Source organism: Abramis brama, assembly GCF_963993115.1.
Source record: "Abramis brama genome assembly, chromosome: 20".
Taxonomy (NCBI): domain Eukaryota; kingdom Metazoa; phylum Chordata; class Actinopteri; order Cypriniformes; family Leuciscidae; genus Abramis; species Abramis brama.
In genome coordinates, this window is record NC_139982.1 from 10,685,988 (window position 1) to 10,748,668 (window position 62,681).

At 38.2% G+C, this 62,681-nt stretch overlaps 3 protein-coding genes across 9 annotated transcripts; all 3 read left to right on the top strand.

The window, feature by feature from the left end:
* Positions 1-1,901: 1,901 nt before the first annotated feature.
* Positions 1,902-11,836, top strand: dus2 (dihydrouridine synthase 2). 6 transcript variants are annotated; one of them, XM_084095683.1, is made up of 16 exons: positions 1,902-2,025; positions 2,265-2,413; positions 2,528-2,573; positions 2,724-2,815; positions 3,590-3,633; positions 4,087-4,147; positions 5,139-5,186; positions 5,270-5,335; positions 5,483-5,553; positions 5,646-5,732; positions 5,880-6,048; positions 6,420-6,541; positions 7,815-7,958; positions 8,731-8,818; positions 9,448-9,521; positions 11,227-11,836. In XM_084095683.1, exons 2-16 carry the CDS (start codon positions 2,276-2,278, stop codon positions 11,492-11,494), a joined length of 1,518 nt encoding a protein of 505 aa, XP_083951809.1. In that variant the 5' UTR covers positions 1,902-2,025; positions 2,265-2,275; the 3' UTR covers positions 11,495-11,836. The 6 variants fall into 6 exon arrangements, with proteins under 6 accessions (XP_083951809.1, XP_083951806.1, XP_083951807.1 ...); XM_084095684.1 differs by having other exon boundaries at positions 1,915-2,012; XM_084095682.1 differs by having other exon boundaries at positions 1,919-2,044.
* Positions 11,837-13,753: 1,917 nt separating this feature from the next.
* Positions 13,754-34,491, top strand: nfatc3b (nuclear factor of activated T cells 3b). The gene is made up of 10 exons (XM_084094646.1): positions 13,754-14,303; positions 17,049-18,204; positions 18,396-18,558; positions 19,461-19,660; positions 25,039-25,211; positions 25,588-25,728; positions 26,772-26,827; positions 26,975-27,101; positions 29,382-30,146; positions 33,658-34,491. Exons 1-10 carry the CDS (start codon positions 14,219-14,221, stop codon positions 33,723-33,725), a joined length of 2,934 nt encoding a protein of 977 aa, XP_083950772.1. The 5' UTR covers positions 13,754-14,218; the 3' UTR covers positions 33,726-34,491.
* A 230-nt stretch (positions 34,492-34,721) lies between these two features.
* On the top strand, positions 34,722-51,007 carry amfra (autocrine motility factor receptor a). Of its 2 annotated transcripts, none has more exons than XM_084094649.1 (14): positions 34,722-34,786; positions 35,273-35,617; positions 35,697-35,789; positions 36,874-37,038; positions 37,760-37,912; positions 39,135-39,175; positions 39,266-39,398; positions 40,386-40,519; positions 43,474-43,584; positions 43,670-43,860; positions 45,677-45,780; positions 45,867-46,001; positions 48,414-48,604; positions 49,481-51,007. In XM_084094649.1, exons 2-14 carry the CDS (start codon positions 35,366-35,368, stop codon positions 49,650-49,652), a joined length of 1,875 nt encoding a protein of 624 aa, XP_083950775.1. In that variant the 5' UTR covers positions 34,722-34,786; positions 35,273-35,365; the 3' UTR covers positions 49,653-51,007. The 2 variants fall into 2 exon arrangements, with proteins under 2 accessions (XP_083950775.1, XP_083950774.1); XM_084094648.1 differs by having other exon boundaries at positions 34,750-34,786; positions 35,241-35,617.
* Positions 51,008-62,681: the final 11,674 nt, after the last annotated feature.

Genomic DNA, 62,681 nt, shown 5'->3' on the forward strand with positions numbered 1-62,681 from the left:
TTTTAGAAACCTTAAAGAAAAGAAAAAAGTTTTGCAAACTTTCTGCCAGGGAATTAGTTTAATTGCTTAGCACTTAACTTGATGAGTAGTGTCATAATGTACAAGACAAATCAGTTATAGCCGGTGTAAAAAATGATGACTTGGTAAAAGGCCCCGCTGGGATTCGAACCCAGGATCTCCTGTTTACTAGACAGGCGCTTTAACCAACTAAGCCACGGCGCCTCTGTGCGACTATCGGAAAATACGCTTCTTGAAGATTGTGTATTAGTTTGTAGGTTTTCTTTGCTGTTTTTAAATATGAATGTTGACATTTTAATTAATTAGCTTTTGATTTGGTTGAATGCTCGTTTAGTCATCTGGCACACCAAACGTTCTCGGTGCGTGCAAGTCTGTTTGACAATATTTTATATTCTTACATAACACAAACAGAATTGGACAAATAACATGGGTGGCATTATTTGAAAATGTTTGTTCAAACTTTAAAATCAGCCGTGATTTATATTTTTAATTGAAATTATTGCCGCTAATAATAATTAATACCGCTTCGGAGCGGTATTCGAGGCTAAGCGAATCCCATCATGCATTATGTTCTCGACCTCATGTGCCCCGAAATCGCATTGCATTTTTTGCAACACTATAAGTGTCACATCGGGTAATCAAAAGATCTTTGCAGTCTTCACACCTACTTTAACACTTGGGGCAAATAGAGGAAGTCATGCCAGTAGACAAGTGGTCACGTGCAAAGATCGCAAGTGTGTTTTTTTTTTTTTCATTATTATTATTTAGTTAAATTACAAACATTTCAAATACAATGCAACAAAAAAACAAAATGAATACAAGGCATTGTAAAGACAATTCAAAATGTATAAACCAAAGAATAACAACAACAACTAAAGTATAATAATAAATAATAATAAATAAAAAAAATAAATACAGAAATGAAAGTTTATAATATCGCAACAACTTTTTTATTAGAAATGCTCTTTCTTCAACTCCAAGAACCCTTACTAAAGCACGATCTAAATGGAGTATCTGTTATCCAAACTCTGATTTGAATAACTTATGGGCATTTTCTCACAAACTTTTTATCCCTAATAAAATTAAAGAACTCCATTTTAAAATTGTTCATAGATATTACCCTTGTAATTTATTTTTGAGCAGGTTTTCTGAGAATGTATCTTCTTTATGTTCCTTTTGCAATATTGAAGAAGAATCTATCCTACATTTATATTATCAGTGCCCATTTTCTAAGTCTTTCTGGTCAGATGTTACCTTGTTAGTTTTTTGCTGTTGTAACAAATTGGTACAAATATCAGAATCTATCAATTTTTTTGTCCGATTTTCATTCTAACGATGTTAATCTTAATTATACGGTATTATTACTTTGTCTTCTGGGCAAGTTTCATCTTCACAAAGCCAGAACCATTCATTGTAATCCTGATTTTAGAATATTCTCCTCTGATATAAAGTCCCTTTTTTCTTCCTTTAAGATAATGTCAAAACCTTTCAACTCAAAGGTTTCTAAAACAAATAATATCCTTGAGTCTGTTGTAAAGAACCTTTAATTTGTTATAGTGGCAAATTGTAATTGTATTGATTTGTGTAACCTAATCCAATCTCTTTTGATGTCCGTATACCCCCCTTGTTTTTATTATTATTATTATTTTCTTCTCACTGTTAATGTAGCCTATGTATCTTTTAATTTGCAATAAAAAAAAATAAAAAAAAGTTTATAATATCAGGGCAGTTATATGTAGGCCTATTTGAAAAGCTTTAAAATTTGTATTGTTTTTATAAGCTTTTTGTTTTGTGATCTCATGTTTGAAAGAGTTTCTAGGACAAGTGTGTGTTTTTGGACAGGGCATTTATTCGCTTTGGTTTCCTCAGAACTGACCGTCGCGCGGCGATGGCGTCATCAGCACCGGAAGCGAGCGCCGTGCACGCGTGTTCACCGCAGCTGTAATGTTGACTCAAGTTGAGTTTGATACTTGGAAGTTCAGCGCTGGGATCATGTAAATATCTACAGTATGGAGATAATATAACTGTAATTATAATGGCACAGTCGCTATTTTATATATAATCAGAATTTATTATTTATATTTGGCTATATTAATAATATATTACTGAAACTAATAATGTGATCATTTAAAAACGTTGATCTGATAGTTACATAATGATGATGTTAATAATAATACATAATGATACACGTACTTTATCTCACTGTTTACATCCGCACTGATGAGCAAGCTAACTGTGTTGTGTAGCTGTTGGACGGATGAGGAAGATGATGATGAAGATGGGGGACAGGTTGTGTTTTGATGGGAAGGCTGTTCTGGCCCCTATGGTTCGGGTGGGCACTCTTCCCATGAGGCTGCTGGCACTGGACTGTGGAGCAGATATAGTGTACTGTGAGGTGAGGAGGAGCATTCACACCTCTGCTTGTCACATCTCAGTCCACGACTCCTGAATCTAAAGTAATTGCACTGCAATATTGTTAAAATGGAGTTATGGCCCTTTGATATTTCAGGAGCTGATTGACATCAAGATGGCCCAGTGTGAGAGAGTAGTAAACGGTACGTCTGTTTCTGTTGGTCATATCAGATATCCGGGGATATTATATAACATGCAGTATGTAAAATGGGTTCACATTTGGCAAAATGTGATTGTTAAAGTTCTAGTCTGTTTTAGGGATCCATTTTGCATATTAATAAATGTGTGTACAGATGTTCTGGAGACGGTTGATTTCGTTGCTCCGGATGAGCGTGTGATGTTTCGCACCTGCAGTAAAGAGAAGAGCCGCGTGGTCTTTCAGATGGTCAGTGTGGCAGTTAGTTCACTTCAGAATTAATCTTTCCTGAGAATTTACTCTCCCCACGTCATCCAAGATGCTCATGTCTTTCTTTCTTCAGTGGAAAATAAATGAAGGTTTTTGAGGAAAACATTCCAGGATATTTCTCCATATAGTGTCTTCAATGGGGTCGAAGGTCTGAATGTGAGTTTCAGTGCAGCTTCAAAGTCTCGACACGATCCAGCCGAGGAATAAGAGACTTATCTAGCCAAACCAGCCGACATTTTATATATATATATATAAAAAAAAAAAAAAAACATTTATATACTTTTTAACCACAAATGCTCGTCTTGCACTAGCTCTGCGATGCGACACACATTACGTAATCACGTTGAAAGGTCTCCAGTTCAGAAATGTAGGGTAGAGCGTAAAGAGTACCTGAAAACTATACTTGAGTAAAAGTACAGATACTTGCAGCGAAAATGACTCCATTACAAGTTGATAAGACTCTTATTCCTCGGCTGGGATCGCGTCGAGACTTTGAAGCTGCACTGAAACTCACATTCGGACATTCTGTTGGACCCCATTGAAGACACTATATGGAGAAATATCCTGGAATATTTTCCACAAAAACCGTAATTTATTTTCGACCGAAGAAAGAAAGACATGAACTTCTTGGATGATGTGGGGAGAGTAAATTATCAGGAAACTTTAATTCTGAAGTGAACTAATCTTTTAATATTTCCTGAATGCATTATTAATAATTTTAAAGCATATCTGAATTCGACGCTTGTGTTTCAGGGAACGGCGGATCCAGAGAGAGCCCTGGCTGTGGCTAAGCTTGTGTGAGTTGGATTCATTTTATTATTACTTTTTATTTCTCTTGTTATCATATTTCCCTTGTGTTGTGTTCTGGTCATTTTGACCTGAGGAGATTTTCTTTCTCCCAAAAACGTTATCGCATTGGACTAAAACTTACCGACTTCACTCACACAGGGTATAAGTTCTTCCCACATTTTGGGATATTTTGTTTTGTCTCCACCTTGTTACTCTTGTGGTGTTCCACCGGCCTACAGAACATACCTTATAAATCGCTCATGTTAAATTATCACCACATATTGGATTCGATACATTTATCAACTTGCTTTCTCTCAATTAGGTCAGGTTTTGTATTTGTGTTACAGGGTTTTCAACACAGCATAAGCGATATTCAAAGTACACGAAGTATTACACAGTGTTCCTCTAGCTTTATCACATTTGAACCTATGTCTAATGTGGCTGTTTTTCTTCCTGAACAGGGAGAACGATGTGGCGGCCGTCGATGTGAATATGGGCTGTCCCAAGGAATACTCCACAAAGGTACGGGTGGCTTCTGTGTCAAACATACGGTCGGGGTTTATCTGAGGACACACTGAATATCTGGAATTCACAAATCATATTTAAAACTAAAAAAAAATAGGATTTTGAAAAACAAAGGAACATTGTCACTTAAAATAAAGAAGAAATATAGTCTTGGTAAACTTCCTTGTACAAAACAATGTTTTTACTTTCATTTTTGGGACATTTAAATGAAATCATGCTGGATGAATCTGGGGAACCTCAGTGCAGCTTCAGACTGATACAGAGCTCTGCAGGGATGAGTGTGTTTGTAGGCCGAGCCGCGAGTTCACATTACACTGATTCCTTCGACAAAAACCCAGTAGTATTTTTCCACTGGCTTTTGGCTTTTGGCTTGTGATTCTTACACGTTCTGTTCATCTTGATAATCTTTTCAATTGAACACTAGAAACTAAAAACAAACACGGTTACATGACTTCGACGTCACCATCACTAAGCTTCTGACAGCTCTTTCAGTCTTTGTTTAAAACATTTTCCCTGAAAGTCTGAGGTATAATAGTTTGATTATAAACACAACGAGGCTGTGAAAGCATCTAGTGAGTTTGAGTTTAATCTCCCCGACAACCTTTACCGTCCCGTTTAGACACTTGTTAGTAAAAGTGTGTTTTACTGATGTATTTTATGTTGTAGAATAAAAGGTGAGAATATATTGAGCTTGTGTTCACAACAGACCATTTTTCAACCATTTAACCAAAAACCCATTGACGCTAAAATGCAACTTGTTTCTGGGTTTTTACCAACAGAAATACATCATCCCTACAGCTCTTTAATGTTATGATGATAACTTAATTTGTAATAACACAAAATAATTAAATTAGAAAACACAGTGATGGAAGCATCTGCATTTGTGCTCTCAGACTGTTGCTTGTGTTGTATTGTAATGTACACATTTCATATGATGTTTATGTATTATTATTTATTTCTGCTGCTGTTAAACATTGACCTCACATAGGGAGGAATGGGTTCGGCACTTCTCTCTGACCCTGAGAAAATCGAAGCTGTAAGTTTTCTTCGTTTTTTTTCTTACTATATCAGTTTTATAAGTTTTATTAACTTTTCTTTCTTAAACTTCTTGTCTTTTAGATTCTGAGGACTCTTGTGAATGGAATCTCAAAACCCGTTACATGTAAAATCAGAATCCTTCCTACGGCAAGTGACGTTTTTCTCCGTTTTTTGCTGTGTAATGTGTGTAAAATTAATAAGTAAAAAAATACTGAGCTAAGAAACCCTGATATAACACAGCATATTGATTGTTCCTGGTAATTAATGGATGTGTGATGTAATGTGCTCTTTCAGCTTGAGGACACAGTGAGTTTAGTGAGGAGGATTGAACAAACCGGAGTGGCGGCCATAGCAGTGCATGGCAGGTTCGAAGCGTTCGCTAAACGTGTTTTCAGAAGGATTCTTCTCATGTCTGGTCAGAGCATCTTTATATTTGAACTTTTGTTGTTGTTGTCAGGATGAAAGAGGAGCGACCGCGGCACCCGGTCCACTGTGATTATATACAGGCCGTCGCTGAGAGCGTGTCCATACCGGTCATTGCCAAGTCAGGCTTTACCCTACATTACACTTATGCCACAACTACTCGAAGTATTCGTGAAATGGAAACTGTCTTTTTGAATCTGATTTACATATGCAGTTCAGTTGGCATCACTGGTTTCTGTTGTGATCTTTGTGTTTTGATGATTTGTAGCGGCGGCTCTTCAGATATAGTGAAGAGCTTTGAGGACATCGAGACGTTTCGAGCGGCTACAGGAGCGTCATCGGTCATGATCGCGCGAGCGGCCATGTGGAATCCTTCAGTGTTCCGCCAGCAGGGGGCGCTGTCTGTGGAGCGGGTCATGGAGGACTACATCAAATACGTAAGCGGGACAACATGCCTTCATCAATTATATAAACGACAAATATATGTGTAACAAATAAAACTCTGTCAATAAATATTTGTAAGTTAAAAAAAAAAATTGTTTACAGGGATAATAAAGTTGTGCAACATGTCACTTAACATAAAATAAAAAATAATAAAATAAAATGCATTCAATAATATAGTATGATAATTAAAATGCATAATAAAACCCCATTAAAAGTAGATGTATCAGATGACTGAAATGTTAAACTAGTCTTCCATGAACATACTCTAACCCAGATGTATCTTCCTAATACTAATGTGAATAAATAATAGTAAAACTGTTGTTTATGAGTCTTAATGATATTTTTGTCTTATGTTTTCTAACAGGCTGTCCGCTATGACAATAACCCGTTTAACACCAAATACTGCTTATGTCAGATGCTCAGAGACAGAGTTGAGTCTCCAGTTGGAAAACGGTTGCATGCAGCTCAGACCACTGAAGAAATATGGTAACTCTGTTTTCTACACATGGAATTTCCGTTTATATATATATATATATATATATATATATATATATATATATATTAGGGGTTTAACAGTTCACAAAACTCGCAGTTCGGTTCGATACAGTTGTGACACGGTTCGGTACGTTTTCAATACAGCAAGAAGAAAGAAATGCCAGAGAAATTTCCTTGATTTTTAATTGTTTTTTATTTATTAAAACTAACATCATAAAGTTTGATATTTTTTTTACTTTGAACAGTGATGGAGCTATACTTGACCCTGGGGTGTCATATAAAACAAAAACAGCTCCTTATAAAAAAAAAAAAAAAAGTAATATTGTAGTAGTTATAAACAGGTTTATTTTATTTTTATTTAAAGTTTGCAAGGCTCCAGATTAACATTTGAGGGCGGCAATTTTATTCATAAAGTCGAAATAATTCAAAAGCAAAACGATTAAAAAATATAAAATATGAATAAAATATTTGAAATATATAAATAATATATTACAATGTTAATTTTATGTATTTTTTATTTTTAAATAAGTGTGAGTTTTCCTACATCTTGAAACTTTTAGTTTTATAAATGGGGGTAATCTTTGGAGGATGAACAAATAATGTTTTGATCATCACATTAAACATAACATTTAAATATATTTGAGTTTTGAAGTGCTGGAAAGAGATGTGTGACGTACTTGAAAGCGTTTCACTATTCCTGCCAAACGTCCATGGTTACAGTTAGTGTTACTACAGTAAAGCCATGGTGAATGTTGCTGATCTGTGGAGACTGGATAGTTCATTCATGGCACAATGTTTCTCCTGGTTTCCACATCAGCGCTGTTTGATCCATTAATAACGGAGAAATGTGAATCTCGCAGATCTAGTGAGAAAAAGCTTTCTTTACTGGATCTCTTAGCGCTGTGCAGTAACAGTGTCGCTTGATCAAGATCGGCTCGCGCTGACATTGGTCCAAACTCATAAACGGTCCTTTAAGCACAAATGAGTAGCGCAGTTTCATTCCGCTTTCATTACGTTTGCCAGTTGATGTTGGGCAACGTTGTGATGGTCGCGCCAGCGCGGCTGCTAACTAAATGTTGGTCGGCAAGATGGTCCAATGTATCGTTTGGTTTGTAATGCGTACCGAACCGAAAGCCTCGTACCGAACGGTTCAATACGAATACGTGTATCTTTATAAATCCCCTAATATATGTGTATATATATACATACATCTACACACACATAATGTTGTTTTTTTGTTGTTGTGTGTGTGTCTGTTTTGCAGTGAGGTGTTTGGATTGACTGACTTCTACATGAAGACCAGCGCTGAACTGAAAGCTAGAAAAGCTGCCCTACAGACCAACGGGGATCAGTCAGAGATCCCTAAACTAGAAGATGATGTCATCACAATGCCTGTCCGCTTTGAAAGGTGAACTGTGACCCACTCATGACCCGTATGGGCCCTAAGAAAGCACTTTGGCTTGTGCACGTGGTACGACCTCTAGGGGTCAGCAGCAACAGGAGAAGGAAGAACGAGTCTCACTACCAGAGGGTTGCAAACAAAACATTACGTTTTATTTTTAAAAGGGTTTTGCGTCGGGGCAGACAAGGCCAAAATGACAAACAAAACAATCTTCTTTTTTACCTCTACAATTCCTAACACACAAATAAAGAGAACAAAATACAATTTAAGCTTGCCTACCTCCCTGAACTAAAAACAATTGAAAAGATAGATGTACAAAATAAAATGGCGTCAAACCCCCTACAAGAATATTTACAGAAGATGTATACAAGTTCGTAGCAAACTTGTTCGTAATCAATCAGGCATGGGTCAACATGAATAATCACAGGTCCACAATCTCAAATAATCACTCACAATCTGTGATTCGACACTCAAGACTAGACAAAACAACACGAAGTAATAGCAAAAACAGTCTACAGTCAATCACACGAGGGCGAGGGTGAGTGTTTCGGCGGTCTCATATCTGGATGAGGTGTGGAGGAGAACCAGTCACAGCCTCCAGGAAATTACCACAAGAGTCCGCCCACCTAACACACACATGCACATGCACACGGACAATACACACAGGACAGAGTGGAACAAATGACTCGGCTCATACCACCCCAACCCACACAATAAAACTGTTATTGTTGATTAACACGGGTACCAGTGTATTTCTGATTGTGTTTGTGTTTCCCAGACGAGATTATCCACCTCAGATCACTCCAAAGATGTTCCTACTGGAATGGAGCCGGAAGGAAAAGCTTGATCAGCCTGTATATGAGACGGTCAGTTCCCCATCAGACTGTGTGTGATGGTAGCAGTGGTTCTCAACTAGGGCCTCAAGAAGACTTATGATTAAGCTTTTAACCAGTATTAAAATAAGACAAAACATCAAAAAATAAAACGTATTTCAATTCACCTACACAAGAACCATGATTCCCCTAGTCTTGAAAAACCTGAATATATGAAGTAGCCTAATTTTAAAAGTGTGACTAAGTATGTAAAAGAGTGTAAAGCCTTATGTATGTTTGTGTGCGTTATATATATATATATATATATATATATATATATATATATATATATATATATATATATATATATATATATATATATATATATATATATATATAAATAATGTGTATATATTTGTGTGTATATATCAGAAATGTGATTTTTACAGATTTACATATTTTCCTACTTTAAAAGTGTGTCCCACATCAATAGCGTACATTCGATAAAAATATTCTATATATACGTGTAATTTTTAATGATCTATTTATTCATATAAAAATAATTCCATTTTAATGTTGTTGTGGACAATGTGTGTTTGAGAACCACTGGTGTGTTGGATTACACTAACCTATTAACCTATTAACCTATGACCGATTGTTTAAACAGTTTGTTTACTTCTCAGGAACAGCGAACTCAAGATCGAGCTTTTCAGTCCACGGTTACTGTAGCCGATAAGAAGTACCGCTCTACCCTGTGGTGAGTTTGCTGTCTGATACGTCTCACACACTCCTGGGCAAAATAGTGGGCCAAGCCCAAAATGGCCAAAAACTAAGCTTTCATTTGTCTTAATTTTTGCTAATTTCCTGACAAATGATTTGCGCAAATACATATAACACTTTAACGACTTTCTTCAGCATATTTCCTTCATAAATGAAGGCTTTTCTTAGCCTGGCAAGCCAGACCTACATCAAGATGTTAGGTCTGGCAACTCACCATAGACACGGCTCAATCCGAGGGGCGGGATAAACGGCTGTCTTTCAGATTCCCTCTGCACGCAATAGGACAGCGCTTCAACCAACCAGAGCATTTTCCCAACAGCGGAGCTAGTTGATAGATTCAACTTTTGCCATATCTGGCCGGCAAAACTAGAATGACTTAAGTGCCGTTCTTTGCTGTTTTCTCAAAGAAGTCGCTCCAAGTCCTCCAGAGTCGCGGCCAAAGCCGATTCGAAAGACTGTTCTCCAGCAGCCGCCATTCTTTGTTTTCAAGTAGCAGGGAACCGTCACAACTCTGTCGTCATTATGTTAAGCCCGCCCCTCCTACTCTATACACGACGTGATTGGCCTGACCCAATTTAGGTTTTTGCAGCTCGAAAGTCAATGGAGAGTTGCTAGACTACCCTGGCTGAAAAATACATTTTGCTCCCGCTAGGGTGCGTCTAGATTTCTAGACTAGGCTTTTCTATGATAGCATCAAAATCACTATTTTTAAAACACTAATGCGGCTCGACACAACATGAAACTGTGCTGGAAGTATCTCCAGGGGCTCTACACATGAACTCCAGCATTGAGAACAGTGTTTGTGGACACAGAGTTTACTAAAAAGAAAGATTTTGAACAACTCACTGTATCTGTGTCTGTAACAACTCACTCACTGTATCTATCATAGTAGTGCCCCATGCACTCCCAATTTGACCGAAAACGAAAATACGGTCAAACTTAAAAGTGGCGTTTCCATCCTAATTATGCTTTTAAACAAAAGTTTGCCTCTGGTAGATTAACAAAAAGACCCTAGATTGCATTTTGGCGAGAGTTATGCCAACTTAGAGAAACATCAAAGACAGAATGAAGTTTTTGGCAGAATAAGGAAGTTGTGTGTGGAGTGATGAATCACATGGTGAAGCTCCAGAGCGGCGTCTTCAAAAAACTGCTGAGAAATATAATAATAAATGAGGAAGAGGAGCCTTTCAGCTGCTGCTTCACTGCGAAACTCATCTCATGCTTTGGAGTTCAGGAGAATACAGCAGAAATGAAAAGCTATTATCTAAAGATGATCAGATGTTATTTTTGCTCCTGCTCAAACTGCAAACACAACCAAGAAGTGTCTTGAGAACGAGTCCATCAGGCTCATGTTTAGCCCAGATTTGAATGTTTGGTCTCACATTAAACTCAAACGAACTGGGAGACATTTTTCAACGTTTGAAGACATTAACAGTGCAGAACAACACTGACTCTTCTTCCTGTGGAAAGCCGTGCTGAGTTTCTTTATCTACAGTATTTGTGCAGCTCTTGCTCATTTCCTGGCCAGTGATTCGTGATTTAAAATGGTGAAGACTATTAAAAGACCACTAACTATTTTGCCATTTTTGGCTTGGCCCTTTGTGTTTGTCCAGGAGTGTGTACACTAGTAATTCAGAGAATGACACTGGTTATTGGGTTACTGCTATTTTCACTCTCTGCAGGGAGAAGTCGAAGAAGTTTGCAGAGCAGGCCGCAGCTATAGTGTGTTTGCGCACTCTCGGGCTTCCAGAGGGCCGGATCGGAGAGGAGAACAGTGGACTGGTAAATAAACGCAAGAGGGATGACAACAAATGTGCACCGCTAAATGACAATGAGTCAGCAACACGAAAGAGACATATAAGTGAAGTGCCACAGGAAGAGGAAGAGGAAATAATTTGCAGGACGAAAGTTGTGACTGGTGACTGTGGTCAGACCACAAGTGAACATTGACACTCAGCGTCTGATCTCACTGTAAAACATTCATTCCTCTTCATTTCAATGCAAAGTGCCATTTTACCTTGACAAACTACCGTGTGCTTTGTATTTGCTTTTAAGTTTGTTCAATTCAGTTATCAAGTGCCATCTCTAGTAGTGTTTTCTATTAGAAACACTGGTTTTGGAATTTGTTGTATGCCAATGTTTCGCATGAGGGAATGTTTTTTTTTATTTTTTATTTTATGGATTTCCACCCTTCACCAGAAGGGCGCAGTGTAGCGCCAATTACTTACAACTGCTCCTGTACTGTGTCATGAAACCAAGATCATCATTGTGAAATAAACCATTTTAACTATGCGTTTGACTTTTGCTCCTCCATGTATTAAACAAGGAAAGCTTCAGTGACTCACATGTGAGAGTTTGTTTCTCAAAAACCTAGTAAGTTGCGAAACTAGACAGCATTTCAGGCATTGTAATCCACATATGATGTCCAAAAAAAAGCTGTATGGGTAGGCAGCCCTTTAAAAAAGGACCATAGTAACCAGATTCAGCCAGGAAAACATAAAAGCAGCAATAAAATTAGATTTCCTTTTTATTAGACACCTTAAACTGGCTGATACTCTTATCTAAGCAAGTGTGTTTTGACACCAGTACCACTGTAGTGTTTCTGGAGAAATATACCTATAAATAGCTTGATTACTTTAGTTACAGACAGTGCATGCGTTCTTTGCATATAAGATGAAAAAAATAAAAAATAAATCACACTTAACCTTTAACCCTTGTATGGTGTTCGGGTCTGTTGGACCCGTTTTCATTTTTTATCAAAAGAAAAATGATGCAATTAATTATTTTTTCAAACTGAGACTCATTGGCCTTGGCTCATTTTCTGTGAGGAATATATATCAGAACACATTTTTAATGAAAACACACTGTACACCCCCCCTACACATTTATATTACACACAGGATGTTCGGGTCCACTGGACCCGGGGCTAATAAAAGTGTGGAAATTGTAGGTCCTGTGTACCTTTACTCTGTCCTCCTCCTGTCAGGGCCTGCTGTTAGTGTGTGTATGTTCTTGTATATGGTTTATGAGGACACAAATGTGTATAATGACATGGGTATTACATTGTAAACATGGTTTATGACGACATCTGTGTCCTCATACTAAAACATACTAAATGGTTTTTTGAAATTCAAAAAATGGCAAAAGTTTTCTGTGATTGGTAGGTTTAGGGGTAGGGTTAGTGTAGGGGGATAGATTATACAGTTTGTACATTAGAAAAACCATTATGCCTATGGAGAGTGACCGTACACCACATATCCAAGTGAGTGTGTGTGTGTGTGTGTATGTGTTTGTGTGTGTGTGTGTATGTGTTTGTGTGGGTGTGTGTATGTGTGTGCATGAGTGTGTGTGTGGGTGCGTGTGTGAGAGAGATTGTGTGTAAGTGTGAAAGAGTGCAAGAGTGAGTTTTGTGTTTCTACTCCTGCCATTCCCACACGAGGTTGCAATTCTTAAATGTGATCTAACAAAGGTAAAGAGAAAATATTAACCATATATGCTGTTTATATTGCTTGTAATTGGGATGAAGTAAACATCTGTTGAGTATTTTAACATAACATTTTTGATTGTGTTGAATTAAAAAACCAAAAATGCAGCGGGTCCACCAGACCCACGAACACTGGCTGAGTAACACAAATATGAACACCACACAAGGGTTAAATGAAACTAACAGCCTCTGCTATCAAGACAATAAGTAACACTTTGTTTTAGTGTCATTGTAATGTTGCATGTACTTAATGTAGTAAATTATGAATAATTACATGCAACTTGTAACATTTTACATGTACTTACTGTAGCACTACTGAATAATTACATGCAACTAAGCCAACAGTAAGTACATGTTAGTATTACTCAGTACTTAAATGTATTATTACATTGTATAAATGACAGTGTAACCCAAAAAATATGATAGATTAAAAAATCAATGAGGTTGTATATTAAGTCTCTGCTATTAAAAAAAGACCGATTCTATAAAGTTCTTAAAATATTTTGAATAATATATTTTTTTGTTGGTCATTTTTCAGAGCTAACAACAACTTTAAGCGGAAACTGTGGTTACCATGGCATTTTGTGTGTGTAAGGGAGCTTACTATGTTTTGAGACGCAACCATATTCTGACTTTGCAAACTAAGTGTGCATGAATTGATCATGTGTGCATTTCCGTCGACTGTATCAAACGACTAATAAAAGCACACCGCTCTCTGCTCTACTGACAGACTCTCGCACACTTGTTACAGTGTTGCTGTTTGCAAATGTGGCCGCGTGCGCGTGCGTGCGCGTGCGTTTCCTTTTCGAGTGTTTGTAGTCTGTCAAATGTCGTGACGTCACGTCTGAAGTCGCAGCGTAAAATGTAACTTTGCCACAACCATCTACATGTCCGCAAGACTTCAGATCAACTCAAAACCCAGCATGGGATCATTCAACACGGCAGGAAATCAACAAAGTCCAGGAAGAAACAACATCAGAGGCTCGATCTAACCAACTTCTGAGTGGGGGGGGAAAGGACATTTTGGACCGTGTGTTCCGGGTTTTCGAGCTGACACCATCTCTGTTTTGTCAACCAAAGTGACGCTTGTAGAAAGTTGGAGAGTTGTAGTGGCGTTTGCGCGCGCATGGGCTTGTTTGTTTATGTAATTCAACAGAAGAAAGTAGAGCTGAGCTGAAGTCTCTGATGCAATGACTACTAACTACAGCGAGGAACTGGACTTCAGACTGATATTTGGGGAAAGCAGTTATTCTCATCAGTCGCTGAGCCACGCAGGTTTGTACGTTACTTTCAGCGGACGCGACGCGACGATTCCAACGCTCCGATTATAATCAATGAAGTGCGTGCAAGCGCGCGCGGTTATAATGGGAGCGACGTAGAGTCGCGGCTAGAATGTTTTACAGAAGTGGCCATGTTTGGATCTGTGTATGTGTCCAGAATATATGAAACTGTGTTAAAATACTGAAAGTCACTTCCTTATCTTGCAACATCAAGTGTAGTTGAAGCGCTTAAAGAGGAAGGTCAAAACCTAATCATGCGAAACATCTTTCAAAAACATGAAGCGTGTATTTACTGTAATACATTATGTTTTGTGCCAGTCTAATTGTCGTGGATTGTAGACAAAGAATAAGAATAGTACGAATAATAACCATTATTATTATTAGTAATAATAATTAACACAATTATTATTATTAATAATAATATTGGCACTGTGCTTCCCTAAATGGCTACTGTTGAAGTTGTTAAAGCAAATTATACTGTCCACTGTAATTGATCTTTCTCCATCCTTAGGTAAACCTCGCTGATAGCATGGTTAAATTCACAGTAAATAACCTTTCAGTTTTTATTGCTGAGCATTTGACTGTCGAAGCTTGAGTGCGTGTGTAACTTCATTATGGTCGACAGATAGTGTTATCAGTGTGACAGCATCCCTAGCTCGTGGATCAGAGTGTGTGTGTGATATTTATGTTTAGCTACTGCTGCACTTCTGTCAGTTTGCTCGTGTCTGAATGAGCCAGAAGAGCATCTCTCGAGGTTTGCTCTACAGTATGCCAGTGTGTGGCCTGTTGGAGTATGCTTAAGATTTCTTCACTCTTGAAAACAACATTTTCTTTTGGTGTTTTTTTCCTGAAGGATCGTTTACTAAATTAGTACATTTTGCTGAAGGACATTGCTGACTTAAAACCTAATATAGTTACTGGATTGTATTTATCCTTCCAAAAGAAATTAATAAACAACACTGACCTTAAACATTGTACACAATAACAATTCATCAGTGCACATTATAATTGAAAGTTTGTTTCATGATATTTAATCAAAATATAAGAACTGAAACATCTCCATCTTGTGTTTCACATAGTCCGAGTGGGCTACTGGATAATGTTAAACAATAGTTCCTAAAGTTAATGCAGTGATGGACCTTAATAAAGGAAGACAACGTTGACTTGATTGGCCAATCATTTGGTGCAAAGGAAAACGGCTCTGATCAGGAGTCTGGAGTTTATGGAAGCTTGTTTCCGCCACGGAATAAAAAAAGAAAAAAATAATAAAAGAAAATTGCGACTTTTTGTCTCACAATTCTGACTTTTGTTCTCAACAGTTGCGAGTTTACATCTTGCAATTCTGACTTTATGACATGCAATTGCGACTTTATATCAAGCAATTCTGACTTTATCTGCTGGTTTCACAGACAAGGCTTAAGCTAGTCTCAGACTGAAATACATGTTTGCATTGTTTTAAGAACTGAAAGCAACTTGCACTGACATATCTTAAAATATGCCAGTGCCAGTGTTTTGTCTCAAGATGCACAGCAGTAATGGTTTTTTTTTTTTGGCCTAATCCTGGCTTAATTTAAGCCCTGTCTTTGAAACCAGGCCTATAAATTGCAATTGCAAGTTTATATCACGCAATTATGAAAAAAAAGTTTTATATATATATATATATATATATATATATATATATATATATATATATATATATATATATATATATTTTTTTTTATTTTTTTTATTCAGTTGTGGAAACAAGCTTGTCCCAATGGACAAAATCATGCCCCACCGTACTTTTTCTTGTTTTGTTTTTTTTAACCCGTTTCTCTCAAAAATAAAAATCACTTTATGTTAAACCTGGCATACACTGGACTTTTAAAATCTGAACAGTGCCTTCAGGCAAGTAGGCATCATACACTGACTAAACTGCTGAGGATCACACACACCAGACTTTCAAGTTGCTAGATGCGTGACACTAGCCGCATATCCATTACAGATTTGTGCAAAACTTTTGCTATATATTATAAATGTTATAAAAAAAAAAACTTTTGCGAAATGACGGCGTTTCCATTAACCGATGTTATGCGACTAAAACGTAATTTTTATCCTCTTGCAATAAGTCCTTCCAAAAAATCATGGCAAGGGATGTTGGTAGGTTTAAGTATATCCCAGCCACCACACTAGCTATTATTTTTAATTGAAGGAGAGACATAAGCGTGTTATCCAAGCATCAATGGCAAGGAAAGCCCCTTATACTGGGAGCGGCACATATGAGGTGTTTCTGGGTGTTTCTCCCTCAGATCTGCTTCAAGCTCTGGATAAATTGGGGCATTTCTTTGTTGTTTAGAATCCAGTATTCCCGTAATACTTTTTTCTTTTATGAGTTTAATGAAGAACTCTGTTTCGTCTTCTGTCCAAACATACCACGCCATCTTTAAAGGATGATCGATTGTTATGTACGTCAGGTGACCTATAAATGCGAGTATTGGGAGTAAATTGGGAGTATTTTCAATTCACAATTTAAATTTGCGCAATTTGAAGGGTAATGGAAACGCAGCTGTGTGTTCTAAAATCGGCTCAAAATATCAAACATGTCTGCTGAAAAATTGGAGCCTGTGGCTATCATACATTGACTTTCGGCATCTAAGCATTGGCAGATCGTTGAGTAGTGTATTTCAGGCTTAAGTGTAAACCAAGAAATGTCATATTAAGGGGTCTTGTGTTAAAATTAACCTTTTTCCTGTTACTCTAGAATCCAGATCGGATGATGATGCCAACTCCTACCCTCTCTTTCCTTCTGACCCCAACCATCCCACAGAACAGCAGGACAGCTATACAAACCAGCCTTATGGCACCCCTCACCCTGGTTCCCTGCAACCCATGGATTCTCCCAGCAGGTTGTTTGACTGTCCCAGCATCCAGATCACCTCTATCCCAGCCAACTGCGTGCAGGATCTGGGAATCCACCAGTTGGGCCAGTCAGCAGGGGCTTGTGGGGAAGCGTGTGCTGGGTCTCTATCGAGGGACCAGCTCTTCCTGCCATTGGATGGATCCTATAGGGACACGTCCTCACTGTGTCCCAGCCCCTGCAGCAGTTTGTCGTCCCGCAGCTGGTTGTCTGATGCCTCGTCCTGTGAATCCTTCTCGCACATCTACGATGATGTGGAGGCAGAGCTGAACGAGGCGGCCGCTAGAGTTCGGCTGGCGTCTCCTCTAGTGTCACCATTGACGTCTCCTCTGCCGTCCCCCCTCACCTCTCCCCAGGCGTCTCCTCAAGTGTCTCCGCTCGTCTCCCCCTTCGGTTCACCTGGATGCATGGCTGCATATGGAGACGACTCTTGGTATCGTTACCAACAACATCATGCGCATGCTCTGCAATATCAGTCGCTGTCACCGTATCAGTCGCCCCGCACCAGCATCACTGAGGACACGTGGCTCAGTCCCCATCCGCACTCCTCGTCCTCACGGCCCTCCTCTCGGCCCTCCTCTCGGCCCTCCTCTCGGCCAACATCGCCATGTGGGAAAAGGCGACATTCCAGTGCAGAGGTCATTCCTGGTTTGGCGTCCCCTCACCTTTCCCCCAACGTAACACCATCTCACTCTCCTCGGGGGAGTGTCACTGAGGAGACGTGGATGAGCGGTGCCACTTTTACCCCCTACCAGACCTTTCCCCAGGAGGTAGACATCCCATCCAAAACAAGAAGAACGTATCAGACCAACCACCACCAGGATCAAGCATCTCTGTTGCCTGGACATGAGGACTCAGGTCTTCAAGACCAAGGTCTTGCAAATCCAGTCCTTGCAATGCCCAGTTTAAGGAAAGAGGATATCGTGGAACATTTCTTAGCCGTTCCAACACACTTCCCTTGGGCTAAACCCAAACAAGTCAATACTACTCCTTTATACAGGTAAATTGCATGTATGCATAGGACTTGATTTTGCAACCTTTGGTTTAAGTGCCGGTTATATAATAAATTGTTAGCCTTGTTGCTCCATCGTTATCAGGGTTATAACAATGGGTGCTCTGTTTCATTGACCAATTCCCAAAAACAACAGCTACGTATGTTAAAGCCACTGCTGTTCTTTATTTCTTGCTCAGGTCCACATCTTTACCTCCACTGGAATGTCCTCTGCCCAGTCAGTGTGGCCAATGTGAGTTAAAGATCGAGATCCAACCTAAACCTCACCACAGAGCCCATTATGAGACGGAGGGCAGTCGAGGGGCCATTAAATCCGACTGTGGAAGACACCCTGTTGTAAAGGTCAGGTTTTGCACCAGCTCTCACATTAGCCTTTGATAAATTCCCCTATAGTTGAAGGTTTCTGGCAGTGGTTTGTCTGAAAAATGCCAGATGGGAGAAAAAAACCTGTTTGGAAACAGTCATTTTTGCAATTCCATTTGGTGCCACTAGTGAATTATAAATGGAAATATGTACATGTGATTCATTGATTATGATGAATTATTGATGGAGTAGTTCATCCATCATTGCCTACTTGTTCTGTGTTGGTTTTGTTCATCACAGAAAATGTATTGTTTTCATTACTCTGGTAAATTGAGGATGGGTTCCATACCTCAAGGTTTGTTGCTCATCTGACACCTGCTCCAGTAAAAATAAAAGACCAAAGTACCAGATTATTGTTTGAATGTATTTAATTATTTATATTAATATTATTATGCATTATAATTTTTTTTTTGTTAAACTAGTATTAGTTTAGACATTAAAATATTGGATAAATGATCTAATTTGCCTATAATAGAAGTTAAGATTAATGTGATTCATGTGATGACTATCAGACAGACTTATGGAGAGAGCTTTTGATCCAGTCAGCGTGTGGTATTTTTAACAGGGTACAAGCTAATGTTACATGTGTTGGCCTGTTTGTTTACCATAGCTACCAATAACACAAATGGACAACCTTTCCTGCCATTAGAGGAAAAGAAGTACTTAGCTTTGAAAACTAGAAAAGGAAAGTTATTCAACACAAACTTTGAATGTTGGCTGGAAAGGCCAGCCTGATGTGGGCTACTTTGAATACTTTAAGGGCTATATTGCATTAAAGAGTTGATGGATGATGGATAGGCACACACCATTTATTTGGAATAATCAGTTGCATGTTTACTTGCATGTTAATAATCAGTTATTGTTTGTTCTCGCATCTGTAGCTAATAGGGTGTAATGATAAACCCATCAGCCTGCAGATGTTCATTGGGACAGCGGATGATCGTTACACCAGGCCACACCCGTTCTATCAAGTGCACAGGATTACTGGCAAAACTGTAGCGACTCCGAGTCAAGAGACAGTGATATCCAGCACCAAAGTTCTTGAAATTCCTCTCCTTCCTGAAAACAACATGTGTGCCAGGTACCTGTCAAACAAACCTCTGATTTACATTCACCATGACCTGCACGCATTGGAGAGAGAGATTTTTTGCATAAATGATATATTGACATGGCCGACAGGTTAGTCTTTAGAACAAGAAGATGGCAGCTCTTAATGGAAAATATGTGAAATTCAGAACAGAACAGAACTCTTAATTTTTTGTTCAATTTTGCCCCTCTGGGAATAAATAGTACTTTTAATAAAATATGTTTCAAATGATTTGCACTCAAACGAGGTGAAGACTCAAGTTATATCAGGACCCTAATTAAAGCTGGAGTGGATTGCTTCATGGGAGCCGACATGAGAGTATAGAATCAATCTTTTTTCCATGGTACCCATCTTATTATCTGACAGTTTTTCTAACAGAAACAAATTAATCACGGCTGACTATGAGTCGATACTTTCTACAGTGGAACCCACTACCAAATTGTCCAGGCTTTTAATAGAAACTTGTCAATATTGTGATGGTATTGAGTATATGCAGGTCTCATGAATGAATACGACAAAGTGAAATTACTTAAATTCCCCCTGTAGTCAATGATTTTATTCTTTGAATCTCATCTTTGATCACCACAATTACATATTTAAAAGTTTTTTTCCTGTGAAAAAAAATTCTTCATGCCTTAAAATAGCTTGAATGCAACTCTATGCCCTTGCCTAATTTAGTATACCATGAATATGCAAATTAGCCCCACCTCCACTCACTCACAGCAGCTCAGAGATGCACTCTGTCAACTTACTGAGGTAAACGCTGCACATGTATCGCTCTTTACAACGTCGGACACATAACGCTAATTAATATGATTAGCCTTTTGCTTGACTATGTTAAAAAACAGCTAATAATGTGTTGCTAATGTTACATGAACCATGTTCCCATTCATCATCTCAGTCTGTCTTTGACTGCCTTGAACGCTTTGAACAACTCATAACGTCAGTGGAGAAAGGCATATAGTTCATCATAACATTGTAATAGTCAAGTCAAGTCACATTTATTTATATAGCGCTTTTTACAATACAGATTGTTTCAAAGCAGCTTTACAGAGTTAACAGGAAAATAATGCAAAAAAGTTTGTTTCCAGAAGAAAATAGCGTCACATTCCAGCTTAAGTAAGTTCAGTGATGTTTCATTTTAGTTTTTTTTTTTTAAGTTATTAATTTAGTTCATATATATATATATATATATATATATATATATATAGCCACTCTGGAGTAAACCGTGATGTCATCTTCCAGCTCAGTTCAGTTCTCATATAATGGTGTCAATGCAGGCAGATCAATATTATTGTTGATAATTAAATTAAATTTTAAATTTAATGTCCCCAACTAAGCAAGCCAAGCCAATGGCAACAAAGGTGAAAAAAGGCGACAGTGGCAAGGAACCAAAACTCCATCAGGTGGCAGAATGGAGAAAAAAAACCTTGGGAGAACCCAGGCTCAGTCGGGGGCCAGTTCTCCTCTGGCCAATGAACAAACGGTGTATTATTATGATTCAGGCAGCATTACAGGTCAGAAGTCAGATTGGTTTGGGAACAATCAGAATATTATCCAGTTCCATCTGGTTTAAGATCAGTCATCACACCGGGATAGAGACTGGTTTGTTGAGGATCAGTGCTGATGGCTGTCGTGTCGAGAGATTGAGAGTCTAGTTGACACAATCTCTGCTGACACATCAGGGAAGCGTTGTGGTCGTGTCTAGGCGCAGGTCCTCCATCTGGTCTGGATACGACCCGGATCCGGCTGATTACAGTAAACCTCAGAATAAGCAGAAAGACTAGCGCAGATGCCATTCTTCTTATGATGTAACGAGTAGGTCGGGTGTTATAGGAAGTGTTCCCGGTTCCGGCTGACCTAATTTATGCAGCCTAATAATCATTTAACTGATTTGAATTATAGGAATGTATAATTTTCTATGTGTATGCCAGGTCAAAGAGATGTGTTTTTAGTCTAAATTTAAACTGACAGAGTGTATCTGCTTCCCGGACATTGTTAGGAAGACTGTTCCAGAGTTTAGGTGCTAAATAGGAGAAGGATCTCCCGCCAGCAGTCGATTTTGATATTCTAGGTTATTAACTGGCCAGAGTTTTGAGATCGCAATAGACGTGAAGGACTATAATGCGTTAAGAGCTCGCTCAAGTACTGCGGAGCTAAACCATTTAGTGCTTTGTAAGTAATCAGCAGTATTTTAAAATGTATACAATGTTTAATAGGGAGCCAATGCAGTGTTGACAGAACCGGGCTAATATGGTCATACTTCCTGGTTCTGGTAAGAACTCGAGCTGCTGCGTTTTGGACCAGCTGTAGTTTGTTTATTAACAGGGCAACCACCCAGTAGAGCATTACAATAATCTAGCCTTGGGGTCATTAACACATGAACTAACTGTTTCACATTTTTCATTGAAAGCATATGTCGTAATTTATATATATTTTTAAGATGGAAAAATGCGGTTTTACAGATGCTAGACACGTGACTTTCAAATGAAAGATTGGTATCAAAGAGCACACCCAGGTTCCTAACCGACGACGAAGACTTAACAGAGCAGCCATCAAGTGTTAGACAGTATTCTAGGTTATTACGTGAGGAAGTTTTTGGTCCAATCATTAGAAACTCTGTTTTTCTTTGTTTTTTTTGTTTTTTAGAATTAAGTAGTAGGAAATTGCTAGTCATCCACATTTTTATATCAGCTATGCATTCCATTAATTTTGTGAATTGGTAAGTTTCGTTGGGGCGCGAAGAGATATAGAGCTGAGTATCATCAGCAGAACAATGAAAACTAATGCCATGCTTCCTAATGATATCACCCAAGGGTAGCATGTATAGAGTTAACAGCAGCGGTCCTAGTACTGAGCCTTGTGGTACGCCATACTGAACTTGTGATTGATAAGACATTTCTTCATTTACTGCTACAAACTGATAACGGTCAGATAAGTATGATTTAAACCATGCTAATGCAATTCCACTAATGCCAACATAATTTTCGAGTCTATTTAAAAGGATGTTGTGGTCAATAGTGTCAAATGCAGCACTAAAATCGAGTAACACTAATGAGAGATACAACCACGATCAGATGATAAGAGCAAATAATTTGTGACTCTAATGAGAGCTGTCTCGGTACTATGGTACGGTCTAAATCCTGACTGAAAATCCTCGCAGATATCATTTCTTTCTAAAAAGGAACACAGTTGTGAGGATACTGCCTTTTCTAGTATCTTTGACAGAAAGGGTAGATTCGAGATCGGCCTGTAATTGACTAATTCTGTAGGATCAAGTTGTGTTTTTTTAACAAGCAGTTTAATCATAGACAGCTTAAAAGTTTTCAGTACATATCCTAGTGACAAAGATGAATTAATGATATTAAGAAGAGGATCTATGACCTCTGGAAGCATCTCTTTCAGTAGCTTAGACGGTATAGGGTCTAACATACATGTTGTTGATTTAGATGATTTAACTTGTTTAGACAAGTCTTCCTCTCCTATAGTAACGAATGAATGGAATTTTTCCTCAGGGAGACTACAATGTACTCCCTGATGCAATACTGTAGTAGATGATTGCATAGTTATAATTTTCTCTCTAATTTTATCAATCCTGTAAGTAAAGAAGTTCATAAAGTCGTTACTGCTATGCTCTTTGGAAACTTCAAAAGTAGAAGCTTTATTTCTTGTTAATTTAGCCACTGTGTCAAATAAATACCTAGGGTTGTGTTTTTTTTTTCGTTGTGTTTTTTGAGTCGAAAATTAAGCAGATATAGCAGTTTTTTCTGTACGTAATCGAGCTCTCTCTCCATGTAATGTGAAATACCTCTAGTTTCGTTTTCTTCTAGTTGCGCTCCAATTTTCTGGCTGCTCTCTTAAGGGCCTGAGTGTGCTCGTTGTACCACGGCGTTGGACTATTTTAATTTAATCTTCTTTTAGCGCAACGGAGCAACTGTGTCTAAAGTGCTGGAAAAGAGAGTCAAAAGTTTCTGTTGCAATATCAAGTTCTTCTAAGCTATCTGGGATGCTGAGATGATGAAACTGATCAGGAAGATTATTAATAAAGCAATCTTTAGTGGCAGAAGTGATAGGTCGAACATGTTTGTAACACGGAGTCAGCTTTGAAGCCTTGGCTAAATGAAGCTTACACGAGACCAGATAATGATCTGAGATGTCATTGCTCTGCTGCAGAATTTCAACAGCATCAACATTGATTCCATGTGATAATATTAGATCTAGAGTATGATTACAAGTCCTGACACATGTTGTTTAACTCCAATAGAGTTAAGAATGTCTCTAAATGCCAATCTCAATGCGTCTTTTTCGTTATCTATATGTATATTAAATTCACCAACAATTAGGACTTTATCTGCAGCCAGTACTAACTCTGATAGAAAGTCAGCAAATTCTTTGATAAAGTCTGTATGGTGCCCTGGTGGCCTGTATACAGTAGCCAGCACAAATCTCAAATGTGATTTATCATTTACACTAGATAGTGTTACATTAAGCACCAACACTTCAAAAGAATTATATTTGAAACTAGACTTCTAAGTAATTCTGAAGATATTACTATAGGTTACAGCAATCATCTATATGATGATATCTAGGTGAAAAAGTCTCTATGTGATGGGATTTATCTGACCTCAGTGACGTGAGACAGCAGACGGTCGGTTTAGCCAGTCTCTCTGCTTCCTGACCTGATCCCCAAGTCATGTTTGAGCTCTAAGACTATGTGCAATATTACTAGAGAGAAGAGCAGCACCATCCATTTTCAACAGGTCAGGTCTGCCCCAAAAACTTTTCCAATTGTCTATGAACCCTATATTATTCTGCGGACACCACTAATAAACATCATACACCCGCTATATTGCTAAATCTACCCGATTTTTCATATCAACAGAAAAATATACGGGGATAACCTGGCTTCTATTGAGACTCCACTGCTTCATAGTTAATGATATGCTAGTTCGCTGTTAACGATATGCTAAAGCTCGCCGGCACGTTGATCTGATTGGTTACAAGTTTGTGACGTCAGAAACACCAGCGATTTCAAACCGTGTTTTTGAGACTGTCTTTGGTTCACTGCAGTTTTAAGGAGAAAATACTCAGCAATGCTGTCGACTTATGAATTTACACATGGTTTGTCTTAAAGCATTTTAAAAACACCACATAGACATATAAACAACATTATTGATTTTCACCACAGGGGGACTTTAAATGTGAGTTATAGTTAATAGTTTATATTGAGTTGCTCTGAGCCACTGTCAGCAAATAGCACCATTTATGTCACTCTTTGGTTTAATTTCACTTGCTAACTTGCAATTTTATTAAATAAACAGAATTTAACTGACTATCTTTAATGGCTGCCTTCTGTCATCTTTCTTTGAAAGCATCGACTGTGCTGGGATCCTGAAGCTACGAAACTCAGACATTGAGTTGCGTAAGGGAGAGACTGATATCGGGCGTAAGAACACGCGTGTGCGCACCGTGTTTCGTGTTCATATCCCGCAACACAACGGCAAAGTGCTGTCACTGCAGGTGGCGTCCGTACCAATAGAATGCTGTAAGTTTTTTTATGTGGATTTCCTATGTGAAATTATGTGAAAACGTGCATTGAATACGTTAAATATTATATGCTAGTTATTGCATGTCTAAGTCAACTGATATTGGTGGAGGAATATCCTCATTCTAGAGAGCATTTCCTGGATCAAAATTGTATATGTCCATCAAAATATTTGGTCCATTTCCTTATAAGAGAAATATTGTACATAAATAAATAGTTTTTAAAAGTTTTAAATACATTAGCCTATACAGATGGCCACAAAGTTAACAGACATTGACTAAAAGCCACAAAAATCACATTTTGTATTTGAAAATGTCACCGTATTGATAAACATTTCCTCTGCAATTTACAGCCATTGTTTTTCTCTGTTGACTAGCACAACGCTTAGCTCAGGAACTTCCTCAAGTGGAGAGCTTTAGTCCCGCCCGTGGTTCTGTGACTGGAGGAGAAGAGATGCTTATAAGAGGCCAAAACATCAGTCCAGAATCAATAGTGGTCTTTCTAGAAAAGAGCTCTGGTAAGTGAAATCATCTATTCCAATAACTATTCTCACAGTGTAACTTGCGGGTTGCAGAGACGAGGAGAAAGAGGATCTAATTGCAGCAGTTTAAATTTATTAACAAGAACAAAAAGGAAACAATACAACTCAGGAACAAACTCTCAGGCAGGAACAGAACAACCAAGCTTAGCGCAACAATAACAGAACTGAACTGAACCAAACACAGGGCTTTACACACTGAGTAGCCCTGGAGACTCAGGGGCTGTTCACACAACACCGTTTTCAACTAAAAACGTACAACTTTTTGTGTGTTTTGGCCATTAATTTACACGACAACAGCGTTTTGGGTGGCTGAAAAAGCAAACTTTTGAAAACGGTCTCCGTGTAAACAATAAAAACGTGAATCTGTTTAAACGATGACATCATGCATATTCATATTACTTGTTCAGTCTATAGTGTTTCATCGCCATCTAATGGCCTGGCAGCAGAAAACAGGGTTTTGACGGATCCGTGTGAATGGGGATCATTTTGACAAGTGTCGTCTGTACGTGGAAAACTCGAAGGAAAAACTTCTATGTTTTAAGCATATCATTATTGTGTAAACGTACCCTTAAACAGATCAAACATAACCCTGACACACAGCTAGGCTGCATCCGAAATTACATACCGGTACTTACCTAATATAGTAGGCAAAAACATGTGACAAAAGAAGTATGTCTGAATTCGCAGTACTCATAGAACAACAGGCTAAAAGTACCCGGATGACCTACTGCTTCCGGCGAGATTCTGAAGTGTGTGTATGATGGACACTTTCCTATCCCATGAGGCCACGGGAGAGGATTTATGAATGGCAGTGAAGCAACGTAACTTACGCCGGTAGATCACATGATAATGACAACATGGCGAATGCAGTACCTCCGGATTACACCTCCAGACGCAGCCCATGGCTCTGCTCTAATTTGGAGCTGTTTTTAGATCAGTAGTCTAGCAATACATTTTGGATGACAGTTTGTTATGTAATAACAAAAGAGCCTTTGTAATGTCTTTTTTTTCCATTACAGATGGTAAAACACAATGGGAGGTCGATGTGAGGCCTTTACAAGAGAAGAGTCAAAATGTGAGCATAATAAGTTATTGATTTTGTTGTAAAACACTGATATTCCTCAATTTATTTAATCAAAATGGCATATGTGCATTGTTAAATGCACATCCCATTGAGATCTATAATTACAGGTGTCTCTTATGTGTTCTCATTCCTGTTTAGACAAGCATAGTGGTAAAGATTCCTCCGTACTACAAGAAAACCACGGCTTCCTCCATCCAGGTGCAGTTCTATGTCAGCAATGGCAAAAGGAAGAGAAGTGTCTCACAGTTCTTCACCTATCTTTCAGGTAATGGTCCTTGTGAGTAGAACTATCAGCAACTCTGGTCCACTTTGGTGGCAAGAACTGCCAGTTCGACGGCAAGAGGCAGTCCGACTAATATATCAAAGACCAACCTCAGGTCAATCTAAAATAGACCGGTAGTAGCTCATTCATGTAATGAACAGTCTCTAGAAACGTGTAAAACATTTCACTGAAACTGAAACCACATACAGAGGTAGTCAAAAACACTTGTGACCACAACAAGCTTTTGTAGTAGTAGAAACGCTCCGTCCTTAGTGCGTCTCGGACCGCAGTGAAGCACTTACTACTCGTCGCCCTTTCACCTAACGTGTTGTGAGAGAGCACACTAAGACAAGTCATTCAAACTTCACTGTGTTGTACAAAGACACACTATTTTCAATGGGAAACGCAGCTGATCTCCTTATCATTTTCATTTACTTGCATTTCCTTCAATTCCTTTCCTGTTTACTTCCACAAAATCCAAATACTAGTAGTCACAGTTAATATTTTAATACCAGGTGGAATCATGAATGTCTCAGCTGATGACTTGTGATCGGATCATCAAAACACATCTTAATACCAGGCAGAAACAAGGCCTAGGTGTCTCAAACAAAACTCTGAACAAATTTAATAGATGTTCTGAAGCGTTCGTTGTAGGAGCCTGGTAAAAAAAAAAAAAAAAGAAGACCATTTCTGTGTACCAATTTGTGTAGGACATAGATAGCCAACCCTGCTCCTGGAAGGCTACCACCCTGCAGAGTTTATTTCCATGCCTAATCAAACATACTACTCAAGGTATTCAGGATTACTCATGAATGTTGGAGCAGGGTTAGAACTGAAAGTCTGCTGGGTTGGCAACACCTGGGGTAGAGGCTAACCAATCAAATTTGAGCAAGTTTTGGAGATTGAAAACTTTGAAATCCGTATAATGTATATAATATGCCATGCTGTCTGAGACTGAGGCCCTGTTTACACCTGGTATTAAGATGTGTTTTGGTCGATAGGATCACAAGTGGACAATGCCAAATACAGGTGTAAATGGGGTCTAAAACGTTTTGAGCTTGTCCACTTTCCACCACTTTTAGAGGTAGTCGAAAACACATTTGACCGGATTGCTTTCGTAGTGTAAACGTTCATGTGGTCGAATGTGTTTGAACAGCCACAAAAGACCATCTACTCTCCATCTACTGACCTCATGTGTAAACATTCTCCTCTCAAAGAAATCAGGACAGAAGTGGTTGAAAGTGGACAAAAGAGATTAAAACACCAGGTGTAAACGGGAATGTGTCTCCCTCGTCTATTTGTGATCCGATTGACCAAAACGCATCTTAAATGAGTAGTTTACTTTCAAATAAAAATTTCCTGATAATTTACTCACCCCCATGTCCTCCAAGATGTCCATGTCTTTCTTTCTTCAGTAGAAAAGAAATTAAGGTTTTTGAGGAAAACATTCCAGGATTTTTCTCCATATAATGGACTTCAATGGCAACCAACGGGTTGAAGGTTCAAATGTCAGTTTCAGTGAAGCTTCAAAGTCTCGACACGATCCCAGCCGAGAAATAAAGGTCTTATCTAGCGAAACGATCGGTCATTTTCTAAAAAATAATATATATATATATACTTTTTAACCACAAATGCCCATCTTGTACTATCACTGAGATGTGCCACGCATTACGTCATCACGTTGGAAAGGTCACGCATGACTTAGTCAGAAGTGCCGACCCAGTGTTTACAAGTTTGGAGTGGGAGGACCGTTCAAAGTTATTTATATGCATTTGTGTCAGTTTATTGTTTAAAATGGTCCTTACGTGTGCATATCCTGGATGTCTAACAATGTCACGCGTTGTTGGTACAGAGATGGTACAAGATGGGCATTTGTGGTTAAAAAGTATATATAATGACCGATCGTTTCGCTAGATAAGACTCTTATTTCTCAACTGGGATCGTGTCGAGCCTTTGAAGCTTCACTGAAACTGACATTTGGACCTTCAAACCGTTGGTTGCCATTGAAGTTGCCTGGAATGTATTCCTCAAAAACCTTCATTTCTTTTCGACTGAAGAAAGAAAGACATGGACATCTTGGATGACATGGGGTTGAGTAAATTATCAGGAAAAGTTTATTTGAAAGTGAACTAATCCTTTAACACCAGGTGTAAAAAGGGCCTTAGATTACTATAGAACTGGACTCAATTGGACAATATAATATATCAATTTTCAAATGTTTTGAGAAATGAATAAATGTCCACAAAGCTAATCTGTAATGTGTTGAACACCCTCCTTTCAAAGCGGTGCATGTGAAGCAGGAGTTTGGCATGAGGCCGGACCTTAACACCAACGGCCAGCATCCAGCCATGTCCCCAACAGGTCTCAGCACCACTGGGGACTCAGTCTCTTCAGATGAGGTCCAGCCTCTTGAGCAGTGGCTGCTGACCGAAGGGTCTCCGTCTTCAGCCCATCTCTGCTACTCGCCTCAGGATCTGCATCTGAGCCGCTCTCATCCGGCAGACCTCCACCCTATGTTCTCACTGGTGGATTTCAACAACTCTTTGTACCAAAAACCTCAACAGGATCTGTCTTACAAAGGACAACCTAGTCTTCCAATGGTTGGGGGTTCACTGCAAGGCTGCAAGTCATCCCAAATCCCTGCAGAGCAACCCAGGTCTCACCGAGGTGAAGGATACCAAGGCATCCCTTCAGAACACACTCCTAATCTCTACAACCGTGGCTCTATCTCAGTGTCCAGTTCCTCTGTTCTAACCAGCGCAAATGTGGAAACATCTGTTCTGGATCCGGTGCAGTTCCCACAGTCCTCCTCTTCCCAGGTGCTTCCTCTTTCCCAGCAGCCTACTCTTGCCAAAGTGCCTTCCAACTCACCGTCTATCAGAGAGAGCTTGATGGACCCTCAACCTTCAGGCGCTTCTCTTGAGGAGTCCAGCGAACGTTACAGTTTGCCACAAGGTGGAGAAAGCCTTGATATTAAACAGGAACCAGATGAAGAGAAAGAGCTTGGCTTCCAGTCCATAGGCCTACAGGATATCACTCTCGATGATGGTAAGACTGCAAGGAGAACCGTTTTAAATTAATGAAGTTAAGGGAACAATGCTGATTACCACTGAAATTCATTTAGACCTGTTTCTCAGTTTGTATAAACAATCTTAATTACTCTCTGAGGCAAGGGATTCCCCACAACTGTTTCAGAGGCATAGACATACACTTAAAGTCCCCCTGTGGTGAAAATCCAGCTTTTAATGTTGTGTATGTGTCTATGTGGTGTTTTTAAAATGCTTTAAGACAAACCATGTGTAAGTCGACAGCATTGCTGAGTATTTTCTGCTTAAAACTGCAGTGAACCAAAGACAGTCTCAAAAACACGCTTTGAAATCGCTGGTGTTTCTGACGTCACAAACTACCTTGTAACCAATCAGATCAACGTGTGAACGTCAACCAGTGGATCTCTGAGCTGAGTGAGTGAGTGGAGGCGGGGCTCATTTGCATATTCATAGAACCGCGTATACTAAATGAGGCAAGGGTGTCGAGTTACATTCAAGCTATTTAAGACATGAATAATTTTTTTTCAAGAAAAAAACTTTTATATATTTAAATTTTGGTGATCAAATATGAGTTTTAAGGGATAAAATGATTGACTACAGGGGGACTTTAACAGTAAGTCTTAGCTGCCTAGAACAGTATTCCCACCGCTAAAAAACAAATTTACTCCCCAAGCAACAAACATACAAGTTTCACATTTATCCTTTTAAACTCTCCTTTTCCTATAGATTGCGATTGTAAGTGCATTACTGTAAATGAGATTTGCTTGTTTGTACAAACTAAGGATTGGCTCAAAAGTATTTTTAGTGGTAATATTATTACAAACACCTAGTATTACTGTGTGACTGTACCTGTTTATTCCAGACCATATTATCTGTTTACATGCAATACACGCTTTTGACCTTGTCTCATGCTGGGACAGTAACTCACGCCAAGCTACATTAACAGAATATGCACTAACTTTGTGGCATATGCTAGCCGGGATTTTTGTTTACTCTCTAGAAAACTAGCAGCTGCCACCCCTAGTGTCTGGAAGCCGGTTTGGTTTGGGCCTAATTATAGTCTCTAGTCCCGCAGTGCAGTGGGAAAGAGGATACTGGCATTGCATGGAGTCACTGAACGAGCTAAATATAACGTGAAGGCTAATCCGCCGCTAGTTTTGCGCAGCTGTATTGTGACAGTCTTGCATACTTCACATTAGATGTTGCTACTGTTAAATGAAAGTAGAAGTTTGATTGAACTTGAACTTTGTTAATGACTGTGTTTACACCTGCTTTTTTCTGTGGATAGTATAGATTTTAGAGTAGAATATATATTTATTTATTTATTTATTACAGGAACAGTTCACCCTCAAGTTGTTCCAAACCTGTATGAATTTCTTTCTTCTGCTGAACACGAAAGAAGATATTTTGAAGAATGTCGCCGGTAACCAGACAGTTGATGATCCCCATTGACTTCCATAGTATTTTGGATGACAGAAAGTATATTTTTGGGTGAACTATCCTTTTAAGCTTCTTGCTTTTACATCCAGTTATTTCAGCAGAGTGAGATATAAATTTAGATTTTATTGATGCAATTTCATGTACAGTTTTTTTTTTTTTACAATTGCTAGGACACATTTCTCAATACTAAGGTGACTTCTTCAAAACTCCTCACACAGTTCTCTTTACCAACTTTCAGCTCGGCACAGCAGTTTATTTCACATTCAAAACCAAAACCCTTCATACGTCTCAAATCAAGTCATTCTTCCAGAACACTAGCAAAGGTTTCACCCAACAAACACACTTTCCCCCTAACAACAGGTGGCATTATACAATGTTTTTTTGTCAAATTTATTTTTAAAAGTTTCCCCTTTTGAATAGATGGTAATGAAATTGAAAGACTTAAACTTGTGTAAGTGTTCAGCTACATCTAATTGTTTTGATAATATTTGATTGTTTAGATTTGGAATATATTTGAATGGTATTACTGTAGAAATGTAGAACATTTCTAATTCATTTTTGTATTATGTTAGGCTTTGAACTTAAGTTTAACAGTGTTGACAAGAGTGACAGCATGTGCAAATTGGCCTGTAGGTACATATAGTTTTGGTGTTTGTGTCTGAGTGAGAAAATAATTGATGTTATTTGAAATTATGTAGTCATTAAATGCATTTCTTGCCAAAGCCAGCGATCCACATTTTAGCCCACATAGACTGATGTTGTGCTCACTGTGTGAAGAGACCTAAGTGACCTAACTATTGAGCGATTGTAAAAAAATAAAAATAAAAAAATAAATAAATAAACTTATTAAAAAAACAACAACACTAAAATACAACACATGAAACTATATAACATGACCGAAATAATAACAAAAATGAATTAATACATAAAATAATTTTCATTTTTAAATGAAATAAATAGGAAAACAGGGTTCAGATTAAATAATAAATTACATATCATAAATATTATAATGGGATATTTTAAATATTCATTATAATTAAACAAACCCTGCCAGGACAGAACTTGTGCAGTATTTGCGTTACCTGGCGCACCAGTGGCGTGTGGAGAGCACAGGTGCAGAGGACTGAACACCCCTGATGAGTGAGTGCTGTTGTCCGGCTTCATGATCCCTTCAGTGCCAGTGTGTGTGTGTGTGTATGAGCGAGAGAGTGTGTGTGTACAGGTTACATTATGTGTAGCCAAATGTATGAAGGTAAAAGAGTAGCAAAACTCGAGAGCGCGTAGATGTGAATTTGAGAACTTGTACAATACATGTTCGTACTTGTACGTGAACATTTACACTCACAGCTCCAATGTGAAAACCTGTCAAATAAAAACCTGAAGTTGAATGTTGACATTTGCACTCACAGATGAGTCACAAACCTGTATTCTGAATTTGAAGCTGCAGACAAGTAGTCACAAATGTGTAAAATGTCATTCACAGAAATACAATGACAGACACAAACTTGTAATATAGATTTGCATGTATTCTTATTCATGGTGTGTGTGTGTGTGTGAGAGAGAGAGAGAGAGCGAGAGCGAGCGAGCATGTGTGTGTGTGCGCGTGTGTTGTTGTCTTTCATCTTTGCTCAAACAGATTCTTGTCCTAATGCACACATCTACCTTTTCTGGCTTAAATATATTTATAGCTCTCACTGTATGCTCTGTTTCTTTACATATGCGTAATGAAAGTCATATTGTAAATAACTTGTTTGTTTAAAGTGTATTAATAGATGTGTTTGGTTATTGGAAAGGCTGTTTGTCAACGAAACCAGCTGTATTTCAGGAACTAGTTGAGACTAGACTTGAGCTTTCAGGTTGGAAGCTCAACAGTAAAACACTGTAATAATTATGATGAAGTTTCAGTCTCTGGGTTAACACCGCTGTAGAGGAAATGCTCATGTTATACACACACAACACTGCCCTCAGGTGGAGTTAATAGAGATGGACAGTGATAACGAATGTTGATGTTGATATATATACAGTATATGTGAGATTCACCCCTAAACAAAGATCTTTCTTCTTCTTTGCAGTAAGTGAAATCATAGTAAGAGACTTGTTCGAGACTCCAGATTCAGGGAACGCCAGCAGCGCTCCGTAACTCAAAGATCCCAAAGATCCTCAAGGGAAACTGATGATCCGAGACCTGGACATCTCATTGAAACCGCTTGGACTGATTCGGTCTCAGTATCCTGCATTTACTGCACATGTAGAAACGATTTTCTATGAGAAATATCATGTACATAAAAGTTTTCTGCTTAAAAGTGGATGCTTATGGATCTTAACCGAGCATATCAAATGTGAATGTGAAATAATGACCAGTCATAGCTTTTGATTCAATATGTGCCTTATCCTGACGGGCCTTTTAATGATCTTATTGAAATGTTTCATTTGTCTTCAGTTTTCTCCTTTTGATTATAAATGTAAAATATATTCTTGGAAATTATGATAATCATAAAAAAAGTTTAAATTATAAAGACAAATATGCAGCGTTTAGCTTATAAAGCACAATCTCATGTTTTAATCTGCCGAGTGTTGACTTTAAAGAACTGTTACCTGTTTGGCATATCACTAGATATTTTACCATAACTTTCCCATTGCTTGATAAGCTTTTGAAATGTCTTTGTATTTATGAATTTTTACTGAACATAAAAGAGATTTTGTGACAATCTTCATGAGCTCCAAAAAATATGCTTGAATTGAAACTGAATAATATTAATTGGTAGCCTATACATTCACCTTGTTTGTTTGTTTGTTTGTTTGAAAGGTTTAGAACTATTTAAAGTTAAAGTAGGCCTATCCAATTTTTTATATAAAATTAATAAATTCCACATTTTAATTATAATAATAAAATATTAAGATGTTTACATGTTGTATGCATTTATTCAGCCCTGTATAGTCCATTAATAACGAGTTTCCATAGTTTGTGCGAGGTGTAAACAAGTAACGTTAGCCTATTTTAACCAATAACTGTGATAACAATAATATACTATTTTTGACTGAATCTGTGGTTATCATAGTAATGTTTTGTTAGGGTAATATGGCTTTTAGTCATAGCTGGGTACTATTTAAATATTTAATTGTTGTTTACCCGGGAAGCCCCGCCTGTCGTCACATAAGCACCGGAAGTTCACAGGGTGACGTCTAAGGCAGCGGAAACAGGTATGAGGGACAGAAAGTGCCAGAAACAGCCAGAGAAACTGATCTAAACATGACATTTCACAGTTTTATTTAAAGCTAACAGATGTCAGACAGATCGTCGAGCATCACGGGTCAGATTTAAAGCCCGTCTGACGAGTTTATCAAACTGTTAGTCCTGTGCTAATCAATACGTAGCTGAAGCAGATTAGCTTCCATGCTAATGTTGTGAAATAATCAACTGTTCTGGAAATATGCACAATTTTTTTGAACGAATTATAAACATTAAGCATTTAATTCGCCGGAATGGGGTTTAAATATAACATATAACAATATATATTGTATTTAATTCTAGCTTTAGAGTCGGTTGCGTGTTGTGTCTACGTGTCCTAAGATCTGTCAGATTGCATTCACATAAACACAGTTTGGACTCTCAGATGAAAACAGGCCTGAATCCTGATAATTATTTGTTTTTAAGAGGACTTTAAACTCGATTGTGATCTGTAAAAGGACACTGGTTTCCCCTGGACTCCCAGTAAGCAGAGACTGCGAAGAGGAAAGCTGTGTAAGCCGAGAGGAGCATCAGTCAGTCTGTCAGTCAGGATGCCTCTGCTGTTCCTGGAGCGCTTCCCCTGGCCCAGCTTACACACATACACTGCCCTGAGCACTGTTCTGCTGGCTGGGACCATCCTGAGTGCCTACAGCTCGGTCAGAGACGCGGAGGACTCCTCTCCTCTGTCTGGAGACTCACACGGCGGGTCTGATGAGGAGATCAAGCTGGATCCGCTGGAGAGCTTGGGGAACATGGCCACCAGTGTGCTTGTGTATCTCATCACGGACAGCCTGTTTGTCTGGGTATGTGGGACTAGCTTCAAAACACACCAGTGTTGAGTGATGATGTTTTTATTTGAAAGAAGCTGTCGTTTTCCCACAGGTGATGGTGAACACGGCGTGCTGCATCCTCATGCTGATCGCTAAAGTGATCCAGTGCATTGTGTTCGGCCCGCTGAGAGTCAGTGAGAAACAGGTAGCTATCATTCACGTCCACATCAGCTGGATCAGGCAACACACACACACACACACACACACACACACACAGCCAGTCTTTACTGCAACACACACACAGCCAGTCTTTACTGCAACGCTTATATGAGGAAGACCTTGATAACAAACATCCCTGACAACTTGAGTTCTTTTGTCAGTTCCATATAGATACATAATATAGAATAAAAATATTGGTCATATCATGGTTTTACTTACTTTAAGGTCATTTTCTGTGATGAAATGTCGTTTTGTTGTTGTTTTTTTGTTGTATGGTTAAACAAAATGTTAATCAGTGACCGATGTCAAAACCAATATCTGGAGAGTTGAATGGATATAATTGTATTTACATATTCAAACAAGTTTATTATTCATAATAATGGTAGTAATAAAAAAAAAAAAAATGTTGGTAGATTTTGAAAAGGAGAAGATAACTATTCAAAGCAGTGGCATAGTTATTAACAGATGACTATAAAAATGCCATTAAAATGTTTGAGGTTAGAAATATGTTTTTTTTTTTTTTTTTAAAGGGACAGTAAAGACTTTGCAGAAATGTCTATTTCAAATAAATGCTTTTCTTTTTAACTTTGTATTCATCAAATAATCTGATTCCACAGTTATTCCGCAGTTTTCACAAAAAAATAACAATTGTTTTCAACATTGATAAAAAATATGAAATGTTTCTTGATCATCATATTAGAGTGATTTCTGAAGGATCATGTGAGACTGAAGACTGGAGTAATGATGCTGAAAACTCACAGGAAAAAATCACATTTTGCATTATATTCTCACACAGTCATTTTAAATTGTAATAATATTTCACAAGTATTACTATTTTTTTTGCTCTTGTTTTTTATTAATAAATCTAGCCTTGGTGAGCATAAGAGACCTCAAAACATAAGAAAAACTTACCGACAACTTTTGAACAGTAGTGTATGTTTTTGTAGGTTCCTCTGCATTTTCTAAGCGTGTGAATAACACCAGGTTTCTCACACGCGTGGGCGATGTCAGCGTTGTTTTGTACTGTAGTGTGTGTGGTCATGTTCTGACGTCGCTCTTCTGTTGACCAGCATCTGAAGGATAAGTTCTGGAACTTCATCTTCTACAAGTTCATCTTCATCTTCGGCGTGCTGAATGTGCAGCGGGTGGAGGAGGTGGTGCTGTGGTGTCTGTGGTTCTCCATGCTCATCTTCCTGCATCTGATGGTGCAGCTCTGCAAAGACCGCTTTGAATACGTGAGAAACGTCTTCACCACATCACAAACACTAATGCTCCGAGCGACTGGGAGATCTCTGCAGTCGTGCTGTTAGACTCTCTCACTCATGTGCTCATTTACATCATTTGATCAGTGACTGTTTGGATAAACATTTGCTTTAACCACCAATATAGTCCAAAAGATATGACACTCTGTAAGATATTTGTTGGAGAATCTGAGTATAATTAAGACATTTATGTATATTTTTATTGGATGTAAATATTATATTAATTGGGTTAATTACCTACCTTTCCTACTTCCTTTCTTCCTTACCTCCTTCCTTTTATGTTCTTATTTACTCCCTACTTTCATTTCTTTCTTCCTTATTTCCCTTCCTTCCTCGCTTCATTTGTGCCTTCCTTCCTTCATTCTCTCTCTCCTTCCTCTGCTCTTATTTACTTTCTTCCTTTGTTTCTGTCCTTCCTTACTTCCCTTCATTTTCTTGCTTCTTTCCCTCTCTCCTTGCTCCACTCTTCCTTCTTTTCTTCCTTCATTCCTTCATGTTTCCTTTATTTTACATTCTTATTCACTCCCTACCTTCCTTACTTTCTTCCTTTCTCCTGCCTTCCTCTGCTCTAATTTCCTTCCTTCTATTACTCTTATTTCCTTCTTCCCTTCCTTCCCTCCTTCCTTCCTATTGTTTGTACTTGCACCTCTTCCTCTGGGAGTTGTTGATGTGTTGTGTTGTGTGCTCCTGCCAGCTGTCGTTCTCTCCCACCACCCCGATGGGCAGTCATGTGCGAGTGCTGTCTCTGCTGGTGTCTGTCCTGCTGTGCTGTGCTGGTCTGGCTGTGCTCTGCGCTGTAGTCGGGCACCTTCACGGCATGCACACCGTCGCCTTCATGGCAGCTGAGGTAAGAACACTGTACAGTCCTTTATAGCGACTGGAAGAGTACATTCCCTCTTTTGTTGTTTTTATAGTTTTTTTTGTTTGTTTTTTAAACAAGAAAAAAAAGATGTCGATTTTGCAATGATTGTAGACTTGATTTTGTCCATGGGGAATTGATTGGATGGTTTGCTATTGGTGAATCCCATGTGAGTAACAGGTTGTCCCGCCAATTGATTTGAATATAGATTAAATATTAATATTAAAACGGCACATTAACTTTACAAAACAATAATGATGTGCAATAATAAATACTGCCAGAGCTTGACATTATATATTTTGCTTACCAGCCACTGTGGCTAGTGGTTTTCTGTAGTTTATTAGCATTTAATCAACGTTTTCATTGGCTACAATTTTGACATTGATACCTTGAGGAAAAACTGCCATATTGATTTTTAAAAAATATTTTCTCATAATTTGGTCTGCTGTCACTTTAAGACCTATCGCACTGATCCATTATACTGTTACACATGCGCTTTCTTTCTCTACTGTTCACTTAAAACGTAACTGACTGTGTTTGCGTGAATACTTGCCAAGACCGGCATTTTATGACATGTCATGTATTTGAGTGTTTCAACACAATGAGCAGCGACAAATAACTAAATTTAGTGCTGAGAGGCCGCTTTTGTGCGCATACTTTGGGTGTGAGCTCAAAATGTGCTGGAATGAGTAAATATTATGTGCAATACTTGCAATCCCACACCGAAATTCAAGCCCTGTAACAGCAACAATATTCATCCGGAGCAAGTGAGTGAGGGGAGGCGGGTTCGTGTGTTGAAATGCTTCCAATACAAATTTTCCGCAGAATAGAGACTCAATACCAGCAGCGATTTCTCTCTCTCTCATGATATTTCAGTATCAGATTCAGATATTTCAGTATCGATATGTATCGAAAAATGCATATTTTTGACAACACTACATTGAACTTAGTTTACATTTATTCAGTTTATTATTTCAGATGCCTTTTTTTATAGACTACAATTCAAAAAATATATTATTTGTAAAATTTAAGCCAGCAAAGTGGCTAGTAGGAGTGACTGTATTACACGCCACTGCTGAAATACACACACATTCGGCAGGTTGGCGGGTGTTAATGTCAAGCCCTGAATACTGCAATATTCTATAAAAATGGTCCATTTTGATATTATGGTGACTTGAAGTAACCCTAAGCCTTGTCTCCTGTCCTGCAGTGTTTGCTGGTGACCGTACGCACAGGACACGTCATCATACGGTGTGTGTGCTCTGTTAAGAAAGCCATCAGCTTTGCTAAATGTTAGGTAGCAGAAGCATGAATCTGAAGGTTTTGATCTGTTATGTGCAGGTACTCCATTCACCTGTGGGACCTGAACCACGAGGGCACCTGGGAGAACAAGAGCTCATACATCTACTACACTGACTTCATCATGGAGTTAGCCATCCTCTGCCTGGACCTGATGCATCACATCCACATGCTGGTGAGACAGGGTTACTGACTGAATGAGTGGCTCATAGTGATGGATGAGTATGGTCTAATTGGACTCTTAAGCCCTTTTCGGACGGGATTAACTTTAAAAGGGTAGATGGAGTAATGCAATTTTACCACAGGATGTCTGTAAAATTAATGGCCAATTCGCACAGGATAATATATCTCAGTAAAACTAGCAGAAGTGGGAGGAGTAACTCGATTTGCGCATCGCCGTCACCCTCCTGTCGTCATGTGTGTATTACGTTTCTTCCTGCTAGCACGTGCGCAAATACGTATAACCTATATTTATATATATAAAACAGTTATGTCCGGTCGAATAATGTATTAAGTAACTTCAGATTGGATTGTGTTGGTAATAGGCACTAACCTAAAGCTAAAAGATGTTTCGTGCCTCTAACAAGTGCTGTCGATCTTCTCTCTGATCTGAATGGTGTGTGTGAAACACTTGAGTTTTGCCACGGACTCGTCCCAGCGTCTAGAACGCAACTGATGCTTTATCAAGCGTCTCCATACTTGAAAAACCGTGCAAAACTATTAAGTTTTACTATTAAGAATAAATCTATTCGCACAGGATTAGTATTACCTGAAGTAATTTTTCCGGACCTTTTTACTGAAGGTAAAAGTCGCCGTAATCTTTACTGACATTGTCCGTGATGATCACTGAGATGCACATTCAGACGGGACTAAAATCACAGAGAAGCTCTGGTAGTTATTACTTTACCCCTCCTCTCCATGTTAAACTAGTCCCGTCCAAATAGGGCTTAACATAATGTTCACTGATCAGTAAGAAGCTGTTTACAATTATGTTCCTGATGTCACGTGTGTGTGCGGCCTGTCAGATGTCTCAAACTTCCCCAAGTAAAGACCAGTGGCGTACATGATTTCTTTCTCTTCTCACGTCTGTGTTTGAGAGTTTTCGAATGAATCCTAGTACCTTTATGATCATGTACTCTTGTTGTTGTTCACTCCCTCGCAGCTCTTCGGAAACATCTGGCTGTCCATGGCTAGTCTTGTGATCTTTATGCAGCTGCGGTATCTCTTCCACGAGGTGCAGCGAAGGATTCGCCGCCACAAAAACTACTTGCGTGTTATTGACAATATGGAATCCAGGTGAGGAGCCTAAAGCTTTCCAGACTGACTTATTATAAGATGCATTTCTACAGGCTTTGAATTATAAGCACAACATCTAAATAAAGATGCTAAAGAATGGCAAAGTATGGCCATTAACCCCCTGAGGTCGACGGTATCGCCGGCGATACCAGCTCGCTTTTTTTTTATCAGTGTAAAAGAAACTCATAAATACTCTGTTGACTTTGATTTTCCATAGGAGTTTCATACATCAATCGATTCTGTTAAATGTGTATTATTTTTGTGTATACTCACAATAAAAACAAAGTGTTGTGCTTTTTGCCAAATAAAGAAAAATAAACATGAAGCGAGTTCTGCCTTCTCTCTGCCAGTAAAGTCCATTCTGAAACGCGTCCGAAAATGAGCAATAACTCAGTGAATACTCAGTCAAACAGGCATACAGACACACAGGCATGAAGCTTGAATTCTCTTCTTTTAAATGAAGTAATTTATATAAAAAACAAATATTCTCATCTTGTGAAATCTGTATTAAAAGAGAGCGATTCCAGTCGAGTCGACCTCATTAGAGCTAATTCAAATGTAATGTGACTCCGCCCACGGAGAGCGCACGCTATTCAAACGCAAATGGCTGAGGTAATCCGCGCAATCCTGTGAACGCCCCCATCAGCTCGAGAAAACCAAAACACAAGTTTATTCAGAACATTACTTGTTTACAACGTCTCGCAGCGCTGTGAGGAATAATGAGGAATACGAGGAATACAAGCTGAGGAATACTAGTAAGTTTTTCCTTCTCGGGTTTCTGTTTATGAATGAATGAACGGCATAGATGCGCGCTGTTTACCACAGCTGGCAAAAAACAATATTACGTGACAGTTCTCCATTATGGACGCGAGCGCTCTAAAAAAAAGCACTAAAAGACTTTCAAACTTTCACAGAGACCTCAAAACAGAAAGTACAAATCCTTTCTTTAAAACGAATTTCGTTTTGTATCAATTGTATCTTAATTTTAATAATTTTTTCATTAACAAATTTCCTGGATTTCGTTCACTAGCCTACTGCGAAGATCGCGAGTCAAAAGCCTATCGTCAACTTCATATTTGCCAGAAGTTAAATTTAAATCGCGTGTGTGAATGAATGATGATGTTTTAGCAAACTGTATTGCTATACTGAGATGAGTAAAAATCGACTGAAATATGTTGAAATAAAATGTAGGCTATTTGTATAAGCAACGTATTAAACTGCAAATTAACAATATGCCCTAATATTTCATGAAACCAACGTTACAGTCAGGCGAAATATGAAAGACAACATCTTGTTGACTAGATTTGGGTACAGTTTTTACTGTAGAATATACTGCCTCGTCAAATAAGCTTTTGTTTAGCAATTTCTATATATAAATTACTATTTTTGTCAAAAATAAGTCATCAACTAAGATGTTAGCTGTTCCAATGTTGACTAAATTCAAACTAATGAATACATAGATAAAATGTTGGCCTATAATCTTTTTTTTTTACAAAGAAAGAGTACACTTGAAATATTGTTGAAATTGTAATTATTGTTGTAATTGTAACCTTTTTAATAAAATAGCAAAACATATTTACAAGATAGATGTAAGCAAAATCTTAAATGGTCAGTATAAGTCTTCTTCTAAATATATCTTTTGTCCTTGCATTGTGGCTCAGTCAGTTTCACACCTGAATGAATGGCTCATTATGTAGAGTGGGTGGGACATTGTATTTCTCAGGTGTAAACCACTCCTCGTTCACGCCCCCCTCGCATATTGGCTTTCCAAGCAAAACCTGTTTTACATCAATTTAAATCAATGTATGGTTTTATGTGAACAATAAAGCAAGACTATTTTCACAAAATTTTGAAGAAAAAATTCTAGGCGAGGACATCCATTAGTCAAAAGTCTTATTGACACATATTTACTATGTGTTTTGTGGCCTTATTTCAGAAATTTTAGTTTTTAGTTTTTTCAATATCCATGCATAAACATTATTCTCTCAAAAATGAAAACATGTACATACACGTGGCTCACATATTATTGTAGCCCTGTTTGTGCTTTATAGAGTGAATTTACACCTTTGCCATTAATATGTTTATAAGCAACTGAAAAAAGCACAAATGTCAGGGCATGTCAGAACATCTCAAGGGCCCCAAAACAGCCCAGACCCCAGAGGGTTAACATTATTTTTGTTGTAAGAAAATCTACAATTACATTTTAAATTGAATCTTATTGTTGTAAATTAATAACAGTTAAAATTAACAAGATAAATTGGAAATAATTGTTATTGTAATTGAATATATAATTGTTAATAACATTACAAAAATTAATATATATAATTATGTTTTATTTATTTATTTATTTTTAAAGAAATTAATACTTTTATTCAGACACATTAAATTAATCAAAAGATGCCAATAAAGACCTTTACATTCTTACAAATAATATTTCAAATTAATTGTTATTTTGAACTTTGTTCATCAAAGAATCCTGAGGGGGTAAAACATTATATCATCGTTTCTGCAGAAATATTAAGCAGCAAAAAATGTTTTCAACGTTGATAATACCATCATATTAGAATGATTTCTGAAGGATCATGTGACACTGAAGACTGGAGTAACAATGCTGCAAATTCAGCTTTGATCACAGGAATAAATTACATTTTAAAATATATTCTCATAGAAAACAGTCATTTCATTTTACAATATTACTGTTTTACTGTATGCTTCTGTTTTTACTGTACTCTTCCCTGACACCTTAATCCACTCTTAAACCAACCCTAAACGTACCCGTATCCACCTCAATAACAGCACTAGTGTTTTGCAGTACAACATGAACACAATAAATAGTCTTTGTGTGTCTCATATGTGTGAATGTGTTATTGCATGTGTGTTATGAGCCTGCTGCAGTGGCTGATGGAAACCAGACCTCGTGTGCTCACATGAAAACGTCTCCTTATGTTGTGCAGGTTTGCTGTGGCAACGCCTGAAGAGCTGTTGGCTAATAACGATGATTGTGCGATCTGCTGGGATTCGATGACTACAGCGCGCAAGCTGCCTTGTGGACACCTCTTCCATAAGTGAGCAATAACCAGATGTTGCCAGCACTCTCTTGCTCTAATACTTGAAACATTGTTAATCTGACCATTTATTGTTTATGTCTAGTTCGTGTCTGCGCTCCTGGCTGGAGCAGGACACGTCCTGTCCCACGTGCCGTATGTCTCTGAACATCAGTGAAGGCGTGAGAGAGCGAGAGGAGGGCCAGAGGGAGGCGCTGGATGAGAACATGCCTGCTGGGACAGGAACAGAGGCCCGGCCACACATCAACCAGCATAATCACTTCTTCCACTTTGATGGTGAGCCTCTCTTTACATATTCATGCAGAATCCAAACCATTTACTGACAGTGAGCTGTAGAAATCACTCTTTCACATCTATGGCATATTCCTATCATTAACTTGCATGATGCCTATTTAGCACTAGGGGTGTGCGACTATATATCGTTTACGATAATATTGTAATTGTTGTTTTAACGATATGCGATCTGACATTGAGTGTCCCTCACTTTGCAAAAACACACCCAGCGAGCGAGCGCATACACTACGTGATGTAGTCTAGTTGCTTTCACCGTGTGATTTACTCTATTAAGATGCGTTTATAATGCCCCCAAAATTCAAGATAAGGGGAAAAAAAATATTTAATATTTATATCATTTAATATAGTTAGTCAATATCACATGAAGAGTGCCATTTTTTTTCTCCAAATATCAGCACGATTACAAATGTGATACTGCTTTTATACAACAGTTCAATAAACAAGAAGTTAATATTAAGTGACTTAAATTACATTTTAGACACAATATTGTCTTTTTTCATTCCATTTCGCCAGCGAAAATAGTTCGAAACAAAGCCACACTGAGTGAATGATTCAATGACACTCGTTAAGACAGTGAAATGCTTCGTTACTGAATGAATCATTCATTTGAATGAATCGGTTGAATCTCAATGACTCGCTCATTAACAGTGATTCAGTTCATATTTAAAGTGTCTTTTTTTATTTAAAAAATAATTTCAAATATCAATATTCAACATTTTATGTTTAAAACATTAAAAACAAACATTATTATGCATTATTATTATTATAAACATTAGTTATGCATTTGTAACTGAATGTCACTTCAGATGCAGCTTCTGTTTCCTCTGCAGTGCAAAGATGAATTTTGTTGAGACTGATTTTATTTAATTGGTAACAGCCCTATTGTGTCTTATTATTCTAATTGAATTTATTGATTAAATCTAAGAATTTTCACACAAAAAGTTGGGAACAGGGTTTCCAAGGGTCCTTGAAATCCTTGAAAGTTTGTGAATCTGAAAAACAAAAATTCAAGACCCTGGAAAGTTTTTGAAAATTAACATAATAGATGCAGTTCCTTGAAAGTGCTTGAATTTATTTAGTTTTCTGGAAGAAAATTCATATTCACAAAACAACTACGATGGAACCTCAACGTTTGTTGTTCGACACAACAAATGTGTTTCCACATTAAGTCCTTGAATTTGAGGGTATTGGACCTGGAAAGTCCTTGAAATGTCCTTGAAAGTCCTTGAAAGGTCCTTGAATTTGAAGTTAACCAAGGTGTGGGAACCCTGTGGGAAAAAATGGCTTTATTAAGGTAAAATGCCAATAAAAGGTAAAAAAATCTATTTAAATTTATTGGAAAAGATTATTTCTGTCACTGCTGTGAACTGACTATCGCACAGAATATGAAGAATATTAAAAACTTTAGGAGTCAGTCCTAACCTGCCAAGGTTCCAACACAATAAACACACTTAGCAAAATATCGTCTAATTAACGTTATCGATAACATCCCAGAAAATCATTGTGTGTCAGTATCGCACACCCCTATAGTACTGAGCAAGCTGATTCGCCCTCATGAACAACAATGAACAAAGGTAAGCCAATCATAGCAGAGGTGATTTACAATCTGGAGTCTTGTAAATACATTTTAAAAAGCCTGTTTAAATGGATAGTGCACTCAAAAAAAAAAAAAAAGGTTCACTGATGAATATGGCCTGTTTTTATCATATTGATGACTTGAAGAGACCTCTGAACCAAATAGGCTTCTGGTAATGAAATCATCATATGAATGTATAAACCTCGGCTCGTTCACCCTCAGGGTCCCGCATTGCCAGCTGGCTGCCGAGTTTCTCAGTGGAGGTCATGCACACCACCAACATCCTGGGCATCGCACAGGCCAACAACTCCCAGCTCAATGCCATGGTGAGTCCCACACGCTTACACACACTCTCATCTCTGTTTTACACAAGTTGCCACGTTATTAACCTGCTTTTCCTTGAAATTCTCAGGCCCATCAGATCCAGGAAATGTTTCCACAAGTCCCTTATCATCTGATCCTGCAGGATTTGCAGCTCACACGCTCTGTAGAGGTCACCACTGATAACATCCTGGAGGGCCGGATACAGGTGCCTTTCCCGACACAGGTGAGGCTCACACCGCTAACAAGAGAGGCATGTTAGGGGCTGAAGTGATATGTTGTTTGCATTTTCGTACTGGGTCGCTCCATCAGCACTAAAATCTCACTGGCCCAAAATCTTGCTCCACATTGCTGGAGGTGAAGTCATTTCTGCACCACTAGCATCACCAAACTGAATTGAATTTTTTTTTTTCAAAATTGTTGAATGAAAAACAAAATTCAGTTAAAGGGATACTTCACCGATTAGCATTAAGCTTTGTATCGGTAGAAACCCGGTAGTATTTTCAAATGACCGTGCCGTGCTTCCCTCCCTCATGTCCCCCTGAGACGAGAGATTTCTGTATTGTGTGTCTGGAAGAAACCCTCTGATGACACAAAAATCATAATTTAGCATCATCGGAGGCTTTACAGCCAGTAGGAGGAGCTCGTCCCGCATGTGTTCAACCCGCCCATAGGGGGATCTCACGATAAAACACCGTCTTTTCAGTTTCGACTCGACTAGAAGCCTAGTTGTATTATTTCTTCTGATACTGCCCTCTGTAACCAGTAGGCGTGGCTTGGGAGTGGCATCGTAGGGCAGCGAAGCAAGTGCATTCTGGGAGTTGTTGTCTTTCATCCACATGAACCAAAAATACATTTTCTGGAAAGCTCCAAATTCAAAAATAATTTCACATTTCTACTACATAAATGACCCAATTTAAATCTTTCCAGTGGTGAAGTATCCCTTTAATGGAGCCATGTGCTCACAATGACCTTATTTGACCTTGAAACTTTGTAAATAAACAAGTAAATTCGAAGAAATATACTCAAAAAATGTATCTCTGCAAAAACCCTCCTCCAGATTCACAAACGCTTTGTGAACCTCAGATTTGATAGTTAAATGTGTGTATGTTAATGATTTCGAGACATTCATTTATTTTCCAGTTTCTGAATAATTTTCACATTTAGCTTATTGGTTGGTTCATTTAATTTTGTTATTATACATTGTTAAATTGTGTTATCAAGATGCAGTGTCATCTGTTTACCTAAAAGAACACTAAACTAACTACAAAACTGTAAAACTGTACAGATTTTAACTGTAAAAATTAGGGCTGGTCCGAATACCATTTTTTGAGCTTCGAAGCTTCGGTAGTAATGAACATTGAATATTCGGAGAGAGGGGGCTGAACATATTCTTCTCTCTAATAAAGGCAGGAATGTGTCTGTATGTCCGTTTGCATAATTATTATTTCGAGAACCGTTCATCCAATCGACTTCACACGGGAGTGCAGTGTCGCATTTGTTGCAATATATGGACACACGAGACGACACATTCAGAATTTAAACTTTTAGTAAACTACAGAACAGCGCGAGCGGGAAGCGGCGCACCTCACGCGGCAGGGAACGGACACTGCACTAGTGCTATAAAACGCACACACACACAGGTCTGTTAAATTAAGCAATACTTTTAAGGTAGTCTAATATTTTTCTGACTAACAAATTGCTGACACAGTAAAGGGTAGATAAAAAAAAAAAAAAAAAAAAAAAAATTAAATAAAGAAAAACGAAATTTAAATAAAGAAAAAATTAAATTTAAATAAAGAAAAAACGAAATTTAAATAAAGAAAAACGAAATTTAAATAAAGAAAAAACAAAATTTAAATAAAGAAAAAACGAAATTTAAATAAAGAAAAACGAAATTTAAATAAAGAAAAACGAAATTAAGTTAAATTAAAAACGAGATTAATTTAGATTGATAATAACGGGTAAAAAGGCTAATACATTTTGTTTCTATTATTCTATTTTCCACAATGTCAAAGCAACGCAGCTTAACCCAAAACACAAGCACTTCGGTCCATACAAACTCCGCTGTTCTACTCTAGTCAGAGAACACTCCCGTCGGTTCTATTTCTAGCATGCACGTTTTCCGCGTGGTTCGAGCCGCGCCTGAGACGCGTCTCACGCAGGCAGTGTGCAAACTCCAACCTGTTAACATGGGAGCCGAAATAAAAACGGACACGCCACGCAGCCAGTGTGTCGCCGGCCTTATTCAAGCGCGAATGAGAACCGTTTCGCGGGGGATCCAGGTGTGCAAAAAAACCAAAAAAAACCTGAATATTCGAATGTCAAATTTTCAAATCGAATACCAACCCACCGAACGATTATTCGAATATTCGAATATTCGGGTCCAGCCCTAGTAAAAATACAGACACTTTCATGAATCTGAAAATTCCCGTCAGAACGAACAATTTACAAAATTAATTCTGTTGGTGTTTCATGAACGAGACCCAGTGTGTTGGAGCCGTTTTGCAACATGTCCTGGTTCATTCTCCTTCCGATGTCCTGTTGATCTATGCTGGCCTGTGTAGTAAAAGTGGCAATCAAACAACAAACACTGCTATGTTAAGAGTGTTTCTGTCTTCCCCTGCACCTCCTCCAGTCTGTGGAGCGCTCACCCATCCAGGGAAACACTGGTCCTGAAGACCCAGCGGGGGCCAGCAGCGGGTCAGAGGTCGCTGCCCCTGAGCCGCAAGACTTCGAGGTTCGCGGGAGCCGCTTTTCCAAGTCTGCAGATGAAAGGCAGAGGATGCTCATGCAGAGGAAGGAGGAGCTGCTGCTGAGAGCTCGCAGGTGAGCCTCCCTGTTCCCTGTCTCCTACGGCTTGCACTGCTTTGCTCCAGTTTGCATGAAACTGTTCAGCTGCCTTTTCACTATCTCTGACACTCACATAAGATTTCTGCGGTTCGCCCCCTAGTGACAGTCGCACAAAACCATCAAATTGAAGCAGCTGTTACCTTCTGCTTGTTCAGCATGATAAAATTAATGAATTATGAATGTAGTAATATTCACACAAAACAAATGGCCACCAGTATGTTTGAAAGAAAAACTTTTAGGCTTTCTAGGGCTAATAAGACAAAATAATAAATTACTGTTTCGGACATGATAATTCATAACCACCAATTTTGCAGAAATAATTATTGTAGAATGTTTTAGTGGGAGAATATTGGGAATTCTCACCTGTTTAGAATACATCATATCCGGTTGGGTGGTCATATCCGCACAAAAAGTCATGGTTGCACATTATTTTACAGTACATGCACTTTCAATGTACTTACAGTGTACGTACCTAGAACGTACTGGGTAGTATAAGATAACTACATGGGTAAAGGTTAGGTTCAGGACTAGTACCTAGTTATCACCCAGTTATTGTAATTACTACAATAATTATATAGTATATACATGTGAAACAGGACTGTAAAATAAAGTGCTACCAAAGTTATTTATATTAACACGACTAATGCTCAGTTTGGATCTGAAAATTCTGCATGTCCGTAGCGTCAGGACTCCATGCAAATTAATGCCTTCTGGTCTGTTATTTGTCAGAGATAGTGAAAAGTCGGCTTTACCGTATGCAATCTTGCAAAGATGATGACTGGGAATGCCCCAAGGGTTTGTCTTGGGTCCGATTAAGTTTGAGTTTTTAAGACACTGTTCTCTCTTTGTCAGACGTTATATTCACAAAAAGCCCGATGAAGGAGATGTGTTTTCTGCTGCTGATACTGATGATGCCATGCCCTCGATGGAGGACGAGGACTCGGACTCAGTGACGCTGCGGCGCAGGAGGATGGCGGCCGCTGCGGAGAGACGCATGCAGAGGCACGAGCCGTCCCCGTTTTGAGCCCAGCAGAAACATGAATGATGCGTCTGTGAGACAGCCATGGCTGATCAATGCACATTTGTGCTAGATGCAACTATATAAGTACCCATCAAACATTTCTATCAGTTGTCCATTGGAATAATATACGGTGCCATTGGCGCACCAGTCAAATTTTGGTAAGCGTCAAGTAAAGTAAAAGGCACATGTAACTTTATTCATGTGTCTGCTTATAGACGGAGTCATTTTAAATATCTTCGTACCTAAACAAGAGTGTGGCTTTGACAGCTGCTCATCAAATACAAGATTTCACGAGTTTGAATTTCGCTTTACTTTTGGAATGCTGCGTTTCTTAAGCATCTTTGTACGATTTTAACAGATTATGTTGCATACTAACAGTTGGACTCAGTCTAGAGCTTAAGCGTCATGCTCAATAGCATGCTAGGGTCGTGAATTTCGAGTTTCTTTCTTTGGCCGGCAAAGATCCACACGATTTTGCTGCTGGTTAGTGTTTGAATCAGGCTTTAATCGGACAATCTTGAGCGTTTGAGCTGTCTCGTGTGCCGGCTCATGCAGTCTCCGAGGAAAGTGGCTTAGATCCTAGTGTTTGCTCCTGCACTGTTGTGACAACAAATGGCTCTGTGTGTCATAAGAGGCGTTTGTTCAGTCACATGATCTTGTTTCTCTTGCCATAGTGTTGTCATTCAAAACAGACATGCTTTATATTTAATTTATCTCACACTCTGAACTTGTGCTGGTGGAAATGTTTCCTTGCGGTGTGGCTCTGTGAAGGAGAACCGGCCCTCAGTCGGGGTAGAGCTGTTTCTAATTCAGGGAAAGCCTGTTCAACATGTTGTCCTGCTTTCATGATCATAAAACCGGTTTCTTTCCATGCAAATGAAATGGCGCTTCTACCTTGAGTAAGGTCCATTTGATTGGGTTATTCAAACAAGACGTACACAGTTATGGTCAATAGGTCAGTTTTGTAGCTTTTTGTTGTCAGCGTTTTATTCGGTTTGCATTTTAATGGTTTTAAAGACCTTTATTCTTTAGCATACTAATGTCTACAAAAGCTTGTCTTTTACTGGCCCACAGGAATTTATAATGTATTTTCACAGGATAATTTGGCTCAATCTTGCATGTTGAGTTTGAAGTGAACAAGCTTTCCATGTTATAGCGTGACTTTTAATGCACATTTTCAAGCCTTTGGTTTCCCAAACAACATAACCATGGTCACTTACACATATTATTTCATATATATACGTGTATATATGTATATGTATATGTGTATATAAAATATATATATGTATGTGTATATGTGTGTATATATATATATATATATATATATATATATATATATATATATATATATATATATATATATATATATATATATATATATATATATATATATATATATATATATATATAAAAAAATATATATATATATATATGTGTATATGTGTGTGTATATATATATATATATATATATATATATATATATATATATATATATATATATATATATATATATATATATATATATCCCCATTTGTCAGAATTGTTTCTGATGTTTTACACTGTGAATCTACTCTGTCAAATATTTTTTTGGACATTTTGACAAGTCTTTTTTTTTCTTTTCTTTTTTACCTTTCGTGTAGAAGTCTTTTTCTATGCATGAAATCACTTTGTTTCCTGATCAACTTTCCCAAAGACTCTCCTGCTGATTTACTTTCCTGAAGCTGGTTATTGTGATCGTCATGACCATGTCCATATAGATTATGTATGTTTTGGTTGCACAGATGCACCTTTCAACAGTATTTAAAAATAAAATGTATTAATGAAATCTCCACTGGACTGATTCAGATAATTGTACGTGATTTGGTTGAAGTGTGTGCTGTTCTTGGAAACCAGAGGGAAGCATTGGATTGCTTTATGTACACAATTCATTCATTTGTGCCTCAAATCTACAGTGGAATAATAATAGTCTGAATTGTGTAAATACTTTTGTAATAAAGAAGATTGTAAAATACATGTGAAATGACCCTGTACAAAATAAAAGTCACAGCTGCTTTAGAAGCTTTTACCCACATTTCCCAGTTTCCCAGTGTGTTTTCTGTTGAGTATCAATAAAACCATAAATAAATGTAGTAGTGCTGTCAACATTAACGCATGCAATACATTTTGGCCAGATTAACGTATTAAAATATGTAATGCTATTACCTGTTAGACAGGTAGGAATGGCACTGGTAAATATGACGTATTATGGGTTTATGTGAGGATTGTTTCAACTTTAATTAAAGGTTATTATGTTTTTTGAAGGAGGGGGGAGGAGGGTCATTTTTATCAGGGGGTCATTAGCTGTATTTATAACTTTCATTAGGCATTCATTCATAAAAAGTTGACATTAAACAAGTATTTAAAATATACTGTCTTTACCTTGTTTCTACATTAATATGGAGATTAACTGAAATGATTAAATTTAAAATACAAATAAAAAACTTAAGTGTTTTTAATTGCGAATAATCGCAGAAAAAAAAGTGATTAATCTAGTTAATTTTTTTTAATCGATTGACAGCACTAAAATGTAGCTTTGTGCGAAATTTATTTTAAGCTTTAAGCATTAGCCTTTAGATCAAAAGGCTAAAATCGTGGAAGTGTGTCCACACTTTTGGCTAGTAGTGTATTTAAATAGATTTTAAATTATATTTATTTTATTTAGTCATATGTATTTAAATTGTATCTTTTGCCATTTTTTCCAAGTGAAGAGCGGTGTGTACGCACTGTGTGTTGGTTGACACTAGAGGGCGCCACAGATCCATCGGCGATCAAAATATGACTGAATTTGAAACAAATGTTTGCTGGACACTGGCCAGAATATCTGCCGTCTTCTTACTAATGTTCTTTTACTTCATTTGATAATCTGGGAGTGAATTCAAACGCAATTTAGAGCACACCTAATTGCAATGATCAATTGATTTGATTAAGTGTTGAGCTCTATTCACGTATTGACTACCTCAGTCTCTAATGAAGAGTGCATTGATTAACGCTTTAGCTGCCATCGGCTCTGCTCATAAAGGAGGATTTCAGGATCATCGCTCTAGAGACTCCTGGACTGTGGGACGATTCCCATTGAAAGTCATGTGGGTTTGGAACGACGACATGAAAGTGAGTAAATAATAAGGATTTGATGTGGAATAGTTCACTCATTTAAGGCAGCTCGTCCCAGCTAGTAGAGGTGTAAGCAGCAACCTCTTTCATACGCATATTTTTTTATTTAGTAGGCCTATATCAACACAAAAATAGTATTTTCTCTATCCCAGATAAATCTATGTAGAGGCATAGCCTACTGTGCTGAGTTTCACCTTCAGCAACACCTTCCCCTGAAATTAGATTTCATAGTCCATAATCTTTCAAATAGGGGAGATCTAGTGGTCAGTTGTGCTTTAAATGCTATACATTTGCACAATGCATTAAATAGGCTATTTGTCGTTTTTAATGCGTTAACAGTTTTAATTGTTTTGTTTGTTTTTTGTTGTGTGTAATATTTGATATGCTATTTCATTATGAAGGACCAAACCTGCAGAAATTAAAAATGAATAAATGCATAAATTAATGAATGAATAAATGAATAGATAAATACATGTGATAATAGGAAAGGACTAAACGACTTGATAAAATAAGTAATTTTTAATCAAATTTTATTTTGTATTATTTTTTCCCCTAATTTATAATTGTATGCTTTTATTTTTTTAAATAAAATAAGGTTCCATTTCAACAACTTTAAGTCATATTGTCAGATAAAATCAAGGCATGTTAAATATATTTTTCATGGTGGTCAGGTGTTTATTTTTTTTATTTTATTTTTTTATGTTAAGGTTTATTTATATGCACAGAATAAACCCTTATAAATTCTCACTGGAGTAGGCTATAAAGTGAACGTGTATTTTAATTGTGTTGGAATTGTGTTCATGAAACAGTGCATATTTAAATGAAAAAAGACAATGCTCTGTGTTTAACTCTATTTAATTCTTCTGTCATGAGTTTAGATCAGACGGCGAGTGCTGAAAAATGCATGTTTGCGTGACGTCAGACGCATCTGTCATAACGCTTATGATGTTTGAGCTCGTTGGCGGGTTGAATTGTTTCCCCTGAGTGCTTTTACACCAGCAGAAATCAATAGCGGCTCTGCTGTCACCCTCTCAGCTCGGAGACTGCTCTTCAAGCCGGTTTGATGTGTCTTTTCAGCGCTTCTCACGGGGACTATCGAGAGCCGTCACTAAATCATGTCAGCTTTTTCTCTCTGATTTTCGCGGCTTTTCTGTCGCTTTTCCCGCGCAGTGCGGATGGGACGTGAATCAATAGCAACTTTGATTTCGCGCCATGTGAAGTACCAGCTCGCAACTTTGAATGCTTCCATTAACTCAATTTAACCTTTTTAGTGCTGAAAGAATAACTTTGAGAGGCTGCTTTTTCTTCTTCTTGGGTTTTCAAAGTTTTAAGAAGTCAGTTAACATCATTTTGTAGATCAAGCGACACATGAGAGTTCAGAAATGATTGACGTTTTAAGGCAATATATTGTCAAATGGAAAAAAAACCCTGCTTGTTCACCCATAAATGAAATGTCATGATTTATTCATGTCATTCCAGCCATTACTATTTTCTTTCTAATGTGAAACATGATGTTTAAGCATCTATTTTCCATACAAGGACAGTGGATGGAAGGCCCATAAGGTCACAATTAGCCTACTCATTTCATTATTCCTGTCTGTATGGATCTCCTGCCATTTTCATGCTCAAAAAGGGGTGTAAAAAGACCACAGCAGTCTCACATGCTGGTACTGATCTGTCTTTGTTCCAACCACCTTGCAATTTATTTAGAAATCGGATATGTCCTTTATGTTTGCAAAATTTGATCAATCTTTGGGATTGAAAAGCACTGGTTTGACATCACTGTCAGCAAACACCACATGACTTGCATGTCATGTGACCAATCTCAACCCAGCAAGTTTGAAAGCTACAATTTAGAGCCCCAACACCATTTTCAACTAAAAACGTAAAACTTGTTATGCGTTTTGGCTGTTCGTTCGTTTTTTTTTTTTTGTTTGTTTTTTTTTTTTACGTCGCCATGTAATACAGCGTTTTTAGTCATTTTCATGGATCCGTGTGAATGGGCATCATTTTGACAATGGGTGTCGTCCCGTTCATGGAAAACTCAAAGGAAAAAACTTATATCATTGTCGTGTAAACGTACCCTCAGAGGAAGTTATCATATGACTTTACCAAACAGTTGCCTAAACATTAAGAATGTCTTAAGAATTACCAACTAGCAGTTAGTTAGGGGTAATCAGTCTTACTTTTCAGTATCAAATTTTATCGATCTACGTTTTGTCTTAAAGAAAAATGTATAAGTCTAACTTGTAAGACTAGTCTTAGCAGTTTATGCAACCTGAATATCCAATTACAAACGCTCTCTAACTGTCAGTCATTTTGTGTGTTTGGGTTTGCTGACATGTCTTTGCCGGATAGAGTTCTGGATAGAGTTCTGGATTTCTGGATAGAGGGCCTGTTGAAATTAGTGAAGTGGAAGTTGGCAAAATAACAGAAATTGCTTCAGAATTGTTAATTGTTCATATTTGACTTAATTAGGAACAAAACCAATAAAAGGGAACAAAATCATCATGAAGGTAGACATGAGCTAACTCATTCAATTCAATTCAATTCAATTTGGGTAAACTTGGCCGATTATCTATTTTTCCTTATACTGACTGGATGTGAGCATCCTCACTATGGGTCAAAGGTTAATAAAATCCTCCTTTCCCCATCCTGTTAAAATCTCCTACTCTGACTGATAACCCCCAGTCCAAACTAAGCCTCTAATCGCAATATTATTAGAGAAACCCCACTGATCAGTATATAAATCTCTCCATCCAATTACAAGATGTAATATTTCTGCAGTGGCGCTGGTAATGAGCTCTAATGCCTGAGCTTCAGTTAATCCCCCTCGGATGCAGCACAGATCAGATGTTGCCTCTGTAATTAGACTGGCAGAAAATCATTATTTCATGTTTGAGGAAAGAAGGAAGTCAAAGGAGATGACGCTCCTTTCTGAAATGTAAATTGCAGTTTAATGTTTTAATCTAGAGTTTTGAGTGTTTGCTTAGTACTGTAGACTGATAACCATAGACTAACAGTAAATTTATTTAAATAAAAGTGATATGAATGTGAAAGAGAGTCTTCTTTTAAGCCTGGAATTGTAAACTTTAAGTCACACACTTGTGCTCATCTCTTAAACAGGAACTATTATGCCCTTTTACGAAGTCTTGCTTTTGTTTTTGGGTCTACTAGAATAGGTTTTCATGCTTGAATGTTCAAAAAACACCTTATGTTTCCACATATTTGACATTGTTGTCTCTCTTCTATGAAGCGCCTCCTTCTCAAAAAGCACAATGTGCTCTGATTGGTCGGCTGGACCGGTGTGTTGTGATTGGTCAACCGCTTTGAGCGTGTTTTGGAAATGTAAAGCCCATTACCATCACTGCATTAGATCCAGGGTCAGGGTGGAAAAACCAGCATCTCTTGAGCCCTGTTTACACCTGGTATTAAGATGCGTTTTGGTTTGATCGGATCACAAGTGGACGAGGTAAAGGGGTGTTTTGAGCTTGTCCAATTTCTACCACTTCCAGAGGTAGTTGAAAATGCATTCGACTGAATTGATGTGGTCGAATGTGTTCAAACAGCCACATAAGACCGTCTTCTCTCCGCCTACTGGCCTCATGTGTAAACATTATGGGAAGTGCACTAGCCAGACAGGATTTAAACTTTATTGGCTGGAGACCCAAGTTTGGTTTGAAGACGAAAACGTACCAAGCACAATGTTCTATCGCCATTCCTGATTTCTAACACACACTCACAGTGTTCGGCTGGTCCCTCGTCTACTTGTGATCCGATCGACCAAAACACATCTTAATACCAGTGTAAACAGGGCCTTGGACATAGCGACAACACAACCAGGCCCCGTCCCTTTATTTTGCGTTTCTCTTAGGCGTAAACTATTTGAATTAGGAATATTGTGACTTGTTTCTTCCCGGAAGAAAGCTCAAAACTGCAATAAATAAAGACTGTGCTTTGTAACTTTGACCTGTGAAGACCTTTTTCAAGCTCAAACAGCAACATTACACACTAAAGAAAGTTGAAAATGTAGAAAAACATTAAAGGCCTTCTTTAATACAGTAACTGAAATATACAAGTTAGCCCCAAAACCTTCTGGATGAAAAAATACTGTGTGAGCAAATATATCAATTTTATGGGACAAAATATTTGTTAGCATTGGTGCAATTAACATCCTGTTTGCTCCAGTAGTTAGAAGGTACTTTTAAATGAAACCATATTGGATTTTGACATTAGTATACATGAGCTGATCAAAGTTTCTTCTAAGCGATCGTATCACTTCAGCAACCACTGGAGTTGTATGGATTGGAGCTTGATACTTTTGGACTCTATTAACTATAATTGTATGGACAAAGAAAGAAAACGTTCAGTGATGATTCAAATCTCTTCTTTTGTGTTCCACAGAAATAATCTGATCATGTGATTTTGTAACATGTGGTTGAGGAAATGATGACAGAATGTTTGGGTGAACTATCCCTTAAAGCACATCCATGGTGATCTCAGCTAGAAGACTTCAATATGTTACCCATCAGACACTCTATAAGTTGTACTGTCTCAGAAGACAGGTGCAGCATGTACTCTTGTGTTTGCATCCCAACTGAGGTCATGGTCCCCACTCATATGGAAGTGGGTTGCGAGACCAGGTTCAATGAGCATTCCAGCGGCTTTCTCTCCCTGCAGAGGACGTAACAGATGTGGATTTACATACACCCCCAGCATCCCACTCTCTGATGAGATTATCCAAGAGTGCCGAGAGAGACTCACACTAAATAGACCCCTCGAGGAGGGCCAGGGGAGCCAGGGGACAAAAGCAGAAGGGGGAAATGTCAAGCTTGCCAGACGGGAACAGGACAACAAACTGCTTTTGCCGCTGCTCAAGCTCTGTCCCTGACAAGAGGGTGGCTGGATTAGCATCTCATAAAGGCTGTGGCAATGCTGTTGGCAATTACTACAAGACGAACTCTCTTTGTGTGTGTATTCAAGAAACCCTATCTCGGTTTGTAACCGTTGTTATGGTCTTCTTCTTTTTGTGCATTGGAAAAAGTTTGTGTTGCAGTACGCTCAAATTAAGTTTATAGCATTTTTGAGGTTAAAAGTGTGCAGGGCTGCATTTCTCAGTTGATCATAGAGATCATTGTCGCTAATCGTTCTACAATCAACTTAGGCTTAAACTCAGCCCAGACCAGTAAACAGCTCTATTGTGTCAGGACATTGCTTGAGCCAATGTTATGGCTGGGCCATAAGAACATACAAATTACAATTCTGTTGGGTGCTGATGGCGACAGTAAAATGATACATTTCACCTGGAAGGAAACCCTGTCGGACTGGTTAAGGGTCATGTCTGCCAGACGCTGATCAGATGCATCTAAAACGGCAAGAATGTGATGTTTAAAACCATTTTTAACTTGCCACATCTTGCTCATGGTGTAAAATGCTGGAAAACTCTTAGTAGACCTATAGTTACAATAGTGGTGCATTGGCTATTGTTAGCAGTAAAGGAGATGGATCTCAGAGGGAGTTTTATACCATGCAGACTGTCAGTTATACACAGCATGCTTTAAGTAATCGCCAAGCTTCTTCGAGAGGTTGCCATCCCCTTTAAAGCATCGCCAAGAAATTATCTAGATAAACTTGTCAACCCAATTGATTGCCTAGTTGACCATCCTGACTCATTCTTAATTATTCCCTGGGGAGGCACAAAAACATTATTTTAATGGAAAACACACACACGAGGGCCACCACACAGTCCGTAAATTCATGTTTTGGAAGCTCTCACCATCTATTGCAGTCTTTAATTATGCAGTAGGCATTGTGTTGGGCGCCTGAACTTGTCATGGTCCTGTATGGCTCAAGCTTGTGATTCATAATTAAACTGTTTGTGAGGCTTGTGTTCGAATATGAAAGCAACGACAGAGTGGCCTTGTCCAAAAAGCACATGCGGGTTTCTCTTCCTCAGAGATACTTGGCCTTGACATTTTCCCACATTGTTTTGTAAGTTTTATGTGTTACGCTATTGTGAGCTTTCTCTCGCCGAGGGCATGCCCTAAATTAATCCCTCTTCTTCTTCAAACTCCGCTTCGATATGTATCCGTGAGTTATGTCTATCTGCAGAGAGTCCAAACTCATCATCTCGAGAGGAGGTAAACGTGGCTTATAATTATGGGCTGTGTTCATTTACATGTGTTAATCACTCAGGTGATGGGCTGCTCATCCTGATACCGGCAGGTCAGGCCCCTGCAGACACAAGAGTCAAAACCCAATTATATGCATGATTAACTTTATCCTAAGCTGTTTCCCCACAGTCAAGACTCTCTTTGGATAAGAGGACAACGTAGTGATGTGTGTATGTGCTTGTGTACTTGTATAAGGGTTGAGTGGCATATGAATTACAAGTAGCTGTTTAATTGCTCTTGAATGTTAACTTGGTTTTAACAGGTCTGACAAAGTTATATGATTGAACTAGTACAATCAGAGTTTTATATTTTGATTATCCCTAAACATTACTCCATTCCAGTTTGACTCTCAAAAAATTACTTTTCTGTCAATTTATGTCACACAGAGCCAGACAGAATTCGGTTCAGTCCACCTTAAGTTTATTATAGACAAGAAACACTCATTTAGACACTTAGAAATTGTCTGACCAACATGCTCATTTTAAGATTGTATCTTTTATATGCCATTCAGAGGTGGGTTTATTGGAAAAAGTTTATCACACAATTGACCAGCATGGCCTATTTCATTAAAAAACGTAGCAAACGTTTTGCTGTATGTGAACATACAATATATCAATAGAAAGAACAGAGCCTCTGCTTTAAATCAAACTGTCATACATTCATGCATTATTTTTTTATCAACACTTGAATGTGTGTAAGTTTAATAAAATTTAAAAAAGCAACATTTTGTACAAAAAGCTGAGAAAATCACATTGATTTTTGTCAAAGACTAGGTCTGGAGTCCATCAACACCCCCAAAGTTTCACAGTCATATAACTCGTCCTGGGTCGACATTTCTCTCGGTAACATTTGGCAGTTTAGGCATTTATATGATGTTAATGTTGTATGATGTTAGCTTAGCTTGTGCATAAGCAATCTTCTATCCAGATCTTCTTCTTCTTCTTCTATCAGATTGTGTCCATCAGGTTCTTGGCTTATATCTTGAGTATGGAGGTCATTTCATAAATAATATTTATTAGTCCTATTTGCTAGTCTAGATGAGCAAGCTAAACCTGGATATGTGTAGATTTCTGAGGTCGCATTGTAGTCAGTTTCAACGATTCAACGAGATTTATTCACTGTGCCAGATATGCAATTAAACAGAATCACCATCACCCTCATTTCAAACAGTTTATCAAATCTGCCTGTCTACAAGAGATCTACAACTAATAAGGTTATCCTGCACCCACAAATTCAGTCCCAGGTATGCAGGTCCTTTTAACTTCCAAATGAATCATGTTTCATTGGTCACATCTCCTGCATTGGTTGATGAATGTCTCCTTCTGAAACCTGTGGCTCCATCTGCTTGTGGAGACTTGTTTTGTAGACCTCTATAGAGACTGTCCATGTAACCCTTATTTACTCAAGGATATCCTAGATCTCAGACATTGTTAGATGATACACCTAGTGGACTCGAAGGGCCACAGTCCTCAGTGTTCCTGAGAGTTTAGATATCATCCAAAATACTGGATCTCCACTGTATCCTCAGTATTGCCCGTCTGCTGGACCACATTTATAAGCCATGAGGTGGAGGTTAGGGGTTTGTAATCCCACCACAGTGCCAGAGCTCACCTTTCCCAAATTTCTCAAATAGTTTTGTTAGTGTTTGACCCTTAATGGTCACACATATAACTGGCCTGGCTATTCCTATCATTGTGAGCCTGCTTTGTCCCTCGGATCATTGTGATTCAATGTCTCTGCGACTCTTAATCCTACAGGAGTGTCTGAATCTTTACACTTGATTTATACCCAGTACACCATTCATTAGTGTAATGCAATGCTCATTATGCTCTCCAAAGCAGGAGCCACCTGCATTCGCTGATCGGTTAAGTGATGCTATATTCACAGAGAATGTTCTTGGGAAATATTGTTACAATCTGTATACTCAAGGCACAAGGAAGTCCATGTCCACTCCTTTTGGCAGCTACAAGAATTTGACCGAAGAGCGATATTTTAAACAACATCTAGTGATCTGCTCTGTCTAGTCTCCTTCTTTTGTGGAAATAGAACAAAGAAATCCCCTCTGTAGTGAATTCAGTGGGAAAATGTTTTATTAATTGCCATATGCCTATTGATTCCTCTTTCAAGCCTATTCTTTTGTTCTTCCTTTCTGGTGGCAGCAGAAGGATCTGTAAGTTATGTGGAGTGTCAAAGGTGTCCTTTTGATGTAGATGACAGACCCCATGCTAAGTAACACCTGTGCCAGGTCTGGGCTTGTCTGCTCAGGTCTATTAGCATCTGATCTGCCGGACAGATCAACCCATCAGACAAAACTAATTGAGCCCAGAGAGGCATAGCGTTGGTCATCGCTTCATAGGACATTTCCAGTTGGCGACATGTGACGTAGACACAAAAGACTATTTGTTTTCAGGCTTGGTGATTAATCCTCATTCTTAAATGTATTTCTGTTACGTACAATCAATGCTTATTTCCATTTCTCTCTTTATCTTATTTTTCAAATGCTTTTATGTAGCTTAATGGTATACTGTTCAGTAAAAGGCACAGCTATCAGCAGGGACGCCAGCATCAGTGTGTAGCAAAAACCACAAATGTCATGTACCTTATAGTGGACCCCCTCAATGCCGCCCATGGCACTTCGTACCTGCTGTGTGATCTTCAGTGGAAGAGGGTGGTATATTCACCACCCCATCGACAGACTAGCAACATGGCACAGCTAGACGCTCAAAATGCCAGGGGTTAGAAGGTACAACACACAATACACAAAAGAGGGCCTCAAATTGAAAAGACGTAGAGGCATACATAAACCGTGACCTATCATTATTTCTGCCTTTCAGACAGACTAGAAGTGTTTCCCTGGATATACTAGCACACTTAAAAGTTTCTCCCCCTAAAATCATGATGGTTTGGACAGTAATGCCACATATTCATGATTATAGATGTCTACCTTGCCTCATTCTGAATTTATACGCCTTAAAAACTCCCATGACATTCTGACGCCTCTGCTTCGAACAGGTGGTACATTATTAAAAACTCCACACTTCTTTGGTTGTCTTTGATATTCCTCGTCTCATCAAGGATTCACTTTTTAGATGTAAACACCAGGAGTCGAGGGAACTGTTACTAGGTAACACCCACACGCTCTCGCTGTCACTTTAAATAATAATAATAAAAAAAAGAACGACAGATGTGAAAGCGGAATAAAAGGTAAGAGCTGTGAACTGTCCGGCCTGTGGCAGGTGTCCACTCGCAATTCAGATGGAATCAATTGGAAGCCAAATGTATAGATTATGATCAGTTGCAGCTCAAGTAGGTGGTAAACTCCCTAAAAAAGTCTACATTTTGTCATTTCGTTTCAGAAAACCTTTAAGGGAACCTATTATCCCCTTTTTTACAAGATGTAATTTAAGTCTCTAATTTCTGTATTGCTTAAACTGTCAAATACACACAAGGTTATGTCAAAAACACAGCGTTCACATAAACACAGTCGGTTATGTCTGTGAATGTAAACTGCAAGTAAAGAAATCGCATGGGTACAGTATATTACATCTGTGCAGGGCCGTGCACAGACATTTTGAGGGGCAGTGGCCTAAACCAAAAAAAGGGGCACTAAGGGGGTGGTTGCTTGTTAAGACAAATTATCCAGTTATTACAAAATATTCAATTAAAAGAGAAGACAGCACACGCTCAAATACATTTTAGACTTTTTTGT

Excerpts from the sequence above, each read along its gene's own strand:
- dus2 (XM_084095680.1), top strand. The coding sequence starts at position 2,276 with ATGAGGAAGATGATGATGAAGATGGGGGACAGGTTGTGTTTTGATGGG. Across the intron at positions 8,819-9,447 it reads ATCAGCCTGTATATGAGACG|GAACAGCGAACTCAAGATCG; the intron begins GTCAGTTCCCCA and ends TTTACTTCTCAG. Across the intron at positions 9,522-11,226 it reads AAGTACCGCTCTACCCTGTG|GGAGAAGTCGAAGAAGTTTG; the intron begins GTGAGTTTGCTG and ends CACTCTCTGCAG.
- nfatc3b (XM_084094646.1), top strand. The coding sequence starts at position 14,219 with ATGACTACTAACTACAGCGAGGAACTGGACTTCAGACTGATATTTGGG. Across the intron at positions 25,212-25,587 it reads GTCCGTACCAATAGAATGCT|CACAACGCTTAGCTCAGGAA; the intron begins GTAAGTTTTTTT and ends TCTGTTGACTAG. Across the intron at positions 30,147-33,657 it reads GGATATCACTCTCGATGATG|TAAGTGAAATCATAGTAAGA; the intron begins GTAAGACTGCAA and ends TCTTCTTTGCAG.
- amfra (XM_084094649.1), top strand. The coding sequence starts at position 35,366 with ATGCCTCTGCTGTTCCTGGAGCGCTTCCCCTGGCCCAGCTTACACACA. Across the intron at positions 35,618-35,696 it reads CGGACAGCCTGTTTGTCTGG|GTGATGGTGAACACGGCGTG; the intron begins GTATGTGGGACT and ends GTTTTCCCACAG. Across the intron at positions 35,790-36,873 it reads TGAGAGTCAGTGAGAAACAG|CATCTGAAGGATAAGTTCTG; the intron begins GTAGCTATCATT and ends TCTGTTGACCAG.